The sequence below is a fragment of the Gadus macrocephalus genome, chromosome 8, assembly GCF_031168955.1.
Source record: "Gadus macrocephalus chromosome 8, ASM3116895v1".
NCBI lineage: Eukaryota > Metazoa > Chordata > Actinopteri > Gadiformes > Gadidae > Gadus > Gadus macrocephalus.
The window spans coordinates 22,271,682-22,328,916 of NC_082389.1; the positions used below are offsets into that span (position 1 = coordinate 22,271,682).

General features: G+C 45.3%; 4 protein-coding genes and 1 long non-coding RNA gene across 14 annotated transcripts; 2 read left to right on the forward strand and 3 right to left on the reverse strand.

Annotated features, from left to right (window-relative positions):
• Positions 1–10,227: 10,227 nt before the first annotated feature.
• Positions 10,228–12,902, reverse strand: LOC132463628 (alpha-2-HS-glycoprotein-like). Of its 6 annotated transcripts, XM_060059927.1 has the most exons (9): positions 12,724–12,902; positions 12,640–12,693; positions 12,480–12,609; positions 11,983–12,093; positions 11,732–11,813; positions 11,415–11,566; positions 11,222–11,311; positions 11,006–11,077; positions 10,228–10,913 (listed from the first exon to the last, which is right to left on the reverse strand). In XM_060059927.1, exons 1-9 carry the CDS (start codon positions 12,783–12,785, stop codon positions 10,425–10,427), a joined length of 1,242 nt encoding a protein of 413 aa, XP_059915910.1. In that variant the 5' UTR covers positions 12,786–12,902; the 3' UTR covers positions 10,228–10,424. The 6 variants fall into 6 exon arrangements, with proteins under 6 accessions (XP_059915910.1, XP_059915907.1, XP_059915908.1 ...); XM_060059924.1 differs by having other exon boundaries at positions 12,480–12,693; XM_060059925.1 differs by having other exon boundaries at positions 12,640–12,902.
• A 992-nt stretch (positions 12,903–13,894) lies between these two features.
• Positions 13,895–22,062, forward strand: LOC132463627 (sentrin-specific protease 5-like). 4 transcript variants are annotated; one of them, XM_060059919.1, is made up of 10 exons: positions 13,896–14,046; positions 14,535–15,374; positions 15,468–15,570; positions 16,742–16,886; positions 17,856–17,903; positions 17,989–18,066; positions 19,986–20,123; positions 20,827–20,910; positions 21,333–21,383; positions 21,501–22,062. In XM_060059919.1, exons 2-10 carry the CDS (start codon positions 14,657–14,659, stop codon positions 21,609–21,611), a joined length of 1,476 nt encoding a protein of 491 aa, XP_059915902.1. In that variant the 5' UTR covers positions 13,896–14,046; positions 14,535–14,656; the 3' UTR covers positions 21,612–22,062. The 4 variants fall into 4 exon arrangements, with proteins under 4 accessions (XP_059915901.1, XP_059915902.1, XP_059915904.1 ...); XM_060059918.1 differs by lacking the exons at positions 20,827–20,910; positions 21,333–21,383; positions 21,501–22,062 and adding an exon at positions 20,218–20,790 and having other exon boundaries at positions 13,895–14,046; XM_060059921.1 differs by lacking the exons at positions 20,827–20,910; positions 21,333–21,383; positions 21,501–22,062 and adding an exon at positions 20,218–20,790 and having other exon boundaries at positions 13,907–14,046; positions 14,834–15,374.
• Positions 22,063–22,528: 466 nt separating this feature from the next.
• On the reverse strand, positions 22,529–29,973 carry LOC132463683 (protein crumbs homolog 1-like). Its single transcript, XM_060059981.1, has 9 exons — positions 29,780–29,973; positions 28,237–28,913; positions 27,564–28,086; positions 25,981–26,555; positions 25,341–25,500; positions 24,248–24,914; positions 24,086–24,127; positions 23,843–23,965; positions 22,529–23,746 (listed from the first exon to the last, which is right to left on the reverse strand). The coding sequence occupies exons 1-9, from the start codon at positions 29,835–29,837 to the stop codon at positions 23,494–23,496; spliced, it is 3,078 nt and encodes a 1,025-aa protein (XP_059915964.1). The 5' UTR covers positions 29,838–29,973; the 3' UTR covers positions 22,529–23,493.
• A 2,771-nt stretch (positions 29,974–32,744) lies between these two features.
• On the forward strand, positions 32,745–49,812 carry zbtb41 (zinc finger and BTB domain containing 41). Of its 2 annotated transcripts, XM_060059911.1 has the most exons (11): positions 32,745–32,815; positions 32,897–34,182; positions 40,570–40,777; positions 42,030–42,099; positions 42,557–42,704; positions 43,290–43,419; positions 46,207–46,302; positions 46,497–46,603; positions 46,735–46,840; positions 46,933–47,021; positions 47,457–49,812. In XM_060059911.1, exons 2-11 carry the CDS (start codon positions 32,955–32,957, stop codon positions 48,131–48,133), a joined length of 2,859 nt encoding a protein of 952 aa, XP_059915894.1. In that variant the 5' UTR covers positions 32,745–32,815; positions 32,897–32,954; the 3' UTR covers positions 48,134–49,812. The 2 variants fall into 2 exon arrangements, with proteins under 2 accessions (XP_059915894.1, XP_059915895.1); XM_060059912.1 differs by lacking the exon at positions 32,745–32,815 and having other exon boundaries at positions 32,856–34,182.
• Positions 36,977–38,787, reverse strand: LOC132463631 (uncharacterized). Its single transcript, XR_009527082.1, has 3 exons — positions 38,650–38,787; positions 38,039–38,116; positions 36,977–37,889 (listed from the first exon to the last, which is right to left on the reverse strand). It is a non-coding gene; the product is annotated as an uncharacterized LOC132463631 (long non-coding RNA).
• Positions 49,813–57,235: the final 7,423 nt, after the last annotated feature.

Here is a 57,235-nt window from a genome sequence, read left to right on the forward strand (position 1 = left end):
GGAAATTGCGTGCTGGTGGATGTCTGGAGCGCGAGTTGCACATTATTCAACAGCGCCCCCTCGGGTCACACTTTTCGGTGGGTCACAGAATTCGGTGCAACAACGGGACTCACTGCACGCCACGAAGATGTGACGTTCGGCTCAGCTGCACTTGGAGGTTATGGTAGGTGACTATTCAAAACACAGCGATACAATTATAAATGCACGAGACTTGCATTTCTTTACCGATCTATTAGTTTCATTAAGTTTCGATTTTTTCATCAAACAAATAACAGAACGTTACACCAATATGAAGCATTTGTTGTTTTATTCCACACCGACGGTGGCAAACGCTAGCTAGGTGTCATTTTTGCAAGATAGGCAAATGTTTTTTGTAAACGTTGTGTAGCCTATAGTCGGTCTTATTAAACGATTTTAGAGATTTGTAGATGTGTTGGGAGCATAAACGATTTTAAGATTTGGACTTTTGACAGTCATCTGCAGTCCAAAACAGAGTTAAGTTGTAATAAAATAATTACCACGAATTGAATTGACGCAGCTCGTTTCGCTTTAACTAGAGTTGCACCTATCAGCTGTTCATCTCCGCAGCGGTGGCTGAGAAGTGTGATATCATTCAATAGACAAAATCGATCGTTCAATATTCGATCTGCCTGTTTAGTTCATTCAATCTGTTTATAACTAAGAGATCATAGCACTTAGTTCAGTTAAAAGGGGTAAAAGAGATGAAGAAGCGGGACATGGGTGTTTATTAATGACGTGTCCGCGCGCGTCCGAAATAACTGTAAATGAGTCGGCTACTACTAGTACTTTTGCAGGCTGAACGTTAAAATACTTCTTAACTTAGAGAGATGGCATCTGCAGTAGTGCGCAATTGGACCTTCGAGGATTCCTGGTCACTAAATTCCCGTAAGACCACTCTCTCCCACCAGTCTTGGCTGAGGACTCGCATCCAAATTCCTCTTGTTTGCGGCGGAGCTTAAGGTAAATATAAAGATCTGACGAGAAATTGACGTTGCTGCGCTGTCCTGCTCCTTCTTAATTGAAGGAGCAGGCAGAGAAAAGCTCTCTCCTGCTGTGCTTTCATTAAAATCTAATTTAAAATCCCCGATTGTGATAAGACATCCATTATGTCGCCGCCGGTCCAGAGATGTGTCAGATGTGCGCGAGAGACATAACGGACACTTTTGTTACTGCCATGTATACAGTACATTCGGAACACATTTTAGGAACAGATCTATGCCGCATAGAAATCTATGCGGATCAGATGTGCCATGTAAACGCGGCTACTGCCACCTGGAATCCCACATAAAACATTCCATTACATTTAAAGGTGATATATGTATGTGTGTAGAAAGAATATAAGAATGTATGTGTATATGTCTGTAGACAATATTTATGAATGTTTGTCTGCCTGAGGATGAGGATGAGGATGAGGATGTCTGCTTACTTTTATAAGTCACTGACTTATTTTCCTCTATCTTTTGCCTGCATTGATCTTAGACACAAAGATCAATGATAATTTCCCTGAATCTTCCACCATTCAGTCATGACAATAATCTTTTGTAAAGAATGTGCCATCCTCCTAGGTGTGATGGTCTTTCATTATTTTAAGTATTTAAAGAGGACAAAATTATTCTGGTGTTCAACTCACTCAGTGTTCAACAGTTTCAGGTCCTCCTCTCTGTAGACAGACTTACCCCCTCCAGTTATGTTTCCCACCACAGTGCCGTTGTTGTCTAATTTGATGTGTTATTATCTGGATGGGCTTGTCTGCAGTCCAGGGTGTAGAACCTTACAGTTCCAAGTCTTAGTTTAAGTAACTAACTGGTTGCAAAAATAATATAATTGAATATAAAATGATTCCAACTTGGTGGCATTTCATTTTCCATTAAACAGGGGCCACTTGACAACATTGTGGCTGGAGTTTCCTGGCTGCGTCAGAATGCAGGTTTGCTCAGGGGGAAGGTGGTCGAGCCCGCATTTCCGAATATGGACGCAAAAGAACAGCAGGAGCTCCTGGAAAGGATACGTTCTTCAACTGATGAAGAAGAAAAGTATCCCCTGCTCTTCACATTTGATTTTCAGGAAGACATGGAGGTCTTCCTTAACATGGCAGCTGAGGAGGATCTTCGGGTCAACCCCATGTTTCTGGGTCGCTGGGTGGACAGCCAGTGACATTGCTGTGTGTGTGTGTGTGTGTGTGTGTGTGTGTGTGTGTGTGTGTGTGTGTGTGTGTGTGTGTGTGTGTGTGTGTGTGTGTGTGTGTGTGTGTGTGTGTGTGTGTGTGTTGAGGTTCTGAGTTCAGTTATCTGTTGAGTGTTCTTAATAAAGTGTTATAACGTTTACAATGTATAGATTTTTTGTATGACTTTACTTATTCACTTTGGTAACACACAGAGCTAAGTTAAAACACAGACTTGAGTTTGTCGTATTTAAATATGGGCAAATAAGGTGGTCCAGCAGCACAAGGTAAGACAATATTATAGACAATTAGAGCCAGATATTAAATGAATGATGGTTCAGAGTAAGAATTTAGGAATGCAAAAGTGCTAATAACATATGATAAATTATGTTGGAATGCAGTCGAACCTTATGATATTAAGACAACAGAATGTAACATAGCTAGACCTAATATAAATATGTCAGAAAAGGTGAAGCTAAAGGGGAATTGTTCTAACTATTCCTGTCCACTCATACATAGTATTTAAAATAATTATTAGCCTCAATCTCTGATGCCCTTCAGCTTTACAATACGAGTATCAGTTTGTGTCCTATCAAATTTTAAATTGAGTTGATTGCAGTATAACACAGAGGGAATTCTGAATAAGGTGTGTGTATTTACAGAAAGAGAAGAGCCATAAGCTCCAGCTTAAAGTCAACAGCGAGTGTCAGGTCTTCTGTCCAAAACCGGAAGCGTTTATCCGATTTTATAACTTAATTTATTTCGTTCATTATGTAAACACATTACTTAACGCCCGTTCATTTATGTAAACACATTACGTAACGCCCGATTTTTATTTTATTTTCCGATTTTTATTTTTTATTATCCGATTTCCGGCGTGTGGGTGGATGTGTCTGTCTGCAGCGGAAGTGCGTGTGGGTGGATGTCTGGAGCGTGTGGGTGGATGTCTGCAGCTAGACTCTCTTGCTGTGGCTGGAGCAGCCTCCAATAAGGTCTTGCTCCCCTTGTGGCTATGTATAGTATTTACGGCTTATATGTTTGGTCCTGCTTCATTGGGTCTATGTGTGGGTAGCTTAGATTCTTAAAATACGTAACACTACTCATAAAACGTAGCATAAAATAATGTAAAAAAAAATAAAAAATAAAAAAATTATAAAAATAAAAATATTAATTATAAAAATATTTTAAAAAAAATGCAAAGGAGCAGGCAAAAGGCTGGGATATGGTGGGGATTGGTCACGTTGACGGGAATGTTTAGTGACATGTGGGAGGGTGGAGGGGGTTAAAAAAAAGTCTCAATCACTCTTCGACGTGCATGAAAACCAGCCGCGTAGTTATGAGGGAGGCCGTCCTCACGCCGATCTTCCTCGTCGTCATCGTCCTCAATGTCCTCCGGTTCAACCAAAGCTACCCCAGGCTTAGCTGCAATTTTGTGTAACATAGCTGTCACACACATATCACAGCGCATGACTTGGCCGGCGAAAACTGGAGCCCTCCGCTGGACTTGTGAAGGCAGCGCAACTTCCACCTCCCGATCGTGCGCTCAGGATTAGGACTGATATATATGTCGGCCTTGGCTTAATCAATTGTGTTTTAATATCTTTAGCATTCATATTATTGCAATCTATTCTTTTCGTAGGCTACTCTGCGGTTGGCCTTGATGGGGAGATATTTTAACCCTTTTTAACCCCATTTTCCTCCGACATTCCTGCGTCTCCCCCTGCGTCATAGCCCGTTTCAGCACCATGTCAGTGGACAGGTACAATCCTACGTTCGTCGTAAGTGCAGCGAATGCGCGTTCACGTTAAGAGGAGTTTCGGGAAACGCTCCAAAGAAATTATCGACGGTTCGAAAGGTCCACCTTTCGCACCATTTTACGAGCGAAGATCCATCGATATCGGGAAACGGGGCCCAGCACTCACCGGTATCGGAATCGGAACAACTCTAGGTAAAAGGAAAGAAGTGTGAGACACAGCTTTGGACACTTACTTAGTTGATTCACAACACTACAACTAAACGGATCTCACTCTGCGTGAGTCGCGCTGGACGACGGTCGGGCTGCGGAGCGGTGCAGGTACAGAGGAGAAGGAACGGGTGAGAAGAGGATGATACCATTTGCTAAGCGGGGATGTTTTTATTTTCGTCCTTAACATATACATTTTAAACCACAAACTACAGAGTATGTTTTGGACATTATTTAACATTGTCAAAGACAAACACATTTTTTAGAATAACAACATTTCTTACTCCCACGTTTTAGGGGTGCTGAGCCCCTTTTTAGGGGTGCTTCAGCACCCCCAAAAATGGGCTAGCCTCGCCCCTGTATGATAATTAGTCCTAACGCAGCGCACCTTAACCACAAATCAGTAAATGTTGGTATTGTGCGGCACGCTGTTTTTTGTGCACTATTTTCAATGGCGTGGAGAAGCTTTGTGATATGTATAGGAATGCTATTGCTTGCCATTACTCGTTGCCACTGCGTGCCTCTTTCAAAAGTGCCCTCTTCCGTAATTTGGAAGTTCAACTCGAGAGGCAATTCACCCCAAGCTAAACCAAAAGAGGCGCATAGTCCCCGGGGAAGACTGATGAATGGACGGCATCCGCGCGAAAATGCAATAGTGGAAGAAGCTCTTGTTGATGCAGACTATCAGTCTGATATGGGTAACTAACAATTAAAAACACTTATGGCAGTTTTACAGTTCGACGTATCGTGATTGTTATGAGCGGTTTAGATCTAAGTATGTTGATTGTAGAGCTGAGCCAATCTTGTTTGTACGCCTGCAGGAAGGGATGAGGCGGAGGCCTACTTCAGAGCGCAGGGAAATGGGAATGCAAACCCCCGCAGTGTGGAGGTTCAGAAACTGATGCAAACGGAGCCTAATGTTGAATGCACAGGTGACTCGATGAAGCTGAATGTTAAAGGTTCGTTTTCTACCCCTGGAGCTCTATTCGTGGTAGACAGAGGTAAGCATTTTGGATTTTCATTCATTGTAGCCTTAAACAATGATTGTGAAATTGTTGTCCAAGATATCTTGTAACAAATATACTGATCCTGCTACAAAGTGTTTCTGAAATGCGTCGAGGGGAGGCCTATCTGAGGTTCTTACAGTGGTTACTTGGAATGAAGTTATGCAAAAAATGCATCTTAATATTTAGCCTACATTGTATAATCGACCTGTATCAACAAGAATCAATCACTGTTCATTTCATTCACAAAGTTGGAAAAATCGTAAGTTTAATAATAATAAATAAAATGTATATAGCGCTTAATATGGTACTCTAAGACGCTTTACATATTGCCCTATCAAAACTATGTAAAACAGACTAGGAATAAAAGAAAAAGAGGTTAAACAAGAAGAATAAGGTGGGAGTTAGGTGGGGAAGGCTAGTGTGAAAAGGTATGTTTTGAGGGCAGATTTGAAAGAAGAGAGTGTTGGAGAGACTTTGATGTGGGAGGGGAGTGAATTCCAAAGGGTGGGGGCAGCAATTGAGAAGGCCCGATCACCCCAAGTCCGTCGCTCAGTCCGTGGAACTTGTAGCAGGTTGGCAGAATTGGACCTGAGGAATCGGGAGGGGGCGTGGTGATGGAGGTGGTCGGCAAGGTAGGGGGGGGCTAGGCTGTTGAGGGCCTTGTAGGTGATGAGTAAGATTTTGTAGTTGTATTTTTATGATTTACATTCAAAATGTATTCCCTGCATATATCTGACACCAACATTTCATACAGGAAGCAGTCTGGCTCCTCTTCCCCTATCAGAGCTGCCGTCAAGCTGTGGATATACCTTGAAAACGACACAAAGAGATTTGGTCTTGGTTGCACCTTATGATGGATGTTTCGTCTCTCTTGAGGTTTGATTTTCAAGCTTGGTGATGTCAATTTCACCAATTGTAGTTCCATAATTTTTTACTTCAATGGAATTACCATCTACCAACAGGAAGAGGGCTATGTTCTTTCACTACATTGGGGGGGTATACCCGTGAGAATGTCTTGCCCTGTCAGGAGACAGTCTCTGTATAATCCTCCCAGGGTAACCTGCAACACTGCAGGAATGGTTGTGAACACGGACTGGGCTTCTCCAGTCCAAAAAATCCAAGTTAATTGTATGTATTTCTCCATGGAATGTTTGGTTTAAAGGTGCAATGTGTTGGATTAAGTGATATCTAGTAGTAAGGCGGCAGTTTGCAATCCCCTCTATCCCTTCTCCCTTTCCCTTGACTAGGATAAGATACATTGACCTGTAAATTGCCCTTTGGTACTTGTAAAGTGATGTCATTTTCTATCTCAGCATTGTGTAGCCAAGTGAGTTGGTTCCTTGATACCTTTTTAATAAGTTGTATTTAGTCTGTACATCTATAGGGCCTAGCTAAGATGGTGATTATGATTGTTAATTGAAAATGTGTCCTATCTAAAACAGTTTGTCCGTTCTGGGCTACTGTAGAAACATGAACTTTAAACATTGTGGGCTGGTTGGAAGTGGACCCGCTCCCCATGTGTATATAAAGGGCTCATTCTAAGCTAAAGAAATTTAACAATTACTGTCCTGGGATTCTAAACTAATTAAAACCTTTATGAATATTCAATTCTTCCATGTCTGTTCAACTAAAGGCCACTCAATCCTACACATTGCAACTTTCAAGTAGACCGACCTTTAGGTGACTTGATTTGTAAAAGCTCTAAGGATTTGGCTTTTTGTTTTCAGTGAATGGTCTGTGGAAACCCCTGATGGAGGTCTTGCCAAGATGTGGCTTTGGATTTGAATTTGCTTCTAATGCTGGAGGTGCAGCTATTTCTATTCGCTATGCCCCCTGTTTGGGAGTGAAGGTATAGTTCCACACCTTGTTCTTTTTATAGTTGGATGCCTCTTATTTCAACATTGGTGAACATGGCAATATTTGTGTTGCAGGATGGGATGTTCACTCTAGGCCTGGCTGGGGACGGTGCAGTTAAAGTTTCGTGTCCAAGCGTACACATTTTTGATGACCCAAGCAAAGATGTTCTTCCAACTGTGGCTCCCTTGAAATACCCAAACAATACTGTGACTGGTACTCTAGTAGGCCACGAGCAAAACTCCCTTCATCTACCACCAAAAGCCCAAATAACAGTGACAGTACCACCGAAAAACCCTGCATCCCCAGACAACAAACAACCCCAGGCTTATCCATCTTACTATTTCTGGCCACCACATCCGTCTGGTTCTCAAACTCCAGATCAATTTCCACCCCGTCAGACTCCATTCTATCCATCTCTTCCAGTTGGTCCTTCACAGAAGCCTGCATCACCAACTTCAAAGGCTGAAGGACAAGAACCTGTGACTCCTCACAAGCCACCTACAACCCATGACAGTAAAGCGCCTGTAGGCCCAGAGGTACAAAACGCATGGCCTTATCCATTTCCGTACTATTTCTGGCCACCACAGCCTTCCCAAGGTCCTGATCTACCAACACCTGGTGTTCCACAGAAACCTGCTGCAACAACTTCAAAGACTGAAGGACAAGAACCGGTGACTCATCCCAAGCCACATAAAACCCAGATAAACAAACAACCTGTCGCTCCAGATAGACAAAACCCTGAATCTTATCAAGTTCCTTACTTTACCTGGCCATCACATCCATCTGCATCTCAAACTCCAGATCCATTTCCACCCCATCAGACTCCATTCTATCCTCCATCTCTTCCAGTTGGTCCTTCACAGAAGCCTGCATCACCAACTTCAAAGGCTGAAGGACAAGAACCTGTGACTCCTCACAAGCCACCTAAAACCCATGACAGTAAAACGCCTTTAGGTCCAGAGGGACAAAACGCATGGCCTTATCCATTTCCGTACTATTTCTGGCCACCACAGCCTTCCCAAGGTCCTGATCTACCAACACCTGGTGTTCCACAGAAACCTTTAACACCAACCTCAAAGACTGAAGGAAAAGAACCTGTGACCCATCCCAAGCCACATAAAACCCATGACAGGAAAACACCTGTAGTTCCAGAAGGGTACAACACGTGGCCTTATCAAGTTCCTTACTTTACAAAGCAACCACCATCTGCTTCTCAAACTCCAGATCAATTTCCACCTTACTATCATACTCCATTCTATCCATCTCTTCCTGTTGGTCCTTCACAGAAACCTGCATCACCAACTTCAAAGACTGAAGGGCAAGAAACTCTGACTCACCCCAAGCCACCTAAAACCTGGGACACTACAAACCTTCAACCTAGTGATCCTCTAGCTACAGTGACCCAAACAAAACCTAGCGAATCTGAAAAAGGAACCCCATTTAATTCCCTTGTACATTGCCCTGAAAAATGCCTTTCTGGATTAAGTCAATGCTGTGTGTCCTTCAGTTACCACCATCATGATCACTTCATTTACCCTCTTAAAGATGACCGTAGAATTGCCCCATTCTCTACATTGGGACAATCTGTTCCAGAGGTAATGCAGGGCACACTAGACTCTGGGCTACCTAACACTATTGAAACATCCCATGATACAATTGTGAACCCTCCATTCGAAAATCAGGAGGATAAATTGCATAATTTTCTATCACAGGCGGTTAAATATGCAAGCAAAGGAAATCAAGAATTTGAATATTCTCCACCAGAGGGCATCCTTGACCAGGATTTACCAATAAGTTTTGAATCCTCTCAGTCAGAGTTGGGCCACCCTACCTTCATCCAACAATATGAACAACCAAAAATTCAACTGCAATCACCTGACGAGAGGCAAAGCCCATCTCAAACCCTTGTGACTCAAGGCCTGTTTACGATTTTGGAACCTGCAATGGGTCATTATGACATGGTTCAAGATGCTATGGCATCAAGTGTTGATTCAACTGACTACTTTGAGGCTCTGCACCCTTTGAGTAACTCAAGGAAATTTGTAAAGCTGACCTCGGAACGTCCATTGTCCAATGGGCATCTATTGTTGGAACATGGTCCTCCAGGGAGCGAGCCAAGCTTCCCGAGGCTGGCAGCCAGGGGCCTGGGTCATAGTCACACACACTTGGCGTTTGAGCCATCAAGACATTATCCACAAAGCAAGGAGACATCTCATCCACCACAACATGGTAACCAAATGGATGCTATGTATAGAAGTAAAGATCAATCCAATAATATCCTTGGACAGACATTCAACAGACATTCTTCAGTTGATGGCTATCCAAATGGCAAGTAACTGCTCCCTAGGTTAAAGACTTCTTCTTTGTATTTAATTGTTTCTAATGCCTTAATGTATTTTATTTTTCTCTGCAGGAGACGTTAACCAACCGTTCCCAAGAAGAATGCACTGATCCGTTATGTTGTGAAAAAAAATAAAAGATTATTTCTTTCATTTCAAACTTCCTGAGTTAACGTGGTCGTCTGTGTTCTTTATGACCCTGTTTATATCAAGTGATATGCAGATGAATTCTAATGAGTAAACTTCCATCATCTCCTATCAATAACTTCCTTATGGGTTCCTTTTTAGAAGCACGATTTGTGGTACTGTTTGAACTGTCCAGACAAATTAAGCAAAAAGTACATTGACCTTTAAAAGCTTTTCAACTTATTTACTTGAACTCCGGAACTGATGTTACTCAAGTATTGACCTCTCTATGCAAATAGTGTTTTGTTCATGTCTCTTCATTCAACCTTGTTTTTAGGTTGAATATCAACCAGTGAAAACTTAGTTAGGTCTTGCATACGCCCAACATTTATATGTTGGGAGTACCCTGTCAATTCCAAATCAGTTATCTACTTTTCTTTTAAATAGGCTTTTCATTTGGAAAAATACTGCCCTTAATGACGTACACATTGGCTTAAGTTCAATTACCAAACCTATTTATGTTGTGCAGACATTCAAGAATTATAGGATTTATAAGGATTCAAGAATTATATTTTATTAGGTTGCATTTGGCAAAAGCTATTTGAATCTTATGGGGTCTTGTGGGTATGAAGCAAGTAAGTAAGTGTGAAGCTCAACAGCCATGGTCAAATCAAAATTCTAACTTGGGTTTAAATGTTTATTCTAAGAATTTTCTCCCCTGCCATATAAATGAATAGTTACCAAGCATCATAGGAGAATATACAACCATAAGGATAGCTTTATTGATCGGTCAGTGTTTATATTTGGCTGAATCTTCAGTTGCTTATGTTCTGCAGCTAGTTCCCCGTAATATAAAGCCAGGCCTCAGCAGGACATGTTGGGGTATATCAGGACAGCCCTCACTGCGATGCTGTGGAGTCTTTGCGCTGTGACGAGGAACCGCCAAACCCCTAATAGTGTCTGATCCTCCCGGGACATTGTGGAACAGGAAGGGTCAGTTCTGTGACATCAAGCATGACGGGCTTAACTGATTCTGCTGCCCTTTTTACTACCACAGCCTTTGTGCTGTCATCACCGGCTGGCAGACCCGCGGTCGGGATGGAGCCAACCGTTGGCACGACATCAGCTATGTCTTTGTCCTCCACTGTCAGGTTGACGGGTAGAGTTGGCAAGAGCTCCATGACCGGGTCGAGAACAGCGTTAACGGGGACGAGAGTAGACAGGGGAGGGTCAGCCGCCACGGAGGTTGGTGACCCAAGCACCACTTGAACCACCTCACCGGACTCAGTGGATTCGCCGGACTCGCCAGCGGATTCGGCAGACAGGAGTCCGCTGAGCCCGGGGTTATGGATGAGGGTGAGTTTGTGGTGTCTCAGACCTGGCTGGATCACTGGGAGGAGGGAAGGACTGGAGGCTGCAGTGCTGCTGTCGTTTATTGACTGAAAAACGTTAAATGGACCCGAATGAAAACTTGGTTTGAGGTTTATGAATATACATTAGGGAATGTTGATTATTGAATGGTTTGATTTACCAGAACGCCAAACATAGTGCAGTCGACGGTGTAGTCAGAACCCAAACCTTCTGCCACGCAAAAGCCTTGTTCCTATAGTAGGAAATAATTTCATGAATGACTCTTGGACCATGTAGGATTATTGAATTCACAATAGCTTGTATGTTGATACGATTTATATTTATTGTCCCTAAATAATTCTCAGAGAAGGATTGATTGATTTCTCGCTTTACTTACAGCATTATCCAAGGGCACACATTCACTGCTTGTACAATTGGCTCCTATTATGACATACTCAGCGGCAATGATGTCTCCAGCAGATATCGGCTGAAACCAAGATAGAAAAAACATCTTTGGTCTTACGGACTCAAATGCAGTCTTTATTTATTTCTTGTTGAATATCTGAAGGTGTGATCATGTCAGAATGTACCTTTTTGGACATCCTCCCAACCTCCATTAGGCTGAAGGTCTGATTGGTTCTGACGTTGAAGGTTCCTAGAGACGCCTGGACAAAGTCTAATCCAATGGTGTCATTCAGGGGGAGGAGGGTGGGGCAGTCGGGGCACATGTCTTCTCTTGACTCTGCAACAAGAAGAAAGGTTTAATTTTGGTGTGTGTGTGTGTGTGTGTGTGTGTGTGTGTGTGTGTGTGTGTGTGTGTCTGTGTGTGTGTGTGTGTGTGTGTGTGTGTGTGTGTGTGTGTGTGTGTGTGTGTGTGTGTGTGTGTGTCATTAAGAACCATAATTACCTTCAGTTTTACATTTGAAGGCGGTGACGCTTAGAGCCCCGCCCACCTGCTTCAACACCACGTCGCAGTCTCCTTCAACTGCCTGAGTCACAAGCACATAATGTATATCATTTTCTAATTTATATGTGTGTGTATAGATGTGTTTAAATATGAAAAAACGAACTGCCATCACCATCAACGTTACTCTCATCTGACTTTGTAATAAAGGGACACCTTTCATCTATCTTTGTGACCTACTCTATGAGTCTCACCGTCATCACTTTGGGCCTGACAGAGCAGTTGGTAAGAGGCTTGGGATCCAGCACATGGCAGCTTGTCTCCAATAGGTCCACCTCCATCAGGTATGTAGCTTCTCCACTGAGCTACAGAGAACATGAGGGACATGTTAAAATAATACCAATTCAAGCCAACCATTTGTTCAAAATATCACATGGAAGTCAATGAATGTCGTATGATAGGCAAGTCGATTAAAGAACCGATCGGATCTTAATAACATTCTCACCTGTGAAACTAGAACAATAAATACATTTGCATATTGTATATAATCACACAAATACACTCTTCTGTAGATTATTTAAGAATTTTTTTCACATAGCTTCCTAAAGTGCCTTATTTCCCTAGTAAGTAAGGTGGTCTTCTTTAAACTGTATTTTGGAGATGTCAAAACCTAAACACTGGGGTGGCTGCAGCTTTAGGTATACGCGGGGTGTAACTTCAGTGTTTTGTGCCCCCGGCCCACCTGGCTTACCGTTGTGATGATCTTTACGTCCTCAATCCTGTTCAGGACGTACTTGTAGCCGTGAGTGTGTTGGCCATTTAGGTAATCCTGAGCCACCATGGCTACAGCTTCTATGTCAGGAGAATCGCATGGAGGCCGACTGACAATGGGTAGCCCGACGGGGGGCAACCCGCCGGGGGGCAACCCGCCGGGGGGCAACCCGCCGGGGGGCAGTCCGCCGGGGGGCAGTCCGCCGGGGGGCAGCCCTACAGTTGGCAGCCCTTGGGCCCCCAGTGCCACGAGAACCAGAGTCACGGCGATGCTCATGGAGCACATTTTCCGCAAGATGGGCTACAGGGCCAAAAGGTTTAAGATCTGCCGATAGCGATCGAGGCGAGTCAAGAGTACGATAGGGAGACCAGGTGACGTTCATCCCTGGTATATGTATCCTAGCGTCTGTTTAACTTTCAAACTGACAAACTCAGCCAAGATAAACACTGCGGCTGCCCCCTTCGTTATTGCGTCACGTGAAATAGTGTGTAGTGCACCTCAGGGGGGTGGTTGGTGCCAAATGTAAACTTTCTAATTCTGGAGAGGGCTATAGATTAACTATAATGAGCGATGACCGTGGTGTTCTTATATAAGTATCTGGGAAGCTTCACCTTCTCTCTGATTCTCCATTCTTATCACTGCATGCAGCTACACTGGGATTAATAATTGTTCCTATAACTTGAGTGACAATTAAGGAGGTTTATGGAACTTCATAGATCATACTCATGCCCTGTAGTATGAGATGATTTAAAAGTCTCTCATCCATATTAAAGGGCACCTATTTTACCACCAGATCTGTTTGTGGTTAGCCATTACAAGCTATTCAAATCTGCCCTGCCCTGTATTGACATCGCACGTTGGAGTGGGGGCCCTTTCATATAGGCCTATTAATGATTATTTTTTGTGCCTCAATACTGGATCAACTTTTCTGCGTCAAATAATTAAAATGTATGTATATTTGCCTACAGTATATATTGTCTTCATATATTTAGAATTAAATTTCCAGTATAATCTAGTAGGGTATGGTTAGACTAAATTAATAAATTGCTAATTTAAGCCTATAACATGGCATTAGGTATTAATTTAGAGATTGGTTAAATTAAGGTTTTAGATTAGAAATGGTTACATCTAGGAATTAGGTTAGAGATTATTAAATGTAAGGCTATGTTAGAGATGGTTAAATTAAGGTAATAGATTAGAGATGGTTATGTTTATGTAAGGTTTTAAGGGGTTGAGTTTAAGAATAAGGTTAAAGAGATGGTTAGGTTGAGCGATAATTTTTAAGGTTTGAGGGTTTGGGTGCATCGGTCAGTTATATGGACCTATTAAAGAAAGTCAGTTAAAGCTCTCTTGGGGGTGATCAGAGTCTGGACAACTCGCAGATAGGCCCTTCTCATTGGATGGGCCAGATAGGCCCTTCTCATTGGTTAGGCCAGATAGGCCCTTCTCATTGGTCGCGCCAGACCAATCGTGACGCGTTTGATAAGCGACAGCATGGCACTGCAGTGTTTTTATCGCACAGCTGCGGCGTGATGTTCAGTCAATGGTAAAAGTTTGATTACGTTATTACATTGTGCAAAACCATCTAATCTTTCATTGGAAGGACTTACTAGGTTAATTGTGGATTTTGTTATGTCTATTTGTAGTAAACGTGTCAAGCGCATGCCTTATGCCTGTCAACTCTGCTTACTACAGACCTTTAAACAAACCAACATTTATACACGATTATTCACTTTACACGTGTTGGATGACCTGATACGATGGTATTACTTTGTATAATTTCCTTTGTATAATGCATGTTGTGGCTAAACTGCAAATGTGTTTCCGTGCTGGACGCACATTCAAGTTTGTAGTCTACTTACTTTAATGTCTATTTTTATTTGCTGTTAAAAGCAACCCTCCCACTCTGAAATAAATCTATTTATCTATTACAGAATGTATACCCTCGAGGCAAAATATTCACTATATTAAAACTAGAGGTAAAAGCAAATCTGAAACTGTATTAATAGACATGCTGTTACTTGTATCTTACAGGCAAAAGACAACAATAAAAAGCTGGAACATACCTTTTGAACTATAGGCCTATGTATGTAGGCTTCTACCTTGATCCCAAGGAGTCCCCCTACTCAACGTGATCACACTCTTAGATTGCACCAATGGGTAAACTTCGTCTGGAGATGCATGACCGAACAGGTGAAAGCAAGCGACCGCATGGTTCCACCAAGGGGCTGGCACACAACCTTGAGCTCAGCAAGAAACGCTGGTTCTCCATACGGAGGTTTTGGATGTGGCGTCGGCGAGAAAGAGCAAAATCTTGTTTCTTCTTCACGCAGAGAAATGGCGTCAAACACAAAAGACGTCCGGTCCATTCCAGCTCCTTCTGCAACCGCCAAGGCGATGTCAAAATCTGTTTGGAAATACAAGGAGAAGTAGGCAGGGACAGAAACATTTCAGAAACCCCGCCAGAGAAAGAGAACGGGGAAACATCAGGTGTTTTGGACGGTGGGGAACTTAAAGGAAGTGGTGGAGAAGTGTGTCAACCTGCTTTAGCATCCACCTCGAACTCCACCGACCGCCCTCAGACCCCGGACAGCGGCGGCTCTACAAAGAGGCAGGGGAGTGGGGTAGGGTGCACTGACAAAAATATGGTTAACGGATTCAAGAGGATTGCTGTCCATCAGGAGCCTTGGAGGGATCCTGTCTGTCCGCAGGAAACCTGTACCCCTCTGGGTGCAGAGCTGGTGACGGAGGGAAAAACTAGCACCAGAACCAGCCCAAGCCCTGTCTGTCAGAGCCTGCCTGGGCTTGGGGTGTCGTCTGACAGCCATCTGCAACCTGTTGTCCCCCACAAGGCTTTGAGCTCGACCATTATGGGTAAGTACTGAAAGTCCAACTCTTCACATGGCTCTTTGTATATAATTTGGATCATCATGAGTATTTTGTCTTAATTTTTCTTTTCTTTTTTAGAGTTTCTCGACGGCTTTTCTAAAGTCTACGGGAGTTTGATCCCACTGCAATCGTGTGACATTGTCCGAAGCTTGAGGGCGCATGATTTGGGTGACAGAAAAAGGTATGTGCGCTCACGTGGGTCTGTAAAGTACACACAAGGGCCGTCACTGGGGTTCCCATTCCCCTGAGATCTTATCTCAGGGGAATAGAAGTAGACATTGAAAAATAGGAAGGTTGGAGAAGTATACATTGAAAAATAGTCTTTTGTACGAGAAAGAATAAACCAGAATAGCCTTTCATTGCATGATTGGTATGCAGCCGGGATACCTAGGCTATAGCAAGCTACGTGTCATAATTCCCTGTAAATTGCTTTTGATTAAGGCGACTGCTATGTCAATGAAAATAATTGATCAAACTGGAACCAATTGAATGCTTGCGGCCTACAATTCATACACCGCCTTCAATGATTCATATCAAGAATGGAATCCCCCCCCGTCCCCTCAATGGCGCTATTTATTAATCAAACACCTCCACCAACGTCTCCAAATAAGTCAAGTAGTTGAGCAATCTGCCAATTATGTGTCAATAATGTGCAACGTTCTACACCAACCAACCCTTGTTAGTTTTGAGGCTCTTCCAGTGTACTTTACCCAGCCTTTGTTGTGTCACAGCCACAACCACTGAGGCTGCAGTAACCCTTTGCAACGCCAAACCACAGATGTTTTCCTGTGGACTCGTATTATAATATAACTATACTTTTGTTTAGCAACGTTATTATTGTTTTAAGGTACTCAAGGTTCAAAATTGAGGAAGTTGGAGTCGTTCTTCTATTTCTGGTTTTAATGTCAGCGACTATCAACATAAATATCCCACAAATTGTAATTTAAATTGTTTTTTTAAAACAAATCTACCTGGAATCGGCTCACACACTCCTGGTTAGAAATCACAGCTTCAGATGACGATATTGTGTGTGTGTGTGTGTGTTAAACCATGTTTTATCCTGCTTTTATACCACAGCATTGTAGAATACTTCATCTTGATTAGTCAATATTTGAAGGCTGTGCATTCATTTTCAATGCGCTACAAATCGAACATTAACAATTATCAAATACACCAATCGACCAGATATTTCCTTAAACGCAAAAACAATATGCTCAGAGCAGATTGATAAAGTAGGAGCTGAAAGGAGCTCGTATCTAATCATTGTTGGTAACTAGTGTAAGTGGAACAAACCACTCTGTTGTGTTAAAGGAACGTAAGATGGTGGTAAGCAACATATATTCTCTCTCCAGGAATCTAGTCATCTCCCTGGTGAAAAAGTACAGCGCTACTGTAGTCAGAACAACGTCTCCCTGCTTCCGAGTGGTCTACAGAAAACACAGTCTGATGATGGAGGACCTGGCGACGCTGGCCCACCAGAACTGGATCAACGACCAGGTAGTCTGCTCCACCTCCATCAAGTAGTCCGCTCCACCTCTACCAGGTATTCCGCTCCACATCCACCAGGTAGTCCGCTCCGCTCTTCACTAAGTAGTCCGCTCCGCTCTTCACCAGGTAGTCCACTCCACTCTTCACCAGGTAGTCCGCTCCGCTTTTCACCATGTAGTCCGCCCCGCTCTTCACCAGGTAGTCCGCCCCGCTCTTCACCAGGTAGTCCGCCCCGCTCTTCACCAGGTAGTCCGCCCCGCTCTTCACCAGGTAGTCCGCACCGCTCTTCACCAAGTAGTCCACGCCGCTCTTCACCAGGTAGTCCGCGCCGCTCTTTACCAGGTAGTCCGCTCCGCTCTTTACCAGGTAGTCCGCTCCGCTTTTCACCAAGTAGTCCGCGCCGCTTTTCACCAAGTAGTCCGCTCCGCTCTTCACCAGGTAGTCCGCTCCGCTCTTCACCAGGTAGTCCGCTCCGCTCTTCACCAGGTTGTCCGCTCCGCTCTTCACCAGGTATTCCGCTCCACATCCACCAGGTATTCCGCTCCACACTTCACCAGGTAGTCCGCTCCGCTCTTTACCAGGTAGGCCGCTCCGCTCTTTGCCAGGTAGGCCGCTCCGCTCTTTACCAGGTAGTCCGCTCCGCTCTTTACCAGGTAGTCCGCTCCGCTCTTCACCAGGCAGTCCGCTCCGCACTTCACCAGGCAGTCCGCTCCGCTCTTCACCAGGCAGTCCGCTCCGCTCTTCACCAGGTAGTCCGCTCCGCTCTTCACCAGGTAGTCCGCTCCGCTCTTCACCAGGTAGTCCGCTCCGCTCTTCACCAGGTAGTCCGCTCCGCTCTTCACCAGGTAGTCTGCTCCGTTCTTCACCAGCACCTCCCAGCCCTAGTCTGACCCGCTGTGGGCCTTAGGTGTAGCTCTCTGTCTGGTTGGAGTTGAACATGACTCATTCTGCATCTCTCCTATTTTTGTTCCTCTCCAGGTCATCAACATGTACGGGGAGCTGATTATGGAGTCTACGGATAACAAGGTTGTTTTATCACTTTCAACACCTTTTACTTGGTTTTCCTCCGACCATAATGGCATTGCATTAAGGCTGCCCCTCCCTCTATTAGGTCCATTTTCTGAACAGCTTCTTTCACCATCAACTAGAGATGAAAGGCTATGAGGGGGTGAGGCGATGGACAAAACAGGTCAGTTTTAAACCAGCACATCAGTTGGCTTCCACTGTATATATACACTCACCAACCAGCCATCTATCGGTCATGAAATGTCTCTATCACTGCTGTTCCCAAACATGTGATGCATTGTCCTGGGATATATGTCCTCTACCACAACCCAACCACTGTGGGCTTCTCCTCTCTTGGGCCTTTCACACCGCCGCAAAATCTGAGCCGGTTCCGGGTCGGTTCGGAGCAAAGGCCAGTGTTTTGGTTTCACACCGCCAAAGAACCGGCTCCGGCCCCTAAAAACCGGTTCAACTCCAGCCCAACTTTTGAGCTGGGCTAGAACTAGAACCGCTTTTACGCCGGGGGCAGGGGGCGGGGTTATCCGTACCTTCATAAACAGGAAGACCAACAAAGACCGGCATTTTTAAAACACCGAAGTAAACAATGGACGTGAATCCGTGTGTGCTTCGTTCTTTGAATATTCAGATTCAAAACAGTCGTTTTTTGTTTTTTTCTGATTTGGTTTTGAATCGGAAAAAGGGCAAAAGGAGTAAACAAATAATCTGCATTTTATTTGTGTTTGTGTGTTGGTTTTTTAAACCCGAAACAGAAAAACAAAAATAGATACATTTATAGTTATAGGCTACACCAGAAGGCAGAACGCAGCGAAGAAAAAAGAGCCAACCACCTAAACCAGCAATAGACTAATTATTGTCTAATTATATTTAGCCTTAGTTATGGCCGCAATGAACCGTATGGTGATTTTATTCGTGAACTATTTGACACTGGAAAGACACACGACGCGATCAGTACCGCTCTAAAGCAATCTGGTGCCCCGAAGTGCTCCGTTATGACGGTGAGGAGGTTCTGTGTGGAGCACAGCCTTTGAAGAAGAAATCTAGTTTCCGGTTTAGTTTCAGATCATCCACTCGCAGAATAAGTCGCCGGCTCCCACGGAAAACAATAAAGCTGGCCATTGTAGAATGCGAGAGACTCGATGGAACGTTTGAAATGTCTTTATATGTATTTTCTTTAAATCCGCGTGCCCTTTTCCCGGCATTCATTGCGGTTTTATCTAAATATCACGCAAACAAAACAAGCAACTGGATTATTCAGTTTTCCCGTTTTGATTTAAAAAAACAGAAAAATACCGTTTATTTGTATATTCCTTTTGCCCTTTTTCGGCTTCAAAACCAAATCAGAAAAACCAAAAAACGACTTAATTGTTTTTTTCTGATTTTGTTTTAAATCGGAATATTCAAAGAACAAACCATACACGGATTGAATCGAAGACGAAATTGTTGTTGTTGTGTTTGAAACTGGCGCAAGGGTTCTTCTTCTTATTGTACAGTTCCGGCAGGGCGGGAGGGTTGCTGGGAAAGCGGAGACGTTTGCAGTGACGTCATGACATTGCTCACACCGGCTCCATGGCTGGCTCTGGCCGGTGTGAAACCAACTGGTTCTTAACTGGGATAAGGCTCGAACCTGTTTGGAACTGGCCCTAGCACCAGCCCGGAACTGGCTCTTGGTTCTTTTTGGTGTGAAAGCCCCATCTGTGAGTCCCATTGGGTTGTGGAGAAACATGGTGATGTCGTGGTAGAGGTAGAGAGGAGGAAGGGACATACCCTTTTAAATATCCCAAGTGATGGATTGGATTATTATCTTTAGGATTTTATTTATAATCCTTTGAATTCAAATAATTTCCCACACGAAATGGCTGTAGTTTTCAGCTCTAATACACTGTGGACATTTGACATATTGAGTGCAGACCTGCTGAACAACACCGTCTCCCCAACTTGGAGTTCTGCCCAAAGGACAAACTTCACCGGTGGACCCGGTGAATACAACCCGTTAACCTCCAGTTCTGCTCCCATTTCCGCTGTTGATGCCTTTTCTCTCTCCCCCCACCCCTGGCCCGTCACACCCTCTCTGGCTCTCCGCAGGTCGACCTGTTCTCCAAGCAGCTGCTGCTGGTGCCGGTTCACCTGGAGGTACACTGGTCTCTGGTGGCGGTCGACCCGGAGCACCGGAGCATCCGGCTCTATGACTCGGAGTTCACCGCTCTCCCAGAGGTCACGCTGGTAAAGAGTTCCCCTAACCCCTTACACACATCCTCCCCACTGGACCCAGAGGGGCTGTATGATGGAACGCAAATGTTCCAATCCGCCCCTTCAGAGATTACCCGGCCAGGCCCCTCACGTAAAGCCCAGAGAGCGGGAGAATTCCCAAGGAGCGAGTAGGCGTGTTGGCGACGTGTTAGTAACGTTTCATCGTGGGACTGAAACCAGGAGTGGTGCTTCTTACTTTTCTCTTCTTGTCTGTATTTTGCCTTCCAACTTCTATCTGCTTTCCACTCTTCTGTTGATATTGCGGATACATCTGAATAAATGCAGCATTGATACCGCCGCAAAAAGAGTCAGCATTACGGGGTTGGCAGCCTCACCCGCAACCTTCAACCTGATGTAAACAAAACACTGACTACCGCTGCATACTTACACGTCCTCCTCCTACGCGCTCTGCCCATGCGTCACCCCTCGCCTGAAGTATATTGAGGGTCTCCAGGATGTGTCTGATGCGGTTTATCTCCGGCTGTGTGCTGCATGAGTGAAAGGGCGAATCCGGATCATCATCAAACCAGATTCCCCAGAGATGATTCAGAGTTAATGTCTGAAAGGCCTGTTGGTCTGCACAAAACGCACCAGCAGCAAAACATCAGTGGGTTAACCCAATAAAAACATGATTCATTCATTCATGTGTATATATATACATTTATTTTTACACCAGGGCATCCTGAAATACTTGATAAGCGAGGCAAAAGAGAAGAGCCAAGAGCTATTCCAAACTGGCTGGGTGGTGTCGGCCAACCAGGTAAAGTTGGCATACCTTGATGTTAACTTCAGAAATGTGTCACTTGATGAAAAATGTTGGCCCTATCTCCAGCTCTGTATTGCCCCCTGCTGGAAGTGAAGGTGTGAGTTAAAGGTCCCATGGCATGCCACCAGGTGTGGTGTGATTAGCCTACAAGCCGTTTTGGAACTCTGCCCCTTATGACATCATAGGTGGGCGTGGCCACCTAGATGTGTGCTGGATAGATCAGCCTACCCAGTGGACTTTAGCAAACGTTGCTCATCTATCCATCACACGTCTAGGTGGACGAGCCCACCTTTGACGTCATAAGGGGCATATTTCCAAAACGGCTTGTAGCAGCTTATCAGACCACACCTGGTGGCATGCCATGGGACCTTTAATGGATGAGATGTTCAAATGTCACCCTCTACTTTCCATTTTAGGAGACGCCCCAGCAGAACAATGAGAATGACTGTGGAGTTTTTGTCTTGGAGGTACAATCTGGCCTCACGACTCACAATGTACATGCAAAAAGATAAGAAGTCAAAGGTTTTGTATTATGTGGTGCCTGATGGTTTGTGTATGTGTCTGTGGGTCTCGCTCCCTCCCAGTATTGTAAGCGGCTCGCCCTCAGGAAACCTCTCGACTTCTCCCAGAAGGAGATACCACACATCAGGAAGAGAATCTACAAGGAGCTTTGTGAACGAAAGCTTCATCTGTAACACACACACACACGCAAACTGAGTACAAGGGGGGGTGTGACTGGTCTTTGAATGTCAAACCAGTAGACTGCGCTACAGTAGTGTCTGTCAAACACTGCTTGTGTTGTCATCCTCACATCTAACTCTTAACAAACGAGCAGTTGAAATGCAACGCTTGTCAGTAGCAGAAGGGTTTAAATGGTCTTGAATACAGTGTTTTATTTATCAGCATTTGACTTTCTTCCCCTCAGTCCAAAATGTGCTGCGGATCCCGATCTCTTACTGGTTTCGGTCCTGATTCTACATTCCTGCAATCTTTCTGATTCACAAAGTAGTAAAATACTGGGATCATCGGTTGGACTGGGAGTGGAACTGAATATTGTTTTTGTTGTTCCAAAACATAAGATGCAGAATTTGTATTGTTTGTTAACCTTATGTGTTTATAATAAATGACCACTTTTTCTATGTCGTCCTACATGTCAAGGACTTATGATGTTCATGTCGTACTTTTAAAGTTTAGGCTGAATGATTATTACTATCGGCAGAATACTTCAATGCCTTGGTCCCTTTACACTCGCATCAACAGCAGAATTGCTAGAGCTGAAAAGGGTATTTGTAAGGCACATATACTATCCAGTATCTTTCCTACAAACCCAACAGTGATGCATTTTAGAAAGACTGGGAAATGGGAAATATCAATTTTATCTTTTTGTTGATGCTTCAGTGTACCCCTTTGGGGTATGAGTTTAGAAGCTGTTTTCCTGACCTCCCCAGTGGAAGGTTGGACAGGCCAGGGTTCCAGCTGATCGGGCAGCACCACAACCCTCTTTGACATCCTGCAGAGCTTCAATCGATTACCATCTGGTTAACAATAGGATAGTTTTATTGGGGAACAGAGCGGCTCTCAGCATCCTGACAACAATATAAGAAGTCCAGGCTTTAGGTTCAAGGAAACTTTATTTATCCCCAGGGGGCAATTAAGGGCAAATTCATCCGACATCAGCTAGCCGACCTCTTGGAGGGATGCAGGGTGATTTCCCATTTGGGGACTCCTCCTTGCGGAGCTCTTGGAGAGACGCAGGGGGAACTCTCATTTAGGCCTCAGATCATTGTATTGCTGTTTATATGATTTGTTATATGATGGTTGTTGGATGATTGTATGTTATTGTAGCGTTATTACCCAAATATATGACCCTAGTTATTATAAGTTCGGATGACTCTTTATTCCACACAGTGTGACCATTTCACTACAATAGTATAGAAGATTCTTCCATTGTTTCTAAAAAATCATCTTCCCGCTTCGATTGTGCTTTGAGACGCGGCTTGTTGCTTCTGTAAGTCCTGTCCAAAGAAATCTGGATTTGGGAATCAAAAGTGTTTATGTGCTACCGAAATAGTGACATTATCTATCAAAAAGGTCCATAGTGGTTTCCAAGTGTGTTAGTAACCTGATGCTGCCACCTGACCATTATTGACCTTTGTCTATACATGATACGTCTGCATGGAAGAGCCACTTTAGGTGATCCTCCGATATAGTGACCTCTGGTGTTCTTTAGAACGTAAAGAAGATGTGTCCTACATCAGTCTTAAGTATGCCAAACAATTAATTAATACGTGAGCAAGAATTACGAAGGAGGTATATTTGTATAGAAGATACATTTGTGGAAAGTGCAGGTAACCTATGACCTCTGTGGGCTACCCCGGCGCCGTAGGAACCCTCACCCGACCCATGACGGCTGTCGGTCTAGTTGTATGTATCTATGCTGGTCCATTAGCCCATCCATTATTTAAGTTATTGCTGAACTTATGCTTGGAACCTTGTTTTCGAAAAGTCCTTAATGTATGCAGACTTTGATCATAAATCCGCTTGGATTGTGCACTGTCAAAGGGGGAAGGGGGCACCCTAATCCTCAACTTGGTTGGCCCACTCTATCTCTGGGACTTCATCCAGGTGCCACATTTGGTAAGACAAGAGCTGCAGGAAGTTCTGCCACAGAGCAAGGAAGAGGTAGAGGTGGAAGTCACTGGCATCCATCTGGCAGTGGAGGCCCCAGTAGTTCTGATCGCACACACACTCCCAGCCGGCCTGCTGGTCCAGGCACAGCCCCCCGTGCATGCAGGGGTCCGACGCACACTCGTCCACATCCGTCTCACACCTCGGAGAGCGAGAATGTGAAGAGAGAGAGATGCCATTGAAAACGTTTGCTGTGTCAGTATGTAGAAGTTATGACTACACACGTGGCATGGCATACCAGTGTCCTGTGAAGCCAGCAGCACAGTGACAGATCAGGGCCCCTCCTGAACACGAGCCCCCGTGGAAACAGCTGTAGTTCCACCCGCGCCCCTTGCACTCAACCACCGGCAGCTCAGGACGTCTACAAACACAACACAAGAGTTGTTTCTGCTATCACAATATTCTGTTATTTGTTATTTGTCCCCACTGATATCACTTGAATGAAGCAGACTTAAACAACAAGTAAGAGAGAAACACTTACGGTTTTATCTCCACGTACCACGGGATCACAGGGAGTTTCTCCCTGTGGAGAATGGGTTGTGATACGTTAGTGAACTGGTACCGCGGGCGGGTTCAGCCTGTTTCTTTGTTCGGCTGTGTGTCGCCCTCTCTCTGGACATGGACCAACAGAAGGGGGACTCACGAGCAGTACGGCCCGGTCATGTTGCGGGGGCACAGGCAGCCATAGCCCTCTACCCCCCTGAGGCAGGTGGCCCCGGGGCCGCAGCGGTGGTCCCAGCACGTGTCCGCCTCCACCTTCCACAGCAGGAACTGCTCCTTCTGGGGTCGGGGTAGACTCAGCTCCTCATCTCTGTGGAAGGGCAGGGGGATCCCCCCGATCTCCAGGGGGCCTAGGCACCCGTCCAGCCCTTCCCCAGAGTTTCCAGCGCCCAGCAGGATGTCCACTCCTTCCCGCAGGAAGTCCAAACTGCCCCCCACGGCATCTGACAGCCGCGCCTCTGCCCTCCGTCCATCGTCCTCCACCACCCACCGCGACCTCTCGGCGGCAGGCGTCTCCATGCGGAGCTCCACAGTGTGCCAGCGGCCGTCTGCCACAGGGCCGCCGCTCTGCACGGACACGGCGGCGACCTCCCCGTCTGCCCGCAGCTCCATGGCGAGGTGCGAGCCCCGCAGGGAGACGGTGAGTAGGGGGGTGGAGCCCCGGCGTGCCTGGAGCACGGTGGCGTCCGTCTGTCTTGTGCGCAGGCGGAGGAGCAGGCTTGTCAAGGGCCGCGTGATGTGCCCGTTGCCACGGTAACAGAGAACATTGCCACCGAAAGCTCCAGCTCGTAGCGTCACGTTGGACAGGCCTGCGGAAGGAACATAATCTGTCACTGGGGGGATTTGTCTTCAGTCATGTTAGGAGACATTTGTATCTGAGATTTGTATCTAAAAGGTGGGATGTCTTTGCACATGCACAAACACACAAACACACACACACACATACAAACGCACAGACGCACTGCCTTCACTCGAAAACACATCTAAACAGAACCAGCCCGAGGCATTTAGAGGCATTCAGGGTAAACTAAGGTATTCCAATATTTATATTGCTGAATTTCCCTACTGGGATGGATGTTCCTATTCCCCCTGAGACTTCGTTTACCTCATCTCATCCCTTCTCACCACCCCTTCATCACCACCCTTGTGCTGTTGTTGCTTTGTCGTTGTTGTTTAGAGACGCTGAGGTAGAAACAGTGAGGAAGGGTTGGGGTCAGAGTGGGATGCAGACTCACACTGGAAGCCGTGTGGGAGCGACGCGCAGACGGCCGAGGAGGGGCAGGGGGACAACTCACACCATCTCACCTCTTCACAGCGCCTCCCTGCCGCGCCGGGCGGGCAGCTGCAGTCCTCCCCCCGGGGGTCACACACCCCCCCGTTCAGACACGGCGCCCCCTTGGTCACATGGAGAGAATAGGAAACAACCAAGAACGGATGAATGAAGCATTGACCCACTGCTGGTTAGACACACATACACCGAGCTCCGCCGTGAAGGGGGGAGCGGCGCAGGGAGACGCTGGGTAGGTGAGCAGGTGAGCGGGGCCTGGAACACCTTGTCCGCCGTCTGCCTGTTCCGCAGACGCTGGTCAGGTTCTGCATGATTTGCCCGTTGCCACGGTAAGAGAGAACACTTATAGAGCACCGCTTGTGATATATAAAAATACCACCAATTATACAGAAATGAATTTATAATATATAAATAAAACCCTGCTCCTGTGTTCTGAAACCTACAGCTACTCTTCGTTTTCCTCAGTTTGTCCCCCTGCTTGTTTCTGATGCTAGCTGGTGGGGAACCTCGTTCAGCTCCCAACCAGCTAGCGGTTGGAACCAAGACGGCCGCTTGGTGAACAGGAAGTATCCCCCTCATGGACTCACGGCGCAGTCGCTGCCACAGCCTGGGATCACGTGGACGCTCTGCTCCAGGCGGTGGGACTCAGCAGGCACCGAGCCAGGGAGGGGAAACACCTGGAGCGGCCGGCCGTTGATCCTCAGGTCCTGGACGCAGCCCCTGAAGTAGCCCCCAAACACGGCCGCGGCCCGGGGGTCCGGTAGGCCCCCGATAAACACCTTGTCCCCAGGGCGAGGTTGGACCGACCGGATGCTGACGGAGGCCTGGGTGTGGCCTTCCTGGGTCAGGACGGCCACGTGGTCCCAGACTTCGACGGTCAGCAGGCGGAAGCGGCCGTCTGCGGAAGCGGCCTCGCCCCTCACACTCTCATGGTCGTTTAGTTGAACTTTGACCCTGCCCTCCTCCAGCCACACCCGGAGGTACTGGCTGCTGCTGTTGGCCAGGACCAGCAGCAGGCCGCTGGGGAGCTCGGTGTGCACAAACATGGACACGACCAGGGTGGGGGGCTGCTGGTCTGATGCCAGGGTGGAGGGGGGGTCCACCAGAGAGAACACACTGTAACTCTCCAGGGAGCCCGCTCCAAACCGGGCCGGGACGTACTCTGTGCACAATCGGTTGAAACACATTCACTATCGTTACATCAGTGTGTGTTTTTGCGTGTGTGTTGCGTGCGCATGCACATTGTTACGTTGTGCGCTTAACCCTTGTGGTTAAGCGCACAAGGGTTGTGAGGGTTACGCGTTGTGAGCGTTCTGGCACCGATTGGCTGCCGTGCATCACCCAAGTGGGTGCTACATATTGGTGGTGGTTAGTGAGGTCCCCCCTTCACTTTAGGCGTCTTTGAGTGTTATTAATTATTATTATTCTTCATGTTTAACCTCTGTTTTCCTTTTATTCCTAGTCTGTTTTACATAGTTTTGAATGATGACTATATGCTCTGTAAGGTGACCTTGGGTGTCTTGAAAGGCGCCTCTAAATTAAATGTATTATTATTATTATTATTATTATTAAGACACTGATTAGCAGTAAAGGTATCCGTTAAATCGGTTACTATGACTGGGTAATCCCCCCGTCGGGCGGGGTGGATGAACCCCTCCTGCACACCTCCCTGGCTGAGCTGGCCATTCTATTTCCAACGGATCCTTAAGCCGCTCTGAACTCAGGGATCAATGAAGCTGTTTCTGACGTGTCTGACTGTGGACCTCAGAGTGGCCAAGGAGATCATTATACTGAGTCCAACCTCCAAAGATAGCTAGGATTAAACATGTCATTAAAACGATGACTACGGTATATCTGACGTCTGATGGATACTTTTACACATCGGACAAGCAATACTTTTTCAGCATGAGTGGCCCCTATTGGGAATCGAACCCCCTTTCTGGTAGTGTTATACTGCTGTACCGAGCTGGACAGGATCAGAGCCATTGACCTTCCTCACCTAGTGTCCATCTTCTGCATTTCCCCACCCAGCTAGCGTTAGCTTGAACAAAGATGGTCCATGGTGATTAAGGCCCCATGCTTCATATTTCACAGTCAACCAAATAAAAAGCATCAACTTAATGTATTTATTCACGCCTTACAAATATGTCTACCATGGCCTCGTACTCACCCCTTTGGCAGTCCGCCCCCTGGTAGGGTCTGTGGCACACACACCTGTAGTCCCTCCACCCCTCGGCCACACAGCGGCCCCGGCCCCCGCATGGGGCCCCCCCACACAGGTCCTCATCACTGCATCCCATGGTGACGTTCACCTGGGTCACTTCAGCCTCCGGCCCCGGACCCCTGGGCAGCACCAGCTCGGAGTCCACCACCACGTCCCGGAAGCAGCCCCGGAACGCTGCCTGGGCCTCCTCCCCAACGCCCGGGGTCAGACCCGGGGCCCCCAAGAAGAGGATCTGGCACGCTGGGCCAAGACCACCAGGCAAACCAGGGCCTTGCCCCCGCAGCCGGTGGTCTGCAGCTCCCCCACCACCACTCCCACCCCCATCCAAACCACCTCCATCACCACCACCTCCAACTACGTCCCCACAATCACCACTTAGAATATCACCACCACCACCACCACCATCACAACCTCCAACGACACCACCACCTACAGCATCACCATCCTCACTACCACCAGCAACACCATCCTCACCACCACCACCACCACCACCACCACCATCCTCACCACCACCACCACCGCTATCCTCACCACCACCACCACCACCACCACCACCACCACCACCACCACCACCACCACCACCACCACCACCACCACCTCCACCACCACCACCAGCACCACCACCACCACCAACACCACCAGCACCACCACCTCCACCACCACCACCACCACTCTCATCAAAACCACCCTCACCATCACAACAACCCCCTGCACAGAGCAGTCGGATCCAGCTGCCCCCTGCGCTCAGAGAGGCCTCCACCGCGTGCCACTCACCATCTGAAACGTTCCCCTGGAGCTCCTGGACCAGCGTGGTGTTTAACCCTTGACCTCTGCGGCCGCTGATGCGCAGCTGGCCACTGAGCAGCTCCACGGTGAGCAGCAGGTGGTCCACTCTGCGCTGCAGGAGGGTGCCGGCGAGTCCCCGTGTCCTGAAGCTGAAGGCCAGCCGCAGTGGGGCCCCTCGGACCGGGGTCTCTACTCGCAGGAAGCCTCCACTCCCCTGGAAGGAGAAGGCGGTAGGGGTCTGGCAGCGGGTCCCGGAGAAGCCCGCCAGGCAGCCACACCAGTATGTGTGCTGGTCCTGGACCAGCAGGGGCCAGCATATTCCTCCATTCTCGCAGCGGTGGTCGTCGCAGCCGGAGAGCGCGTCTGCGCAGGTCTCGCCGCCGTACAGCCGGCCGGTTTGGCTGCTCTGGGAGCAAAGGCATCTGAAGCCACTGCTTTGTCGCTGGCAGACGCCACCATTTTGGCAGGGCTGCTGCTCACACACACCAACATCCTCCTCACAGAGAAGGCCTTACGAGGGGAGCACAAGGGTTTAAAGAAAATGAGTTATTAAAGAAACAGTCAGAAATACTTTCATTACGAGTTGCAAACATTTCATTATTTTCATTTGTTATGCTCATGGTAATGTGCAACTCAAATATTTTTTCGAAGAAAAAGTTATTCAACATCAAAACACAACCAATTAAATAATCAAAGAAGAGGAGGAAGATATTGATTCTTACTTTGCCTGCCCCTAACTCAAAACATAAATAAACAATATAAATATGTGGGCTATCAATTACAGATACTCAACCAATATTTAGTGTAACATGAGAAAATAAGAATCAAGAGCCATACACAATAACTTACCATAAACTAATACAACTACAGGATTATAAGCACGGTTTTAATTTGGTTAAAGTCTAGCGTGCAACCAGCTTTCTTTATACTTTTTCTTGAAATGAAATATATTTATTCAACCCTTGAAATCATTGTGAGGAGAATGTCTGTAGATAATTACACAAAAAATATTATGAATTGTAAGATTGATAACTATGTTATCTCCAAATTAAACAGTAGTTATGCAATAGGGGGAATTGTATAATCTGAAAAGAAACGTCAGACTGATTTGCTTGCATTAGTTCATAATATTTTTTAGAGATATTTACCAATTGCAATATTGTGCATTCATTCAAATACTTTTTGAAATAGCTACCTTGTAACATGTTACCTAGTAAAATGTTATTAATAGCCTACAACACACCAGAAAATGATGAGACTCAATCGACTATAAATAACGATTGGGCTCAATTGTAAGACACGTTAGAAGAAAAACATTAAAAATAACCAAGGTAGCTAATATATATTTTTGGATTTGTTCAAGGTAAAAGGCCTACCAGCGTAAATCAACCAAAACGCGCCGACACCCGCACTGTATCTCATCGTTGTGGTCATGACTGGATCTGTTCAGCTGTAACGCTCCATCTCTAACCCGGGACCGGGCTGCAGGTGGTGACTGCTGCTCGGACTTCACCGGACTGATGCATCAGGATTATGCTAAGACACTTAGCAAAGGAGGTCTTCCCGAGGCTTATTCGAGAAACTTTTCCCACGTTGTCTTACGTAAGATCAATTTTCGACATGAGAAAATACGAAGTGATGATTAAAGGCTTAAAGAAGAGCGAAGTTACATTTATCTACATGCCACAGTCTGACGTGACAAGGACAAAATAAAACTAGAAATTGCATTTCCTGCAGAAAATACGGGCAGTGCTGTAGTGCAAAGTGAGGTTGAAAATATTTTTTTAATAAAGCCACAAAGATTAAGGCATAAAGAAACGTTAAATGGCTTAAATCAAGTGAAGGGATTTGAACAAAAGTTCAAAATTCTAAATGGAGTAACCAATGTAAACATGCACACCATTTAAGAAAAGGTTAATGGTTGGAAACAAATAAAGTGACAGATGATTGAAAAATGCAAAGCATTGCTAAAAAAATGCAGAAATGTAAAATGAATTGAACTGAATAATCTGAAAGGTCAAATGTATTGCCCTGCACTGCAGGTGTGTGCGTGTGTGCGTGTGTGAGTGCGTGTGTGCGTGCGTGCGTGTGTGCGTGCGTGCGTGCGTGCGTGTGTGTGTGTGTGTGTGTGTGTGTGTGTGTGTGTGTGTGTGTGTGTGTGTGTGTGCGCGCGTGTGCGTGTGCTAGAGAGAATAGCGAGCCGGTGCGTGATTAAAAGTAGCCCAATAGAGCGGGAAAAACAGCCCAATCTGGCGGGCAAACCTGCTCAATCTGGCAACAATACTGAACGTCCTCACGCTCCAGCGTCAACGTAAATCAGTGAGACCAACTGAAAACGAAGCCTGTATAAAACTAAAACTGTGATTCTGAAGAAAGTTTAAATGAATCGAAATTCCGTTTAGATATTATTGAAGATGTGTAGATTTGTTAAATGTGTGTAGATTTGTTAGATTTGTTAGATGGTAGGGACTAGGGAGTCATTGACTCCCATGTGAAAAAAATGATATTAGTTTTAAAGGCACCCAGTGCAACTTTCGAGGCTTAGCTTAAAAATAAACATTAAATTTCTAGTCTTTTTTACACGTAGTAAGTTTCAATAACTCCATACCATTAATTACATACCGACATTCAAGCAGCAAAGATGAGACGTCGTTGTGTGGTGAGAACTGATAGAAAATCGATAACAACAATGCCGCCATTTTCTTTATTTTTTGTAACCTACAATAAATAAAGCAGGCTTCCAGTCAATGGAAAAATGGCTTCTCCCCACCGGCGATTGTTGTTGTTTACGATTTTCTATCAGTTCTCACCACACAACGACGTCTCATCTTTGCTCCTTGAATGTCGATATGTAATGGTATGGAGTTATTGAAACTTACTACGTGTAAAAAAGACTAGAAATTGAATGTTTATTTTTCATTGAATGTTTACATAAAGTTGCACTGGGTGCCTTTAATAGTAGAATATCTTAAAAAGCATAAAATATTTAAAAAATCTGAAAAGAAGCGCGCGATTCCAAGCTGTTGGATATTCAGTAGTCCCTAGGTGAAAATTTGAGGAAGGAGATAGGTCCCAAAGTTTGTAGAGAATAAGAAAGAAAGAAAGAAAGAAAGAAAGAAAGAAAGAAAGAAAGAAAGAAAGAAAGAAGAGAGAGAGAGAGAGAGAGAGAGAGAGAGAGAGAGAGAGAGAGAGAGAGAGAGAGAGAGAGAGAGAGAGAGAGAGAGAGAGAGAGAAAGAAAGAAAGAAAGAAAGAAAGAAAGAAAGAAAGAAAGAAAGAAAGAAAGAAAGAAAGAAAGAAAGAAAGAAAGAATAAAACGTATGAAGATATAGTTGAGCGCTGCATGCAGCACTCACCCAATAAAAGCCACAAAGAAAGACACGTTCGATTTTTCTAAATTCCTATTTATTTCTCAAATACATTTGTAAACCAAATGAACATGTGTAGCGCAGGCCGTATGGTAATGTTTCCTCTGTGTTAGGCGTATGGGGCCATTAGTTAACGTTTGCTGCTGAAAAATTTGCTTCACTTGTTCCTTAAATCAAAATTGAAATCTTATATCTAAATCTAAAATGTAATTGAATGCTTAATTTGTAGCTAAATCATATGAATCGAAATCGCTATATATAAATATTAATCCTTAATCTAAATCTAGATCCATAATCTAAATCCATATTTAATATCTAAATCTAAATGTTATATCTAAATGAACGTCCCTTTTTGATTTGTCACTGTTTCCTTTACAGTTTTCTTATCTTTCATTAGAGTTATTTATTGTTTGGGACTACATTACCCATGAAGACTACATTAACCATTGGGACTACATTACCCAGGCCATCAGGACTACATTCCATTGTACCCTGCAGCCACCATAGCGATTTCAATATTGGAGGTAGCACATTCGTCTGGCTCTTCTTAATCACAATTCTGCTATTTACGGATTTGCATTTCTCTGACCACATCTATAATCAAGTAAATAAGCGACTTCAAAGTTACATTAAACATAGTATTCCTAGATTGTATTGTTTGAAACGAGTCGACGCTTAAAACAGCAGAAACAGCCAACAAGGAGAACGGCAGATGAAGCGCTGCTCTTCCGACATTTCTCTTGCACTTGAAGAATAGGAACAACAACCACCCAGGAAATACTATCTATATGCAAACTTTATCACCACCCTAAACCTTGAGGACGAGTCACGGATCCGCACGGTAAACAGTGAATAACGTGTGTGGTATTTTACAAAGGGGCGCATCTGTCGTTTGTCAACATTCGCCTTTAAAGGGGGTGGGGACGACGACGACGACGACGACGACGGTAAACAGCGGATAGGATAGGATCGGGGTCCTTAAGGTGATTAGGGGTCTTTAAGGTGGCGATTAGGGGTCTTTAAGGTGGCGGTTAGGGGTCCTTAAGGTGATTAGGGGTCTTTAAGGTGGTGGATAGTGGTACTAAGGTGGATAGGGCCCCTTAAGGTGGTGGATAGGGGTCCTGAAGGTCATTAAGGTGGTGGATAGGGGTCCTTTTCCGTGATAGTTTATTGTCAGACAACGAAATGAAGAGGAAGTCCAACCAACCCCAGCAGTCAAAATGTGCCGGCACCATCACATACCGCCCAAAGACCACCGAGGCGGTCTCTGTGGCTGCTACAGAACCACACAGAGTCTCAGAACCAGCTGTGGCAAAACCAAGACACCTGTCTATGTCCCATCACAGCCTCAGCCTCCTCAGGTTCCTGAACGAGGACCGGAACAGGGAGCGGTTCTGTGACGTGTCTGTGGCTGTGGGCGGTAACATCTATAAAGCCCACAAAGTGGTGCTGGCCCAGGGCAGCAGCTACTTCCACGCAGAGCTGTCCAAGAACCCCTCCACGGGGCGGGTCACCCTGGACCACGTGGACGAGTCTGTGTTCAGACACCTCCTGGGCTTCCTCTACACCTCTGAGTGTGTGGTGGCCGAGGCGGAGGTCCCAGCTCTCATGAAGGCGGCTCGCTTCCTGGACATGATGGAGGTGCTAAAGCTGCTGTGTGTGGAGGTAGGGGACGTTTGCCGGTCCCAGACGGAGAGGGACCAGGAGGTGGGGACTACTGGGACCACCGGGCGTCCAGAGGGGATGGTCCGTGAGGATCCACCAACCAGCACTGCATGCTCCATGTGTGGCCGCAGGCTGTGCAGCATGAAGTCCCTGCAGAACCACATGGTCCGGAGTCACGGGCTCCAACGCCGCGGGGAGCCGGCCCAGGAGCGGCCCGGGCCCACCACGGGGCCGGCTGAGACGGCTACCGGGGCCCGGAGGTCAGCTCGCAGCCGGAAGACCCCCGCCAAGTACAAGAGGGATTTGCTCACGGTGTACCCCCTGGCTAAGCCCAAAGAGAAGCCCCCCACCTCGTCAGCAAAAGAGGAGGACGAGGATGAGGAAGACGAGGAGGAGGAGGAAGAAGAAAAAAGGGAAGGAGACACACTCATGAAAAAGCCTAACCCTAAATTGGACTTGAGCGAGACGTTGCAGTTTCAGACGGACAATGAGGAGGAGGGAGTGAGGATGAGGGAGGGGAGCGAGGCAGGGGTCGGAGGTGAAGGCTCGCTGAAGCGTGCAAAATGGCAGCAGAGTTCTTCAGAAGCCGACGCTAAGCTGGGCCTCTCCGGGCCCCCAGGGGCCCCGGCCGTGAAGAATGTCCCCCAGGCTCCGGTGTACCCTGAGGGTCTGGCCCCCATCCTCATCCACCAGGCCAACAAGAAGATCCTCAAGTGCCCCAAATGTGAGAAGACCTTTGACCGTGCAGGTGAGCTCAGCAGGGGGGTCTCATAGAAGACCGTCCTCTGGTCTCCCTTCATATTGGTGTTTCAGTGAAGGCTCCAAACCAGAGCAGACCCATTACCAGGGTTATGAGTGAATGTCCTATGTTGGCAGCGCTGTGGAAAGGGTCTATGAAGTGATTGGATTATTGATTGATCACTATTACTATTCTTATCATTATTTTATTATTAGATGAGTGCTGCATGCAGCGCTCAACTTTTGTTCTTCATAAGTTGTATTCTTTCTTTCTTTCTTTCTTTCTTTCTTTCTTTCTTTCTTTCTTTCTTTCTTTCTTTCTTTCTTTCTTTCTTTTCGTCTTTCTTTCTTATTCTCTACAAACTTTGGGACCTATCTCCTTCCTCAATTTTTCACCTAGAGACTCCATTCAAATTTTAAAATATTCAGAATAGCTTGGAATCGCGCGCTTCTTTTCAGATGTTTTAAATATTTTATACTTTTTAAGATATTAAAATATTATCTTTTTTTTTTTAACATGGGAGTCAATGGGAGGACGGCAGAGCGTCCTCTGGTACTTCAAACTGTTTAAGACGTAACTAATCAATCAAATCAATTTTCAACCGTTTATCTTCGTTCAAACCATTTAACAAATCTACACACTTGTATCTTCAATAATATCCAAACGGAATTTCGATATCATTTAAACTTTCTTCAGAATCACAGTTTTAGTTTCAAACCGTCATATTCTACAGTTGGTCCCATTGAAGCCTTCTGCCCATTCTGACACTTAAATTACTGGAGACATCGTAACTCGGTCAAATTTCAACCGTTTACCATCATTCAAACCATTGAACAAATCAAAACACTTCTATCTTCAATAATATCCAAACGCAATTTCGATATAATTTAAACTCAGAGGCCAGCAAAGCCTTCTCCGCTGGCCTAGACACTTTCAGAACAATACTTTTTTTTTTTTTTCATTCATTCCATCTATTTTAATAAGTTTGTTCACAAAAGTCTAAATACGTATTTATTTGTTTTTCCTTCAGTTGCGATGCCTCCAGCGCGATCATATATATGAGAGCCCTAATCCAAACAGATTATTTCCCTGCGCTGTTCCGGGTAAAAAATAATCTAGCCGAGGCCTTCAGAATCCTGAGTGAATCCCCTCGCTGTTGACGCTAATGGGGACTATGTTGTTGATTGACATGTTCTTCAACCAATCAGATTTCGAGTATGCCGAGTTGGGCGTATCCTTTTACACGTCTCGGCCTTCTAGCTGGCCTTGTTGTTTGGCGCCATCTGGAGGAAAACAAAAGAAATTACAACTAGTTAGCAGCGAAATAATATTATAGATCATTAGGTTAGATATATTTTTTAGATTAGATTCACTTTAATATTAATGGATGACTGAGGAGAAGGACTGGTTATAGCGGCCGACTTGTTGAAAAAGTCTTTTTCGAGAAGGAATTTCTCTGAAAAGCTAGAAATTGTGAAACAGGGACGACCAACAGCCGCTCTGACCCATCCGGCCGGGCAAAGGATTTGTGCGACACTTTCAATCCAGCAACTACGAGAGGTATAGTTGGCTGACAGCGTCAAGTTGTCATTGTAATCGGTATTGCTGGGAATGCTTGCTATTTGCAACGGATCGATGTGGTGTTTAGAGCCACGGTGGGTTTTCCAACCTGAGTTGTCTTACAAAGTCGGCATTGAGTACGGCGGCCCACTTGCATGCAACAACAGTCTTGTTGCAGACGTTCGGAGACACCCGAGTGGATTTCAACTCAATGAGCAAGTAAGAAGGGAAACAGCTCCACAACGAAATCGCACTTTGGTTGATTTATAAAGCCTATATTAATATTATTTTGGTTTAAAAAAAAAAAACCTGTGTTCGTTAACGTAGCCTAACACGTGATTGTTTTGAATTGGTTCTTGTTTAGTAGCATTGAATGTGTATGAATTTATTGCAAAATACCTCTAAATCAAGCACAGGTTCTAGGCAAGAAGCACGTACTTTACAGCGTTTTAACTAAATGACGGAAGATGTTTGGCTGTATTCACGGACAGTCGGAAATTGTAGAATCTGACGAATATTACGGTATTTTCAGTTCATGACTATGGTAGGCTACGTGCGTTTTGTTGTGGTTGTTTTGGCTTAAAAAAAACAACATACCCGGTAATTCTTAAAGCCCGTTCAGTTGTCAGGGTTATATTGGGTGGTTACATCAACATGGCAATAACCCTGACGTCATTATTAAGTCATTTGAAAAGCGGTTCACTTCAGGATGTTTCCATTGAAGGCCTCATGGTAAAAGTCACGGCCCGCCACTGTTTAAACTTTATTCAGAATCACAGTTTTAGTTTCATACCGGCACGGCAGTATGATCAGTTGGTCAACTTGGTCTAATTGATTTACGTTGACGCTGGAGCGTGATGACGTTCAGCAGTGTTGCCAGATTGGGCGGTTTTTCCCCCACTCCATTGAGCTACTTCACGCACCGGCTCGCTATTCTCTTAAACGCACGCACGCACGCGCGCACGCACGCACGCACGCACACACACGTTCATGGTTCATTGGTTACAACTAACATTTTATAGATAAATGGTCATACCATGGTTGGCTGTGCAGCATTTGGATGCCCCAATCGGTCCGAGAAGGGTTATCACATGTACGGCTTCCCCAAGGACCAAGAGCGCAGGGAGAAATGGATGGCAATGGTCAGCCGTCAAAACGTATTGACAGTCAGCAACAGTCAAAAACGATGTAACGTAATGTTCAGATCACTTGCTAGCATTTCAAAGGGCATAATAATTCTAAGTGTAGAGAATTATGACTTTCCAATGATATTTGAAGTGCAATGGAAACTGATCTTACAAGCCTACCTACAGGTACACTTTGAAAATGACCGATTCAAAGCCACAAAAGTAGATAGGATGTTGAAGTTGAGGCCCGATGCAGGCCCAACAGTTTTCATCCATCGCCCTAAACCGAAGAGGAGGAAACCCCCTTCTGTGAGGGTGCCTCCGGAACCAAGTGCAACGGACCACACATTGCACCAAATTAAACTTCGGTATGATCCATGCAGCTAACAATATTCCCCATTTCATGTAATTCAAGGATAGACTACACTCCTAATGAGATTACATAATTCATATTTGTACATTCAGTTTAAAAAACAACCAGAAGGCAGGGATTCTCTGAGGATTTGCACACAATGTAGATAATCGACACATTTCTACCCAATTAACAATTGCCGGTAGATCCATTTATAAATTGTATTGGTTTCTGATTGTGGCAGGTGATTTAATTCACATTACAGAAATGTTTTGCTTTAATTCATTTTATTACATTGGAGATGACAGTAGTTGCAAATGCAAAGGCAAAATACATATAACAGCAACATTACCTTGTAATTATTACAGAGATTGAGGGAGAAATTGAGGTGGATTTCAAGAGCGTTGAAAAGGACATCACAGGAGACGGAGAGAGCAATCAAGAGGTTACATTGCCAGGGGCAGGTGATCCAGGGGCAGGTGATCCAGGGGCAGGTGATCCAGGGGCAGGTGATCCAGGGGCAGGTGATCCAGGGGCAGGTGATCCAGGGATTTGTGTGCCGAGGGCCAGTCAGTCAGGGGTCAACAGTGAAGGAATAACTTTTGCCAGGGCCAGCTGCTCCAGGGACCAGACTGCCAGGGACTGATGGGGCGACTGTGGAGGACCTAATAAGGCAACTAGAAAAGGAAAAATTAATGAGAAGGAGAGCAGAGAGGGCTATTGCAAAACAAAAAAGAATCAATTTGGCACTAAGAAAGATAATCAATTTGGCACTAAGAAAGAGAAACAATTCAGTCAACAAGAAGTTAAAACGAAAAAGCCACACAGGTTAAATTGACCGCCCATCATAATCAGCATTGTTGAATCGGCGGCATCTGTAGGGCTTCATGTGCTGAACATCACCCTTTCCAGGATATAATTAAACAAACACTGTTATTTCTACTAGCTATCGCATCATAAAACCCGTCCTTAAATCAACCTAAATTATCCTAGTAATCCAACATAAATAACTAACTAAATAAAAGTTAGATTCACTAGTACTGAACTTTGTAATTGTTGGTGTAGATACCATCACATTGTGCAGTCGAGCTAACAAACTAGCAGGCAATCGGTCGTCTACCAAGATAAAAATATATATAATTACGCTGTGCATACACAAATAAATATCAATATATGCATCATAAAGGTCCTGATACAATATAGACAGTTGACAATTCAAAAGAGGTAGCTATTTAACAAATTTACCCCCAGAGATACCTTCACAGATGGTGAAATCGAGCTAACAAACTAGCCAGCAATCGGTCGTCTACCAAGATAAATATATATATAATTACGCTGTGCATTTACAAATAAAGATCAGTATATGCATCATAAAGGGCCTCTGATACAATATAGACAGTTGACAATTCAAAAGAGGTAGCTATTTAATCAATTTACCTCAGAAGTTACTCGGCGGCCAGCAATGGAAATGAACGGTCTCCTCCGCCGTAAAATGGTTGTTTGGAACTATTCGAGGCTCCATACCCCGGAAGTAGGCGCTACAACGGAGTCCAATGGAAGTGTCGCAACTCTCTCTCTCTATAGCTCTGACAGAGCCTATTGATTTACGTTGACGCTGGAGCGTGATGACGTTCAGCAGTGTTGCCAGATTGGGCGGTTTTTCCCCCACTCCATTGAGCTACTTCACGCACCGGCTCGCTATTCTCTTAAACGCACGCACGCACGCACGCACGCACGCACACACACACACACACACACACACACACACACACACACACACACACACACACACACACACACACACACACACACACACACACACACACACACACACACACACACAGTCTAGGTTAAAGGTTGGGTATAGAATTCGCTTTTTTTGCCATTTTTGCAAAATTAGGCTACTTGAAATCCTTATCATAACCCACTTACAGCCACTGAGTTAGAAGTACTGACATGAAAATTAAACAAGTCAATCATCTGTGGAACGGGCAGGGCTCGAAAAACTCCAGCCAATGATTTCCATTGCCACCGAGTTGCATTGGACAGTAAGTACGTCAATCAAACGGTCGTACTGCACTCCCCCTCCCCCGCGCGCGACCCCTTCGTGCACGTACTCAAACCTCGTGACCCAGAGCAAGCTTCTGTTTGTTGTTATCCTGCGGTAGCTACTGGAGCTAGCTAACTAGCAAATGACTCGCTCTCGCGCATCTGTGTTCGCTCGTGCATGATTGCGCGTCCATGTACTTGGAATGGGTGGAGTCAGCTGTGTTCGAAATCGTTCCCTATCATGGATGTAGTGCACTAAATAGGGTGCACGCCATTTTGTAGGGTGTTCGAATTCTCAGTGGTCCACTATATAGGGCACTATATAGTGGACTTAAAATAGGGTACATACGATGTTCCCTACATGTTACTCCCGTATACCACAATGCAATGCGGTCGTGTTTTTCCGGAGGAGAAGAAGAAGCTGAATAACCGCGAAAACGAATACATTTAATGATGGAGTCTCCGGCTTTCGTTTAGAAATGTCAACAATTTATTTGGGATTTAACATAGAATATTTAACATTCAAAATTAATAAAAAAAATACTTGAACAAGGAAATGTAACATTCAACATCAATACAACCTCCAGCTTTCCTCGTGAGTGCCTGGTATGTTTACATGATGTGGGCGCATCTGTCTGCGTCACACAAATACCCGGCGCATTTACTGACGCAAATGACGTTTAGAAATGTTCAGCGTAGTGTCCGAATTCTCGTTCCCTATTCCCTATATAGTGCACTAAATCATGTACACTATATAGGGAATAGGGAACGAGTGTATAGGGAACGATTTCAAACACAGCTTCTAGAGTCAGCGTTGAAGGAGAGGGGGTAGGACCATTTGAGTTGTGTGTTTTCAAAATCTGCTGGCATTTCGCAAATCCCATACCCAACCTTTAATACATTTGACGTTTCAGATTCTTCAGTTCAATTCATTTTGCATTTCTGCATTTTTAGCAATGCTCTGCGCTTTTCATTCAGCGGTCACTTTATTTGTTTCCAACCATTTACATTTTCTAAATGGTGTGCATGTTTACATTGTTTACTCCATTTAGACTTTTGAACTTGTTCAAATCCCTTCGCTTGATTTAAGCCATTTAACGTTTCTTTATGTCTTAATCTATGTGGCTTTATTAAAAAATATTTTCAACCTCTCTTTGCACTACATCACTCACCGCATTTTCTGCAGGAAATGCCTTTTTTAGTTATTAATATTATTTATATCCAGTTATTATCATAGTAATTATCAGTATTGTTCATATTGTGATAATGTATTCAGTGTTGTTCATTATGTGTATGCGTCGTTCCAAGGGAAGTACGAGAGTCACACCAGGGTGCACACGGGCGAGAAGCCCTTCCAGTGCGACGTCTGTCTCCAGCGCTACTCCACAAACTCCAACCTGACGGTGCACAAGAAGAAGCACGCGGGCGACTCGCAGCTCCAGAAGAAGGATCACAAGTGTCCTTTCTGCAGCAAGCTGCACGCCAGCCGCAAGACGCTCACCAAGCACGTCAGGAGGTGAGACCTCACACCTCACACCATCCTGCAGTCGGCTGTGGACCAGTTGATCTGTTACAATAGATCCCCTCCTGCAGTCTGCTGTGGACCCGTTGATCTGTTACAATAGACCCCCTCCTGCAGTCTGCTGTGGACCAGTTGATCTGTTACAATAGACCCCCTCCTGCAGTCTGCTGTGGACCAGTTGATCTGTTACAATAGACCCCCTCCTGCAGTCTGCTGTGGACCAGTTGATCTGTTACAATATACCCCCTCCTGCAGTCTGCTGTGGACCAGTTGATCTGTTACAATAGACCCCCTCCTGCAGTCTGCTGTGGACCAGTTGATCTGTTACAATAGTCATGGAGTTTGCCGGGACCAGTTTACTTTACTTAAGATGTAGAAAATGAGAAAGAAACAAAGATAAGCATTTCTGAATTTATAGATAATTTTCTTCTATTATTTATGTTTTGACATTTTTGTCATACATTGGGTGTACTCAGAATGGTCTGACTGGTAGTCACCTGGTCCAGACAGACTAGACCAGTGGTTCTCAACCTTTTTTCAGCAAACGCCCCCCTGACCTTACCCTGATCCCCTTGTGGCGGGATCAGGGTAACAAGTGGTGCCCCGTGAACGAATGAATGAATGGCCAGGGAACCACGGGCACCGCGGCCCGGGCAACGCGGACACCGCGAAAACAGATTGCGCGCAGAGGCCTAATTAGGCCTATATATTTTGCATTCGAAATGCAACAGTCTTTTCATGGTGACTATGCTCAGAGCAGCTGGAACTGAACAACAGCAAGAGGAAGGAAGAAAACGGGCTATGAAACAAAATGTGATATTTTTTTCTTGCTATCGGCCATGTTTGATTGTGTTGTGTTGGTTATTGAACTGGTAACCCGCAAACTTGGGTTTTGTTTATCAGCGTTACTATAGAGATCATGACGATAGCTGATGTAACGGGAGTCCGGGCGTGTGCAGGACCGAACCGCGCTGTATAATCACTGTTCCACTGCGCATAGATAGTAAAAAGTAGCTGAGACGGTAGAGAAGTTAGAATCCAATAAATGAAAATAGGCAATTTTTTTCAGGTAGCCTATTTTTCCCCCCCAAAAAAAATAAAAACAATGAAAGTTTAAAATCCCCCCCAAAAAATTTAATCATGTTCCCAGCGCCCCCCTAGGTTGTGCGAACGCCCCCCAGGGGGCGGTACCGCCCCGGTTGAGAAACCATGGCCTAGACCCACTCTGTCCCTCTTGTGTTGCCAGATTTCACCCCGACCAGATGCAGGAGTTTCTTGCCATGCGCACCAAGAAGAGTGACGGCTGGAAATGTGCGGTAGGAGTTAAGCTGTTCAACCGTCCCAGCTTTACTTTAGATCTGTCATCCATATCGGTTTTCAATATCTATATTTTCTATCTATGCATATGCATTAATGCCGTGTCTGTTTCATTTGACTATTCATATTTGACCAGTTTGAATCCTGAAAAGGGGAAAATCTGTATTGATGATGCACAAAATAATATACACAGAGAAATGTAAACAATGTATTTTATTATGGTATTATATATGAACCACCCATTATTTCACTATAAAATATATTTGTGGATCCTGGGCCAAAGCAGCTCCCGGGTCAGAGTGGGAAACACTGGGGTATCCCTGCTTTAATAACACTGGAAACAGTGGGGTACCCCTGCTTTAATACTACTCACCTCACTTTCTTTCCACCAGGGTCTTTAGTGGGATGCGATTGTGTTTTGGACTGTAGACTGACTGCTTGTTTCCGGACCACCAGGTGTGTCTGAAGACCTTCACACGCAGGCCTCACCTTGAAGAACACATGATCCTACACAGCCAGGACCGGCCCTTCAAATGCACCTTCTGTGACCAACACTTTAAGTCCAGGTTCGCCCGACTGAAGCACCAGGAAAAGTTTCATTTGGGTGAGAAGTGGACATTATTATTGAAACAATATTGTCGATAAAATCATTCAGAAGTACAGGAATTCTGACCACTAGACTAGAGGACAGAATATGCCCTGTAAACTGATTGCTAAAAAATAAATACGTAATAATAATCCCGTAAAAAGTGAAATCGTTCATCGTAATTTAAGTGAATTCAAAATAGTGGACTGATGCCAATAATCAATATTTCAAGAGCTGTTGATTCTTTCGAGAGCTGCCTTTCATGTGAATATCTCTCAAATAGCCGTACAAAGAGGAGGTGAAACGGTGTTAACAGACTCCGTGATCTGTGTCCGGGGCTAACTCTGCTAGAGAGGAGCCTGCTGTATGCATTCATTAAATAGGTGACTTTTTCTACAACTATTGTTTGCTTTTAGGCCTTAAGAAGTCTAATCTGTCCTAGAAGTAATGTCCCGTAAAGACACACAAACGCTCTCTGCCCTATACTCAATCTCCCCTAAAGACACTGACACTCTGTACAAGAAGCCCATAAAGACACACTGACTAGGACTAGAACAGTCTGTCCCAGATGTCCCGTAAAGACAAACTGACACTTGTCTGCAGGTCCATTTCCCTGTGGGATCTGCGGCCGACAGTTCAACGACACGGGCAACAGAAAGAGGCACATCGAGTGTACCCATGGGGGCAAACGGAAATGGACCTGCCCCGTTTGCGGGAAATCTGTGAGGGAGCGGTAAGTTTCATCATATCCTTGGCCCTAAACACATAACCTCCCCGTCTAATCTCTTCTTTATTTGCAATACTATGATAATGCTTGATTTGGATATGAGGTTATTAGACCTTCTATTCTACTTCTACTTTAAAATGTCACGCACATTCAAAGCCGCAAATTTGGTGCTTTACCACGATAATAACAACTTGTTGTGGGGAAACCATTTCAACCATTCCCCCCGAGCATTTAGAATGAATTCTGATTGAGTTGTCATGGTTTCCTTTCCCCAAAGATTCCAGGAGCTCTCTCCACCCAACTAAAGCCGCATCTACTGCAAAATTACCCCAAACTTTTAGTGCCAAAAACTCCAGTCAAAATAACTAAAGGTTTATCAGCCCCTTGACACCTGCGCATGTCCTTTGACATCAGACACCTTACGCATAAAGGACATGAAGAAGCACAAAATACTGAGAAGGAAATTGGACCCACAAAATCTCGTCCACTGTCGGTAGATGCGAATATGCAAAACCTTTTGATAAGAGTCGAGGGATTGAAAAGACGCGTTCAACCCAGAACCTGCAAAGCCAGTTAATATCAGCGTATGCCCCGTATGTATGTATTGAGAGGATAAAATTACTATGGAGTTTGATTTGTATCAAATGTTAAATAGTGTATCGAATGGTTGTTCGTAATTATCTATTAGTGTGTAATATTGTCCAATGTCAGGTTTTAACACCAAGAGTACTCTGAAAGAAATCTATCCTGTTTCACAAAGCAACTTATTTTGCAAAGAATATCATCAGACTCGCTTCACCACGGTGCGCTTATATTTATACCATGGTCTGGGGGAATACTCGATTCTGATTGGCTGCAGGGCGTGCATTAACCCCTGATATACGGACACAAGTAGTTCCATTCAAATTGTCTGTTCAGCCCTCAAAACGAGAGCTGGTAAATTGTGAAAAATGCATTAAACTGTAATCAGAAAACGCGGTTATATGCTAGACCCTATAGTATCTTTGGTATGAAGGCTGGGACCAATTTCAAATTATAAATATGTACACTTTATGTTGAAAGTATATAGACCTTCGCGATTCCCATTGAAATGAATGGCGCAGTGATTCGGTCTTCAAAACGAGAGCTGGTAAATTGTGAAAATTGAATTAAACTGTAATCAGACAATGCGGTTCTATGCCATAGAACCCTCGAGTATCTCTGGTATAAAGGCTGGGACGAATTTCTAATTATAAATATGTACAATGCATAACGTTAGTTCTCTGGCGCATAGCTGAGCGGACTAGAATACCTCCCGTTGCCAAGTCATAGCTAAGGTCCGTCGTATTTACTGGAGGAGTGAACAGCGTACCGTTGCATAAGAACCTTACGGGAGGGTAATGATTGTTCCAGGTATTAGTCAAACCCTCAGGTGTTACCAGGGAAACAAAGTTAACCACCCAGTCTGTCTACAGACCAAAACACTTAACCTTTATTACCCTTTTAATCAGTCCTATATAATTAAGTAAATGAACAAATAATCAAGAATCAAGCTTTTGAGATCTCTAGCCGTACTCTCCGTTCATAGCGTTGCGTCTCATACACATAAAAAAACAGATTATTGTTCTTTATAAGTCTTTATTCCTACGATTTGATGGACAATTTTTGGCTCCGAACAGTGACCAGGCTGACGTCACCGCAGCCCGCTTGGAGGCGAGGGCTCACTTTGGCCCGACCTCTGAGATGCTCCATCTCGGGCGCGATACGGCAAAGCATGGAGCGCTTAAACTGGTAGAGTCTTAACGCGAGGTAGGGAACGGTTTAACGCCATTAGAGGACGGTGTGACTTACTGCATGTCGAAGTGAACGATAAACAGACCAATTGCTGCTGAAGATGTTAGACTGATTTAAATCAAATGCTTGGGTAATCAACCAATCAGAGGTGTTCAGTGCTGCAAGCCACACCCCCAAGGTTCCTGAATCTTTTAAAAAGTCCTACCCCCCCAAGAGCAGGGATGCTATTGGGGATCAAATGTCGTCCTCCTGGTTCCTGCGGTAGAACGCACCATGTCCCTCCGAAGGGGCAGTGGAAACACTGCTTAACAACAAAGCCGCTCGTTGACTGTGGTCTACTGGTTGTAATGGACTGGTCTACTGGTTGTAATGGACCAGTAGACGCCACGGCACGCGGCCGCGGTCAATGGCAGTCCTCCGATGACGCTGGCGCCCATCCCCATGTCTGCCGACTCTGCCGTGCAGCAGAGAGGGGGCTTGGAGGGCAGTGGCGGACATCAGAGCCCCCTGTCCCTGTCTACTGGTTGTAATGGACTGGTCTACTGGTTGTAATGGACAGTGGTCTACTGGTTGTAATGGACAGTGGTCTACTGGTTATAATTGACTGGTCTACTGGTTGTAATGGACTGGTCTACTGGTTGTAATGGACTGGTCTACTGGTTGTAATGGACTGGTCTACTGGTTGTAATTGACTGGTCTACTGGTTGTAATGGACTGGTCTACTGGTTGTAATGGACTGGTCTACTGGTTGTAATGGACTGGTCTACTGGTTGTAATGGACTGGTCTACTGGTTGTAATAGACTGGTCTACTGGTTGTAATGGACTGGTCTACTGTATGGACAGTGGTCTACTTCTTGTAATGGACTGGTCTACTGGTTGCAATGGACTGTGTTCTACTGGTTGTATTGAGCTGTGGTCTACTGGTTGTATAAACTGGTCTACTGGTTGTAATGGACTGGTCCATTGGTTGTAATTAGCTGGGTTCTACTGGTTGTAATGCGCTTGAACTGGTCTGTTAGGACCACCCTGAAGGAGCACCTGAGGATCCACAGCGGGGAGAGACCCCACCTCTGCAGCATCTGTGGCCAGAGCTTCCGCCACGGCAGCTCGTACAGGTACACATACACCGACAGACAGACAGTCAGACACTGGGGCAGGAATTTATTTGCGGTTCACCCTCTCAGGCACTCTAAAGTGTGTGTATTTTTGGCCAGGGATCTGTCTTCATAGACAGGTTAGTTTGTAGTGTGGGAGAGGGAGGGAGCTCCCCAGACGCCATGCTCCAAAGTCTAACGATCTCCCTTCTCAGGCTCCACCTCAGAATGCACCACGATGACAAGCGCTACGAGTGTGAGGAATGCGGGAAGACATTCATTCGCCACGACCACCTGACCAAACACCAGAAAACTCACTCTGGTAACGTTGCCTTCCAATGTGTCACTCTGAGCACTGATCCCGTTTTCTGTTTACCAAAACTGAGCACTGATAGGACTATATCTGATGAGTAAATTGACAATAATTCGGTGTGTAACTTTGTTCCATCCCAGGGGAGAAAGCGCACCAGTGTGAGCAATGTGGGAAGTGTTTCAGAAGGCCCGACCATCTGACGGTCCACTACAAAACCGTGCATCTGGGAGAGAAAGTGTGGCAGAAGTTTGTTAACCCTTCATTTCTTCATATTTATTTCAGAGAAAAAGATTTCTTGCTGTGTGAGTTGGTCAGATATTCTGATGCTTTTCTTTCAGGTATAAAACTGCGATGCACGAGTGTGAGGTTTGCAAGAAAGAATTCAAAGGGAAGTCCAGCCTTGAAATGCACTTCAGGACACACTCTGGTGAGAGTGCTTGTGCTTTCTATTCTTATTATGTTTATATGTATACATGTATATTTATATCTATCTATCTTTATCTCCATATAAATATATCTCCCTCTTTATGGTAAACCCACACCAAAATTAAAGTTTCAGAGATAATCTGAAATATACATGCATACTTTACAGAGATCTATCTATCGATCTATATCTATATCTATAGATCGATCTTTGTTTCTTCATTATTCACATGCATTTCGAAGTTGTACAGGGGGTTAAAGATTTTTACATTTCATGTCCTCCAACCTTTTTACTTCATATTTATATTTGATTGTGTATTAGCAGATAACAAAGTCTGTATTTCACGACCCACTCTGTTTCTTGGCAAGTGTTTTTTAACAGAAGGTGTGCAGTAAGTGTTGAGTTCATGTCCTCCTGTCTTTTCCGTCTGTCCTTAAGGTGAGAAGCCTTACTGGTGCTCCGAGTGCCACCAGAGCTTCCGCATCAAGAAGACGCTGACCAAGCACATGGTGACCCACTCCGACGCACGCCCCTTTAACTGCCCCCACTGCAGCGCCACCTTTAAGAGGAAGGACAAGCTCAAGTACCATGTGGACCACGTGCACGTCATCAACACGGTGGTCCTCGATGCCGACAAGTTGGCCGCCGCCGCCGCCGCCACTCTCCCCCCGTACAGGGATGCGCAGAAGGGGTACCAGGCCGAGTCCGGCGAACCGCCACGGCACGCGGCCGCGGTCAATGGCAGTCCTCCGATGACGCTGGCGCCCATCCCCATGTCTGCCGACTCTGCCGTGCAGCAGAGAGGGGGCTTGGAGGGCAGTGGCGGACATCAGAGCCCCCTGTCCCCCCAGCCATCCCCCGGCGTCCTCCCCATGCACCCCCAGGGCCCGCTGCCTCCCGGCGTCCTCCCCATGCACCCCCAGGGCTCGCCCCCGGCCGCTGCCTATCAGGCGGCCGCCGAGGCCTTCCTGGAGAAGTACGCCCTTACCCCGCAGCCCACGGCCGTGCTCCACACCGTGCGCTCCCACCACATGCTGGACCCCCGGGAGCAGTCCTACCTCGGGACGCTGCTGGGGCTGGACCCGGCGGCGCCCGGCTTGGACCACGCTCACTGACCAGCCTCGGGGGGGGGCCCCGGCTCGGACCACGCTCACTGACCGGCCTCGGGGGGGCCCCGGCTCGGACCACGCTCACTGACCGGCCTCGGGGGGGCCCCGGCTCGGACCACGCTCACTGACCGGCCTCGGGGGGGGCCCCGGCTCGGACCACGCTCACTGACCGGCCTCGGGGGGGGCCCCGGCTCGGACCACGCTCACTGACCGGCCTCTGGGGCCCCGGCTCGGACCACACTCACTGACCAGCCTCTTGGGCCCCGGCTCGGACCACGCTCACTGTCCGGCCTTGGGGGGGGGCCCCGGCTCGAACCACGCTCACTGACTGGCCTCTTGGGAGGGAGGAACACTTTGACCGTCATATGAGCTAACATCGCCTTACATCATTGTTGAGTAGTCAATTTTGATTGGTCAATAACGTTTCAAGGGTATGCATTTTTTTTTTTTAAGTCCTCCCCATGCACCCCCAGGGCTCGCCCCCGGCCGCTGCCTACCAGGCGGCCGCCGAGGCCTTCCTGGAGAAGTACGCCCTTACCCCGCAGCCCACGGCCGTGCTCCACACCGTGCGCTCCCACCACATGCTGGACCCCCGGGAGCAGTCCTACCTCGTGACGCTGCTGGGGCTGGACCCGGCGGCGCCCGGCTTGGACCACGCTCACTGACCAGCCTCGGGGGGGGGCTCCGGCTCGGACCACGCTCACTGACCGGCCTCGGGGGGGCCCCGGCTCGGACCACGCTCACTGACCGGCCTCGGGGGGGCCCCGGCTCGGACCACGCTCACTGACCGGCCTCGGGGGGGGCCCCGGCTCAGACCACGCTCACTGACCGGCCTCTGGGGCCCCGGCTCGGACCACACTCACTGACCAGCCTCTTGGGCCCCGGCTCGGACCACGCTCACTGTCCGGCCTTGGGGGGGGGCCCAGGCTCGAACCACGCTCACTGACTGGCCTCTTGGGAGGGAGGAACACTTTGACCGTCATATGAGCTAACATCGCCTTACATCATTGTTGAGTAGTCAATTTTGATTGGTCAATAACGTTTCAAGGGTATGCATTTTTATTTTTTAAGTGATTGGAAACCATCACTTAAGGGGAGGAAAAGGGAAGCCTTTTAACCGTGTCAAATCAATGCACTACAAAACATTAACAACAAAGGTCAAAGTATTGTTGACCGGATGTCTGCTCGACGACAACACAATCACATTCGCTGCAGAAGAATATTTAAATTTCGGCAATGTTCAATGTTCCTTTTCTCCTTCGTGCAGCATTCAAATAAGAGGTCCCTACTGGTCCGGGTACTAAAGTATAATCCGTATTCCCAGCACAATCCTTAAGTGGATGAATGATAATACATTGTCCATGTTTTTTTCAATGTCCATGAACTTCAAGAATATCAAGTAGATCAAACTAGAAAAACAGCCTCTATTTTTTTTGTTGTCAGGCACTAACCCTAACCAAAAACGAGAAATCGATTTGAATTATCCTTACAAATTGAAGACCACAAGTGAGTGGAATCAGAGAGGGTAAACCGGAAGTAAACTTAAACCATGAAAATGATCAGATTAAGCTAGATACCTCATTAGTGTGATCTATAGTGATAATATTGTAATTGAGTGGCATTAGTTATTGTGGAAAGTGTTACCTCTATCTGCTACCTAAATAAAGAACATCTATAAATCACCAGCAGATGTAGATTTATTGGAAATGTAATTTATCATTAATAACCGTATTATTGCTATAATTTAAAACCCTTTCAATGTATAGCCTGACAAAGGTGGAGACATGGGCAGACTTTTCCCTGAAGTCGGTGATTAAAGGGCCCATTTCTCCTAACCCAATGTAGCCAAACGCTACCCTGAAGACATATTTATCTAGGTTTGGACATTGCTGGAAACAATTGGGACAAATTACAGAACTAAACTAAATGCTAGTATTAAACTACATGGGACAAGAAGTTCAGTCAAGTATATGTGTCTATAATTTAATGAATGGATTCAATTTTCTATTACTATATAGACCCGTGTATAGAGTTATATTGAAGCAAAATAAAGCATTTGACATCTTCATGTCATACATCTAAATCTACAAGCACTTCTATCCTGATGGTGGTTTCTACGAAACCTTCGCCCAATAAGCATAATCCATACAGGGATACGCAGGATAAAGAATAACACAAAAACATGTTTGTAGTTTTATCGATTCTATTTCTGCAGAGACTGCACATGGCGATGTTCACTCTACTAATGTTAACCTTACTGCTTCCAGAGACGCCATTACTGTCTCCAGCAGCGGCCTATGTTTTGCCTCAAGTAGGTTGTTGATAGTCAGACCCTTTTGGCCCAGACAGATGACCCATGCAACCAATCTTGCACTCAAAGAGGCTCTATACTTATAGTGGTATGACAAAAGGTGTTTTGCAGAAGCATGTGTCCTGTGAAAATTTGACTGAGGGAAGGTGGCTGCTCCAAGAGGTAGTGGAGACCAGGGCCCTCATTTATCAAGAGTCCGTAGAAGAAAAATTATAAATCCTATCGTACACATGAAATTATTAATGTTCGTATGCATGAAAATGTCGAAATTAATGAAGCATTATTATGATTGTCATAGCCGCAATATCCCTTGATAAATACTGGTCCTGCTAAATCCTCACGCTCGTTGCATATGGAGCATTATACACTGATGAGTAATTCAAGCTGACATTTCTTGGTACACTCTCTGCCGGTCTCCCTTCTACACTAAAGGATTCAGAGTTTGCATAGTGTCCCTCTGCCCCGCATAGTAGTCTATCAGAGGTTAAAAGTACGCGTTCGCTAAATACTTTAGCGAACACTGACCATTGTGAGGTTGACCAAGGTCTCTAGAGATTTGCCTGGACAGTATCATTGGCCAGTCAATTCTCTTTGTTTACTGATTTAAATTCATTGTCGGATGATGATTGTCTGTCGCTCCTATGTTGTTGGGAAATGTTGCCATGGAGGTTCCTCTTTATATCGGTCTATTGGGCAGCGATACAAGGAAACAAATTGAATGTACTGTGTGCATGAAGTCATGATATTATCATTAGGGGTGGGAATAATCGATTTTCCGATGCATCGCGATTCTCTCGAACGATTCCGTCTCGATGCAGATAAATTAATAATCTGAATTAATTTGTTTGCCTGCTGCAACATTCAGTTCGCCAGAGAGGGATTATTTTAGTAATTTTTGGCCAATCTGATTTGTCTTTACACGATTGCGATTCAACCTACGCATAGCATGCACGCGAACTCAAAGCCAGACACAAGAACTCCTTCTAATTCAAGAGCAGCTTTTTCTTTAATGACATAGAAAAGAAAGATTAGAAAGAAAATAAAACTGAAGCCTATTTTTTACATACTTCCATATTGTGTTGTAATGCAAGCTGCATTGATTATTGCATTGTTCATAGAAAGTCATATTTGTGACAAGCTTTTTCTCTGATAAAATCTTAGATAATTTAATTCATCTGTTGATGTCTTTAATGATCATCACAAAAGTAGGAAGTGATTAGCAAACTGAGTAGCAAACTCAGATGTATGTTTTTAAAGATCACGCATGGAAATGTACATAAGAAAAATTCGTTTTGATCGAATCATTGACCTCATAATCGGAATCGAATCGTGAGTTGCCAAGAGATTCCCACCCCTAATTATCATGGAGTGCAGGCTTAAAAAAGCTGAGCGTGGTCTGGGAAAACTCTTAATTTTCACTGAAACGTGCCCTTCGCCAAAAACCTGAGGTGGGAGAGGACCTGGAAACCACCATAAAGTTGGTGCGTTGGCTGATATCATACTCCCTTCTTCTGCAGCCTGCAGCCCCCACCAAATCCTCTAATGCTAGATTTCCCTTTTGACGCGCACACCTCCTTAATATAGACTTGTACAGCAACTCAAGTTATGCCTTCACAGACACCCTGGCTGCCCTCAACCGGCCGTATGGCCAACCCCACCAACTGGTGCTTCAAATACAGCAGAGGTTATGGATGGGCAAAGGACATTCCAGACATTCACCCTAAAGGTCTACACGCCTTGATTTGTAGTCTACACTCTTTTGCAAATGATTTGAGCGACCACTGCATTATTGCTGGTGTGAGATACAAGGTTATAAATGTAATCCGCGTATTATAGTAAGCAGAAATCTTACACAGCACAGTCACTGCCACTATGAAAGTGTTAAATGATTTCATAAGTGCTATTGATTCTAAAGAATATTGTGCAGTGCCATTCTTGCCATCTGTCAAGGGCATTTGACACGGTTGACCACTCTGTCCTGTCTGAGGTTGGTGGATATTGGAATGTCTTTAAAAGCTGTAAAATGGTTTGCCAACTACTTGAGGGGCCGAACACAAAGTGTTCAGGTTGATTGTGTGTTCTCAAACTCCTTACTTATGCAAAAGTAAGTCCCATTTAATTTACTATTTATGTAAATGACTTTTGTCAAAATATCAGAAAAGCAAAGTGTAATTTTTATGCGGATGACACCGTTTTGTATTGCTCTGCCTCATCCTTAGCAAGTGCCAAAGAAGAACTGCAATCTCCTTTTGATACTATTCAGGATAATCTCCTCAAATTGAGACTTCGGTTACCCTTGGTAACCGAATTACTAAGGGTTCAGCAAATCTCCCTCCCTCAATGCTACTGCTGCCCAGAGCTTAATGCTTTCAGTAGTCACCCGGATATCCGCTTGTTCTGCGACCCCAGAACCGAAGATGACAGTGTCAGGTTGAGGTCGCCTTCCTAACAACCAGATCCTGGGAAGCACCAAAGAAGCAACAGACAATCCCTCACCTGGAAACTATAGCAACTGATTCATGGGGCTACACATCACATCCGAGGATCAACATCGATGGCTACCCCTTATCAAGAGGCTGAGACGCAGATGACAGTGTCAGGTTGAGGTCGCCTTCCTAACAACCAGATCCTGGGAAGCACCAAAGAAGCAACAGACAATCCCTCACCTGGAAACTATAGCAACTGATTCATGGGGCTACACATCACATCCGAGGATCAACATCGATGGCTACCCCTTATCAAGAGGCTGAGACGCAACTCCTTCAGCAGGGACAGAAGGACGGTCTCGCCTCGAGATCGCCCGCCTTAAGGCCACTAAGCCTCTTCCGTTTAGCCTCCTGTCTGGCAGCCAGCGCCATCCAGCTTCGTTTAAGAGGAGGTCTCGGACCCATTTCCCTATTGCCGGATGTCATAAACCGGCAAAGAAGACTAAATACTTCCCCGGGACTGTACAGAATTCCAGCGGAATCCGGGAGTAGCTGTAGGAAAGGGAGCAGGGACAATGGTCAACACAGTTTCCCTCTATTGCTCACACACGAGCCGGTACTGGTAACGGGGATATTAATATAGTTTAGTTGGTCCTGGTTCATGGTTCTTGCCACCCTACAACATACCATCTACCGAACCATTCCATCCTAGATGAGGTTTCACACAATTTCATGTGCAGGTAACATCAATTGGCAATCATCAATCAAGAGCATTAACTGGTTATGTTTGCCACTACTATATTATTTAATTCCATTGCTCTCCCGCTTATTTGCATACGCATGGTCAGAGCCTCTGTGTCACTGTCAACATACTCCTGATCTACGCACATTAAGCCAAGAGCAAATTGATAAATACCAGGTTTGGTGGAAAACTGCATATGCATGGTTTATAGACAGATAAACCATGCATATGCAACGTTGATCAATGAGAACTCTGGTACCTCATAATTTGCCTCAACCCATCTTCCCCTGTGCGAGCCTTACCGAAGCCCCAATGTGTCGGCCGAATACTTTACAGGAGTGTGGGCTGCAATGTGGTCCTCAACCTCAGACAATGTCCTGTGGGAATCCATGTAATGGGAAATATATTTGGCATGGGCAAATGGTTGGCTTTATGACACATTATCATTAGCACAAGAAGCCCAGTACCAAATAGCATCTCCATATCTTCAGGAACTGCGGCAGAAGGCAATGTTTTTCACTACGTTTAAGCCAATTCAAGCCAATCTGGAAAATCGTGGTCACAGCTCAGGGCGGTTTCCCGATAACGCACTCTAAGCGCGCTACGAAGACTCATACGTTTAGACTTATCAAAGTCGTTTACCTCTAAAGGCCTGAGGGCGGATTCACAAACATTTTCAAAAAAAAAAAACTATAAAGATAAAACTTCCAAAAAATCCTAAGAAAAAATATAAGACGTTCCTAAGGATCTTCTTAAACGCTATTCACCATTTTTTTTCTTTAGAATTGGCAATTATCTTATGAACTTCTTTGTTTTCTGACTTACGAAGTTCTTAGATTGTTAACCTACTTTGAAAATAAAGATTGCGCGACTATAACGGTTGGATAACAGAAAATGGAGGACAACAACGGTGATAGTGCTATCTATCTATATCTATAAATCTGTCTGTCTGTCTGCCTGTCTGTCTGTCTGTCTGTCTGTGGAGGCTTCTTCATTGAGGAGAGGGAGGAAGATCCTCCTTAACATTGTTGAGAATAAAAAAATTTAGATTGCCCAGACTACTGTAATGTATTAATGCTCTTAAATATGACTACTTTAATGCCTTTGAATATATAATGTTCGTTTCCCTGGGTAAAGGGACATTAGCACCCACTATCGCCTTTTGACAATTACTTCAGGGAGGAAGGTCCCCCCTCAGCCTCCGTTGACTCCCATTCATTTCCCCAAAAGTACTGGCGGCCGGTGAATAACATGGGTTTCAATGGGAGAGAGGAGGAAAGTCCTCCTCTGAGTGGGTGTGACCTTACAGGCGTCTGATTCGCGCAGAAATCTAGTCACGCTGCGCTATGAACCAATAAGCAGGATCCCTGGCTGGTGAGCAGTGTTGCCAGATTGGGCAGATTTCCCACCCAATTGGGCTACTTTTAACCACGTTATACCGGGATTCCACCGGACGCCTTTCACGCCACGGAACGGCTGCGTCCTCTGCCCTGCGTCCATTCCTACCGGGCGCGTAACGGCAGCGTAGCGCTGCCTTGCCAGCCAGCCGTATTCACACGAGATCACGCGATAATCCTAAACCTAATGTACTCACCTTCCACTCCCAAAACTATTGCAATTAAATGCCACGCTTTGTCCTTTCTGACATTTTCCTTATAAAAAGGATGATTTGGTACATAAATGACTTCATGTTGCTGAACTTCGACAATGAGTCTCTCGTGGTCCATGTTGCCGACCCTCTGAGACCCTTTGATTGATTGACTGCTGACCTGGTGCCACCGGTCATGACGTAATGTTGATGTGAAGTTACATGAGCTGAGTGTTTTATTTTGAAAATTGACCGGATGCTCTATGGCTTTTACTTTTTCGCTTCCTGCCCTGCTCGATCTGCTCTGTTGAAATTGACGCGGTTTAGCAGCGGCTCTCCAGCGTGGGCTGTTCATGGTTTCCCTTGATGTGAAAAATCTTGATAGGGCAACCAAACGCCACGACTAGTGTCAAGTTCACGTTGGTGCTGCTATGCGACTTTCCTTGCTAGGCACCATGTCTATAGATCAGGTTGAATCTAGAATAATGTTCTCGTTCTTTTACTAGTTTGTTACTCTGACTGCTCTGTTTCATATGGTGGAAATTGTGTGGAAAGGGTGACTGATTCAGAGCATGATGCATTTTAAATGGCATCACTTTTGGTCAGTCTTTTCTTAAAACAATTGTTACTGAAAATAAACATAGCTAAATTACAACCAATAACTTCAGTCATTGAGGGCAAAAATTGGCCCAGATTTTTTAATTTACTTTTACAAATCAAGAGTAGGCCCGATTTGAAAATTGGGCTTTGCATCCTTTCCTTCTGCCCCTGTAGTCCATTTCAAAGACATGCTGCCCACCAGCTTTCAAATTACAGTGATGCCACTGGTGGCTTTGTATCAAATGTATTCACTGTGTTGTAATGCAAGCTGCATTGATTATTGCATTGTTCATAGAAAGTCATATGAACAATGCAATAATGAAAGGCCTAGGGAGCCTATACTGTCTAATTAACATGTGATCAGGGAGTATGAGCGGATCCATTCTGTCTCTCAATGGCCTTGGTGGATTTTCCTCCCTAACTGCCACCCAAAGAACTTCAATCTAATATGTTTTCAGTGACTTGGCCTACTGAAATAATCAAATAGTCTAAATAAATACAACTGCCTTCTTGATATACTTAAGAGTAAATTGAAGTAAAATCAAAGATACTTGATTACTATTGCATCTCAACACTCTGGTATTATCAATAGGCCTACTAGTTACTGACAGAGATTAGGCCAATTTTTTTCAATTGTCAAAATAGGCTTTATTTGATATACAAAAAAAAAGTGCTACTTTTTCTTAAGAATGCTTTGTGAATCCGGCCCCTGGTTCCCGAACAGTCTCTATATGACACTCCTTACGTCGTTCGTAGCCACACGGTGCTGTCCAGAAAGAAGAAAGTGCTGAAATCGATTGCTCAGAGTTCGATTTTCCATTTCATGTGCATGTGCAGGCATAGCGTTCCTAATAATATTAGTCTTTGCCAATGAAACATTGCTTGAAATCCTTCTAGTAGGCCTTAACATTTATCGAACCATGGGCGAACACATTAGCATAGCCTGCGCTGATAAAAAAAAAATAGTAAACATAGAAACAGCAGAGGAGATTGAGGATATTAAATCTTTAATTACATCTGTCGCAGCTATTCAAATTAGGCAATTTATTTTCTGTTTACAAAGGTGTCTGACTTGGCTTCCTGTAGGGGTCGTGTGGGCTTTGCGCACCGCCCGGCCAGTGTGTGTTTGTCAGGTGGAACTAAATGTCAAGGGAAAGAGGCGGTGGTTGAAAAAAGTCTTTCAACCACTTATTACGTTCCCTCGTTGAGTATAATGGTTTATTAGTTTCCCCGTATCATTTCCTTAATTTAGAAGACAGTTTTGTTCATTTTTGATTTGTCAAATAAATGCGTGGTGGAGCCATGTCCGAGGTAGGCTGTGTTAATAAGAGTAGACAAGGTTATACATTTTAAAATGGTGTATTTTTTTACTATAAACATAAACCCATCCTTTTTTATAGTTGACGGGGAGATGTTATATCCTAGATTAGATTTGTTTTAT

Coding starts and splice junctions, on each gene's coding strand:
- LOC132463628 (XM_060059922.1), bottom strand. CDS start 12,785: ATGTGCTCCATGAGCATCGCCGTGACTCTGGTTCTCGTGGCACTGGGG. Junction 11,567..11,731: donor CTTCAAATGTAAAACTGAAG/GTAATTATGGTT, acceptor TTCTTGTTGCAG/AGTCAAGAGAAGACATGTGC. Junction 10,914..11,005: donor GCACTATGTTTGGCGTTCTG/GTAAATCAAACC, acceptor AACGTTTTTCAG/TCAATAAACGACAGCAGCAC.
- LOC132463627 (XM_060059918.1), top strand. CDS start 14,657: ATGGGTAAACTTCGTCTGGAGATGCATGACCGAACAGGTGAAAGCAAG. Junction 15,375..15,467: donor TTTGAGCTCGACCATTATGG/GTAAGTACTGAA, acceptor TTTCTTTTTTAG/AGTTTCTCGACGGCTTTTCT. Junction 16,887..17,855: donor AGAACTGGATCAACGACCAG/GTAGTCTGCTCC, acceptor GTTCCTCTCCAG/GTCATCAACATGTACGGGGA.
- LOC132463683 (XM_060059981.1), bottom strand. CDS start 29,837: ATGACCACAACGATGAGATACAGTGCGGGTGTCGGCGCGTTTTGGTTG. Junction 28,914..29,779: donor GTTTTGGTTGATTTACGCTG/GTAGGCCTTTTA, acceptor TCCCCTCGTAAG/GCCTTCTCTGTGAGGAGGAT. Junction 25,501..25,980: donor GCTGTGGCAGCGACTGCGCC/GTGAGTCCATGA, acceptor CATGTGACCAAG/GGGGCGCCGTGTCTGAACGG.
- zbtb41 (XM_060059911.1), top strand. CDS start 32,955: ATGAAGAGGAAGTCCAACCAACCCCAGCAGTCAAAATGTGCCGGCACC. Junction 34,183..40,569: donor GAAGACCTTTGACCGTGCAG/GTGAGCTCAGCA, acceptor CGTCGTTCCAAG/GGAAGTACGAGAGTCACACC. Junction 46,841..46,932: donor GGAGAGAAAGTGTGGCAGAA/GTTTGTTAACCC, acceptor CTTTTCTTTCAG/GTATAAAACTGCGATGCACG.